This window comes from Typha latifolia, chromosome 14 (assembly GCF_019914945.1).
Source record: "Typha latifolia isolate L0001 chromosome 14, TyphaL0001v2, whole genome shotgun sequence".
Classification (NCBI taxonomy): Eukaryota; Viridiplantae; Streptophyta; class Magnoliopsida; order Poales; family Typhaceae; genus Typha; species Typha latifolia.
In genome coordinates, this window is record NC_133099.1 from 5,499,123 (window position 1) to 5,571,211 (window position 72,089).

A 72,089-nucleotide genomic window follows, 5' to 3' on the forward strand; every position below is an offset into this window, starting at 1 on the left:
GTCTAGAGGAGGTCCATGAGGAGGCCATTGTGGAGGGTGTGGAGGAAGATATCTAAGCTGAAATATCAATGCATATATATGCGGGTACTTCTACGCCGAGGACATTACAAGTAGACGGACTTGTTAGAAAGCATTGTGTGCACATCCTCATCGATTCGGAGAGTACACACAACTTTCTAGACAAGAGGTTAGTGAGGAGATTGAGTTTGGATGCCGAACCGACCACGGGATTTGACATTGCTATTGGAGACGGCATGAAGCTTAAGGTGGAGAGCTTGTGTCGCCAGGCCAGTATACGTGCAAGGAGATGACATCATTATGGACTTGTATCTGTTGGCGCTGTGAGGAGCGGACATTGTCTTTGGCAGTCAGTAGTTACAGAGTTTGGGACTCGTCACATTTGATTTTCAGATAATGTGGATGAAATTTAAACAAGGAAACAAAGATGTGCGGCTTGATGGCTTTTGGTCTTCACCGATTCCTGTGATGCAGCCTATGGTAAGGCTGCCTTGTGCGTATGATTTGGCCTATCTTTTTCAGTTATGACTAGTAAGAGATGAGTCTCAAATGAGTTTAGATACTACAATTGAATTGTGTAATTTATAAGATAATTTTTCTAGACTGTTTGAGGAGCCATAGGAGTTGCCACTAAGGAGAGTGGCGGACCATCGCATAGAGATTATACCCGGAATTGCACTGGCGAACGTGAGGCCATATCAGTATCCACATGTGCAAAAAGAAGTTATCTCAAAGATGGTAGCCGAGATGTTGGAGCAAGATCTCATACAACCAAATCATAGCTCATACTCAGCCCCCGTGCTATTGGTACGAGAAAAGGACGAGACATGGCATTTTTGTGTCGACTATCGGGCACTAAATGCTATTACTGTCAATGACTGGTATCCTATTTTGGTTATTGAGGAGTTGCTGGACGAGCTTGCAGGGCAACTATATTTAATAAGGTTGACTTGAGGGCTGGGTATTATCAAATTAGAGTTCACCCGGCGGATGTGCACAAAACTGCATTTTGAACTCCGGACAAGCATTACGAGTTCCGGGTGATGCCTTTTGGTCTCACCAATGCTCCAGCTACCTTTCAAGGCCTCATGATTGATATATTTTAGCCTCTATTGCGAATGTATGTCTTGGTATTTTTTGACGACATTTTGGTGTATAGCAGGACTGAATTGAAGCATTTGTAGTATTTGGAGGATGTGCTGAATTTGTTGAAGCAAAACCAATTGAAGATCAAGAAGTCTAAGTGCCTATGGGGAGTACCAAAAGTGGAGAATTTAGGCCATATCATTTCAACAGATGGTGTAGCAGTGGATCTTCAAAAGGTTGCATGCATTACAACTTGCCCTATTCCTACTACTACCACCGAATTGAGAGGATATTTAGAGTTGACCGAATATTATTGATGATTCATCATCGGATATGGCAAGATCGCTGCTCCTCTCACTTCTTTGTTGAAGAATGACTCTTTTAGATGGACGGATGAAGCCACAAAAATAGTAATGACGATGACACCCGTTTTAGCGCTATCGAACTTCACCAAAGAGTTCATTATGGAATGTGATGCGTCGGGTGTTAGCATAGGAGCTGTACTAATGTAAGGAGGACGCCCCATTGCCTATCTTAGCAAGGTTTTATTACAAAGATCTCAGCAATTATCGACTTACGAGTGAGAAATATTGGCAATTCTACATACGGTGACAAAATGGAGGCCTTATTTGATCGGTAGACGATTCATTATCCGAGCTGATCAAAGGAGCCTTCCATACTTTATGGAACAACACATACACACTTTGGCACAGCAAAGATGGGTCACCAAATTGCTGGGGTATGATTATGAAATCTAATACAAGAAGGGAACATAAAATAGAGCGGTGAATGCACTATTGTGCCAATCCGATACCACTGAGCTTGCAACCTATTCTTCTCCTACCTTTCCCTTCCTTGACCAGCTGAGGTATGCATGTACATCTGACCCTGATATTTTGAGATTATTGCATGAGGTGATAGATGATTTGCTGCTAGATCGCGGATGCATTCAGGTGCCCGCAAATGATGAATTTTGGTAGAAATTGTTGGAGTACTTCCACCAAACTCTAAAGGTTGGTCATGAGGGTGCCTTGAGTACTTATAGGAGGATATCTTAGAGTTGCACGTGACCAGAATTGAGACGGGATGTGAGGAGATTTGTCCATGCTTGCTAAGTCTGTCAAAGGGCTAAAACAACCACATTGAAACCAACCGAATTATTTCAGCCTTTACCTATACCGGACCGTGTTTGAAAAGACATTTCTATAGATTTCATAGAGGGTCTTCTGCTGGTATGTGGTTATTCCGCTATCTTTGTGGTGGTTGACAGATTGAGCAAGTATGCGCACTTTTCGGCATTATCACATCCGTTTTCAGCCAAGTCAGTGGCTGAAATTTTTGTTAGAGATGTTGCTCGTTTACATGGCAGGCCACGCACGATTGTCTCAGATCGTGATCGTGTATTTATGAGTGACTTTTGGATGGAGTTTTTTAGATTGAAGGGGACTCGATTGAACTTCAGTTCGGTCTACCATCCATAGACGGACGACCAAATTGAGGTGGTCAATCGAGACATTGAGCAATATTTGAGGTCGTTTGTTGGAGAGATGCCGAGACGATGGTTGGAGTTCTTACCATGGGCGGAGTGGTCTTATAACACCGCCTACCATAGCAGCATTGGCATGACTCCATTTGAGGTGGTGTATGGACGTACGGCTTCGACATTACGTGCTTATGATCCAATGGCATCTACAGACTAGACGGAGGTGGACTTAGCATTGATGGATAGAGACGCCATATTGAGGAGGTTGCATGCTCATCTTAAACTTGCTTCAAACTGCATAAAGCAAGTTTATGATCATAGCCAAAGGAAGCAAGAGTTTGACATCGGCAGTTGGGTGTTTGTGAGGGTGCAACTGTATCAACAAGTGACATTGCGTCCGATGCGTAACTAAAAGTTAGCACATCGCTACTTTGGTCCGTTTCAGGTGTTGGAGCATATTGGTTCAGTTGCATATCGTTTGGAGCTGCCGGAGGGGTCGAGAGTACATCTTGTCTTCAATGTTTTATTGCCGAGGGAGCGGATTAGAGATCATGAGGTCATTGGATCAGTTCTACCGGAACCATTGGAGGAGATAGAGATCGTAGAGCTAGTTCATGTACTTGCTAGGTGCCGACGACAACATGGTACCAGATTGAAGATAGAGATTCTAGTTGAGTGGCTTGGCAAGCCATTTGATGAGGCGACATGGGAGTTGGAGACTAACATTTTAGAGCGTTTCCTCGACTTTTCACCTTGAGAGCAAGGTAGGGGAAGCGTGGTCGGCTGATACGTTTAGTTAGGATCTTTTCTTATTATGTTAGTTGTTTATTTTTATTAAAATAAAATTTCTGTAGGTCGGGTTCAAACGCAAGAAGGGTCATGTTCGAATGCCCTTGCGATCGTCTGCATCAGGTTCGCAAATACAAAGAACAGATATTGTACATTCAAACATAGTTGGGTGAGTTTGAACGCTCGCGTTCGAACGCCTACATCGCGTTCGCACATACAGAGAACGTCTTTTGGTGCGTTCGAACGCAATCGGGCGCGTTTGAATGCAATCGGCGGGAATCCTCTAGAATTAGGGTTACATATTATTTTAGGAGTTATTGGTTAGCCTCTATTTTGCAAAGACTTCAAATTGAGCAATCAACAAGACTAGAATATTTTGCACATCAATCCCTGCAAATAAACATATACCAATCTAAGATCAAGTGAAAATAACTTGAAATGAATAAACAATCCGAACACAAGTTATCAATGGAGCATAAGTTCAAAAGTACTTAAACAGACAAAGTTCACAATTCCTCCAAGCAAAGTTATAAGCAAGATTAGAAAGATAGAAAGACTCTAATAAACTCCCCCTACACACCTAGACACCTAGACACTCTCCCCCTTTTTAACACAAATGCCAAAGACTAGGAACTCGGAGGAAACTGACGCTGAAGAATCGTCAACACAGAGTCAAGTACAGTCCCCTAACGAGCTTGCTCAGCTCGTAAATCATGCACTACCGAATGGAGATCCTGCACTCGAGTACTAAGCTGATCGAAACGGTCAGAGTACTGTGGTAACTCCCCCTCAGAGTGAGATGTGTCACCGTCATAGCTATCATCAGAGCTGTCGAGGTGCAAGGAGTGACTAGCGGCGGAAGAGGACGGCTTGAGAGGAGACGACTAGTCGTGAGCTTGACTCTGCTTAAGAGTAATCCGATCCAACGGTTTGTGAGAAGTAAGAGAAGGTTCCGAAGCATCCACACACACCCCACTCTGAGTGCACAAATTTGTAATAAAGATGCCAAACGGTAACCCCTCACGAGGTGCTCCTTTTTGTGCAGCTGTGAGTATTGAATCATAGATCACCGCAGCCAAATCAACCGAGACTCCAGATAACATTGCATGAAGAAGGAATGCACGATCCAGACTAATACTTGAATGTCGAGTCTTGGGGGTGACATTGTACAGACAAAACAGGTGAAGCATGCGAGCCACGAACGTCAACTTCGCATGAGGCATCATGTTTCCCTTCCAACGTTCCCCTTTGATCAGTACAGTGCCAGCATATTCATCGACATCTGGAAGTGGAGCAGACGTTGGATATTGGAACTCACCATCAAGAAGACGAAGTTTAGCGTGAATAACATCTGAGTCCAAGTATACAGACACCCCATGAATAGTAGAACGTATACAGCGGTCTAAGACCGTGGCATTACTAAAAAATTCCCGAACAACTTCCACATAAGCAGTCCCGCTCATCCCACACACCGATAACCATCCTCGCTCGGTAAATATCTGTTCTATCCCCAAAGATGAAAAATCGGAAATGACCACGGGTCGTTCATAGATAACAGGACAGGTGCCAAAATTATGTTTGTAACACCCCGCAGTCGTAGATGTCGAAAACTTGGGAGCTGAAGTAGGTGAGGAAGGCGACCTAGGTGTAATAACCCAAGCCCAAGTAAAAAATAAAAAATAAATAAAAAATAAAAAAAAACTGCACTGCATGGCACGACAGCTCGTGCCATGCAGTGGCAAAGATGGGCGCCAGGCGCACCAAGTGCCGGCCCGGCCAACCTGGCCGAGCCAGCTGGCGCGGTGGGCCCCTACCGCCATTGCCGCCGCAGCCCCCTCCCCACTGCTTCTCTCTCTCTCTCTCTTTCTCTCTCTCTCGAATTCATTTTCATCCCCCTCTCTTTCTCTCTCAAACACCCCTTCTCTCTCACTCTACCCGCTGCCGCCGCCACCTCCACTAACGTTGGTGAGCTTTCCTCCTTCTCCCTTCTCTCTCTCTCTCTCTCTCTCTCTCTCTCTCTCTCTCTCTCTCTCTCTCTACCTCTCTTTCTCTCTTTGTCGGCTTTCTCTTGGGCCGTCGGAGGGTTGAGCCGTCGGTGAGAGGCCGACCGCTGAGTGGCCACCAGCGGCCGCACCCCTCCCCCATGGCCCAACCTTCTTCTTCTTCTTCTTCTTCTTTCTTCTTCTTCTCCTTCTTCTCCTTCTTCTTCTCTTTCTTCTTCCTCTCCTCCTCCTTCTTCCCTTCTCTCCCTGGTTGCACTCTACAAGGGGTGCTGGGCTCGGCCCAGCGCCTTGCTGTGCATGGTGCTGGGCTGAGCCCAACACTATATACATTTATATATATATATATATATATATATATATGCACAATTAGTTTAGCTTAGTTAATTTAATGTATTTAAGTTATACAAATTAAATATAATTGTATCATCGTAAGTATATAATTCGAATTATATCATGTTTAGCAAAATACCTGCAATATAAATTATTATTTTAATCCTAAGTAGGTAATAGTAATTATTAGAGTTATGCACGTATATTCTTACATAATTAATTGCAGTAACTTAATTCTTATTTTCTTAATTATCAAAGAGAATAATAGACAGATAAAATATATTCTAAATACACAATAAATAATATAATTATGATTAATAAATAACAAAAACAAATATAGAAATGAAGAGTACATAATTACAATAAGAAACTATTCTTTTGTCGGGTTAATTTTAATTAATAGAAAGACTGACATATTTGTTATCGTAGCAGCGTGAACGAGTGGTGGTTTGGTATTTACAGTGGTGTGAGTAGTCTTATCCCTTAGACGCCTTTCTCAAATTAGGTTATATTATATATTTATATACATGCATGTTTTGGCCTCTAGCATGATTATATGATTTTATCTAGAGATGATTACAGTCGAGCATATTTTATCATGCATTCTATTATGCTGATTTGGAATATGAGTACATTGGTGATATATATATATATAGATGATTAGAGATGATTCTACTGTTATAATTGTATACCGAGTTGATCTGTAGCATGAGTATGCATGTAATAGATTAGCATGAGTATACCTGTGTTGACGATATAGTTGGAGGCTACATTGCATCATTTTCAATTGATTTCTATTCCACCTAAATTCCTGTTATGCACTGACTTGTTATCGTACTGGATATATGCATTTGATCTGACATTTAGAAGGAAAGCATGAAATATGATTAATAGGATAGTTGATAGAAAGCATGAGGATACCCGAGTAGGCGCCAGGGTTAGGGGTGCCTGGAGTGATGATTATGATCGTTGATATGCGATATCTCGTGGCCCATGTCCGAGGTTAGTTGAGTCTGTGCGCACAGACAATCGGACACATGCCGTTCGCTAGGGCATATGTGGCGAGTTATCCTCACGAGGTTTCTATCAAGTATGTGGGGTGCCCGGTCTAGATGGAGGTAATGATATCACTCGTTTGCTTAAGTAAAAGTCCGTAGAAATATTAAGAACGAAAGCAGAGATGAACGCCAAGATTTTAACATGGAAAAACCCAAACGGGAAAAACAACGGATCTAAACTCGGATCAAAACCAATCACTAAAATAGTAGCAGTTACAAGACTGACTCACAAAACAACCCATCGATCCAAATGACTTTGTTCCTCTTAGTCTTGTTTGCTAGAACCCACGATTCACTGCTTCTCGTGATTGAAGTCCAACCTTAGTAACCCTCGAGATTGATCTTTTGTTTAGATAGCCTTTAAGACGAAAGATTAAGTTTTGTAGATAAGTGGAACCTTGTTACTTGAAGAACCGATGTAGCCTCAAGAAGTCTCCTTCAATAATGTTTCTTCAACCTGCCTAGAGATAAGGCATCACAATCCTTATATATGATCTCCAAGATAGAGCCAAATCTATATCTTATCCGAACTCACGAAAGTCCAATTTTTTCAAACTCCGTTGGTGCGTTCGAACGCGACCCGGGTGTGTTCAAATGGCATAACTTGATCTCAAGTGCGTTCGAAGGGGCCCGAGTGCATTCGAACGCGACAACTTAAATTCTTCAGGTTGCGTTCGAACGCGTTTGTGAACGCAGCTCTCGGTCTGTGTGAACGCAAGTACCCACATTCGAACGTGTTTGTGAACGCGGTGTGAACTCAACAGCTTTTCTCCAATAGTTTTGCAATTATTTAAACTAGAGATATTCTAGACTTGTATAAAACTCATATACATGTAAAAATACACTTAGAATATTTTGTACACAATTGCCAATAATTAAAAACCTAACAACCTAATTATTGTAGTATCTCTCAAGTCTATTTTAACTATTGTACTGCTTAGGTTCTTGGACTGCCATGACACTCTAATTTTGACTAAAATTTCGATGAGGCATCACACAAAACTCATATCAAACATCTAAGTAGAATCCCATACAATACTCACATCAAACATCTAAGTAGAATCCCATGTAGGAGCCCCTGTTTTACCTCAATTTCTGCACAATTTCTCTTCTTTCTCTTTTCTAAATTTCTGCTGTACTCGTTCTTGCCCATATTATAATCTTTAAATAGGTGTCCCAACTCATAATCCCCTAATTTAACTAAAAGAACCGAATGTTCTACAAAAGTCAATGCTCTTTTACTGCTACTACACTCACAATATTGGTGTCCGATTTCAGTTCATACGGGAGTCTCATATCATGTATACCTTAGATAGTTCTCCAGAGTGAAACAAAAATTCCAGTGATACTGCAAAAATAAAATTTGCGTTTAGTATAAATAACCCCATATCTTTTAACTCTCTCTCTCTCTCTCAATAAATTTGAATCATGTGAAGCATAGCACACTTGACTGTGGTGCAGGTGTGCAATTTATTAACACTCCCCTGGTAATAACTGCTCCTATCTAATGTACTGCTACTAACATTCAATGCCATGTGAGAAATATGAATTGTCTACTCCCAGCTTGGTTGAGAAATATGAATTGTCTACTCCCAGCTTGGTTGGTGTACATTTCGTACTACGGGTGGTGCATATGGATAACTCTGTAGAAGGGGAGAAAAGGAAGGACGTGGTTTTTGAAGTGCCCACTGGTTCAGGCAAAGTTGGAGACTCACACTGAGTGCTTTAGGATTGCTAACTTGTTCTAATTAACCTAAACTTATCCTGCAATCTAAAATAAATATATTGTTAAATATCAAATATATCACTCAGTTCATCTCATCTGTTACGGCCTTACCTTAAACCCTACATCTTAGACAATATAGAAGTATTTTCTGTCATTTGATGCTTATGGTTAAGTAAACGTAATACTGGAGTTGCACCAAACTAATGTCAGGGTGTTGTTTGGGTGTAAAATGCAAAAGGAATGCAGGGTGAGCAACAATAAATGAAAAAAGAAAAGGAATGACAGAACTACAGATAGATAACTAGATAGATAGAAGTTTTCTCTTTCTAATATTATTCTCACTCGTTAAAAAAGAAGACAAAAAAAGAAGATAAAGAAAGAAGACAAAATAAGAAGATAAAGAAAGAAGACAAATTCACAAATCTATTAAAATTAGAGATCCTAATGGCACTATAAGGGAGGGTCTTGTTGAATATTAAATATGAGCGTTTAGTCCCACGTTAAAAACCGAGTAAAAATTGGAATGACATACAAAGATTCTTGGATCCATCACCTAATAGGGCTAAAGCTTTTGGGTTGAGTTAGAATTTTAAGTTTATCTTAACCTAAGTTCACATCGACTAGGATTCCCCATTTCCCTAACAATTGGTAATAGATCCCGATGATTTGGCAATTCCTACTCAAAAGAGATTTGGTGTACCCAAATTGATGCTCTGGTGTGCATACATAGGGCATTTTTTTTTTTTTTTGGAGAAGCCATGATAACGTGGTAGTCACAATATGGTGCAGTTGTGGTCTTGAGGAACTCTTGAGACCTATAGATGAACCGAAGAAAATTTGGTAAGGCTTGGTTGACTTTGGCTACAAATGGGAAATGAAAAATTATTAAATATTACATGAGAGAGTTTCAATCTTATATTATAAAAAAGTGGAAATGTTTATATACTATGTAATCTGACAGAACCCAAATAGTCTGCAACTAATTATTAAGTTATTACTAATATAGGGATAAAATATAATCAAACTTGCATTATGCAAATCATCGCCTAATATAATAGAATACAAATATATGCATCAAATATACGTATGCCTAGCTTAGCTCATTTTTTCTCTAAAATGTCTTTCATAATATTTCACATCGCTATCAAATACCAAATATATAAGGATTAGAAAAAAAAAAGAAATAAATAGATATTAGAAATAAAAAGAAATAAATAGTCATAAGCTAAATGCTAAGAGAATAGACCTTACCCCAATTAGCAATATTAAACATAAAATAAATTATATATTGAATAATATGAATCAGAAAAGAGTATGATGTTACTAATAAGCATGTAAATATATCCTCAATAATGCATCAATATATAATAGACATTATATCATGAATAAGCATGCACATATATCTTTAATTATATATATATATATACTATGATACAATAATATCATAACTTTCTTAAATATAATAACATATGATGAATGATAACCATGACCCTACTATCACATTTTCAAATGTAACCACATATGATGCATGATGGCTACTCGATAATCATGTATATTAGATGATAATAAAATAAATACAGTTCTTAATATCTCAATTATCAATATCAACTCTAAATGACACTATCATACTAAGCCACCATCCACCACATCTAGTATCCAATTTCACTATCCTACCTGGCTCAATCATACTTTGACAATTATACGAATATATCAATTGTCCATCTAGACTGGACTACTAATCTAGCTGACAGAAAATACATAGGATACTCTACATATCAATAATCATTATAATATATAGCTAACCTTTACATATAACAAGCAACGCATATATCATATAGCTAACTTGATCTCTATAGCGAGCAATGTATAAATTATATAGCTAACCATCACCTATAGTGACCAATACATATATTATATAGCTAACCTTCGCATATTTAACGAAGTATGTATATATATCTTATAGTTAACCCTCGTATATAATGAGCAATATATATCATATGGTTAACTCTTGGATATAATGAGCAATGTATATATCTTATAGTTAACTTTTGCATATAACGAACAATGAATTTATCGTATAGTTAACCCTTACGTATAGTGAGCATTATATATATTATGTAGCTAGCCCCTCACATATAATGAGTAATGTGTATATCATATAGCTAACCCTCATATATAGAGAGAAATGTAAATGTCATATAATAATATATCTAGTATCCCCATGCTTCCTGTCAATCACTCAGTTATATTGTTTTCATGAGTTCTTTCTAAATGATAGGTTATATGCATTTATCTAGAACTATATCAAATCATGTATTTCAAAAATTTAGGTGGTAAGGCGGTCAAATAAAATATATGATGTAATACAATCTCTAATTAGATATCTATTATATGCATACTTATGCTAGAGATTTACTAAACAAATAAAATATAAATATTATATCCATCTCTAATTATTTCTATATTATTTGGATACTTATGTCCCAAATCAATTTAACAAATAAATGATCACAATATGCTTATCTTTAATCATCTCTATATAGGATCATATAAGTATGATTAAAGCTAATATATATATATATATACTATAATATAGGGTTAAACTACTCACCGTTTGATCAAAAGACATAAAATACATTTTCCTCATGTCTGTCAACTAAACATTAACGTAGTAGGGTCCATAAAGTCTCAAATAAAGGGTTCAAGATTTTAAAATATTTAGATAGTTGAAGTTAGCTATTTATTCAATTAGAATATATTCATGTAAAATATAATGATTTATTAGATCGCAAAAGAACTAGATTTATATGGTATAATTAATTAAACATTAATATGTTATTACTATAAATTATATTTATCTATTAAAAATCCTTGTTTGCTAATTATAGAATAGGCATACAATAATTAAAATTATTTGTAATTCTTACTCTTGCTTGATCAATTAGTAACTATATATAAAATAGTCTTTTCTTAATTATATAAAATAAAAATAATCCTATTATCTGATTCTATACACAATAGTATATAATAATTGTTAGAATTATATACATATATATATATATATATATATGTAACTAATAGATATATTTAGGGTTAAATATATTTTACTCTCCTATACTTATGGTTAAAATTATATTATCTCCTATACTTTGAAAAGTCTCAAACTAGTTCCTGTACTTATGACTGAAGTGTGATTATTGATTTTTCTATCCAAATTAGCAGAGTGTGCCGAAAATATTTTAAAAAATTGAATGGCGAGCTAAACATTTTTAATTTTTATAGACAAAAACGCCATTCCCTCTTATATAAGCTTTTATTCTCTTCAAAGAGTACATGTTTTTTCTTCTCACTTTCGAGATTGTGCGAACTATATAGTAAGTTTGATTAAACGTGGTTTTTTATGATATTTAATAGTTAGATCATATCTAGGAATATGGCAAATATGAGTTAAAAAATTAGATAAAAAATATATCTAAAAAATTAGATAATAAGCACAACTAAGCATTTTGATCATTTGAGCACACTCCATTAACTTTGACAAAAAAAATTGATGGTTTCACTTTCATCGTAAGTATATGGACTTATTTGAGACATTTTGAAGTACATGGGGTAAAATAATTTTGAGTAAAATATATTTAATCCAAATATTTATCTATAACTATTTATAAGATGATTATTAATAATCATACTAATTACACTTAGCTACTAATCATATTAGTAAGTATATATTATTAAAATAAGATACATAACTAAAAGAAAATTAAATTAAAAAAGGAGAATTCCTCTGCTATAGTGCTAGGCCGAGCCTAGCATTGTCTCTTCTACAAGTTCAGCCTAACACTACAGAGCAGAGAGAGGAGAATGAGGAGAGGAGGAAAGGAAGAACAACGAGAAGAAGGATAAGGGGAGGGAGAGAGAGAGGGACCCGAGCCCGAGAGAGAAGAAGGTAGAGGAGCAGTGGTTCGAGATGATCTGCGTCATCAACTAAGAGAGAGAGAGAGAGAGAGTTTGAAGAAGAGAGGAGAAAGAGAGAGAGATCGAAAGATACATTTAGAGAGAGAGAGATAGAGTAGAGGCGATAGGGGTTGCAATCGTGGCGGGCCCCGCTGTGCCCTGCTAGCTTAAGCCCAATTGGCTGGTTGGCAATTGTGGCTCCGCCACGCGCTCCCTCCCTACATGGCATGCTCTGGTTGGCCGGTCGTGCTTGTAAAATTTTTATTTTTATTTTATTTAGTTTTTAGGATTGTGTTGTTATATTTTCCTTCCCTACTCCATTTCTATCTTCTAGATCCAAAGTTCTAAGGAAGTTGTAATGATGATAGTGGCATCAAGAAATTTGGAGTTTGGTTTGCTCTCTTGTTTTCTTGCTTTCGTGATAGGATTCGGACTTCACTGATGTCGTCTCTAGCATGGATACAATTTAGGGGTGTCTTTATTTCTTATTTTAGTGTTTGATTCTTAAAAAAATAAGATTTCTTTATGTCGCATTGGAACGCTGGTGGAGTGCGTTTGAACGCGCTTGTGAACGCCTTCATCAGGTTCGCACATTCAGATAGTGCAAAATATGCGTTCAAATGCGCCTGTGAATGCCTGCATCGTGTTCGCACATATAGAGAATGCTAAATGTGCATTCGAATGCTATCAGGCATGTTCGAACACTGCCGACAAAAATCTACTATTTTAGGGTTAATAATTGCCATTTTTGAATTATTTGGTTAGCCTCTAAAGATGTGGATGACAACTATGGAATCATTATTGAATGAATTGAGTTTTATCTTGTCTCCTTCGTCTTCTTCTCTCCCGTTCTCTCATTCCCCGACATTGCCGCTTTTAGCCTCTCTCAACCAGCCAATTACCCTAGACCCTTAGGAGTGGCCTACTCCTCCCCTTTCTTCCAATCTATCCATCACTTTGCCCTAACCCTTCCATCACCTATAACCTTTCCACTACCACTTATTCACCGGTGCCACCCCGCTAATGCCGGTCCACCAATCTCCACCAACACCAAGGATTTCGTGCCTCTATCCATGAATCCTAAGACAGACTCACCGATGTTCATCCACTAATCGGACGATATCTCAAGATCCCAACATCCAATTCGCCTGAAACATAATTTGTTGGAAAGATCTTTTCTGGGGGCTACAACATATAAAAAGCTCACATCGATCTGACGGCGGCATCTTTCAAGATCTATTTCTAAAGTTCCATGTCAGATCCTATCCAGATCTGAAAATCGGAATAGATCGAGCCTTGGCCAAAAGGGAAGATAGTATCAAGCTGGTATTAGAGCCATCGTTCCTCGGACACGCGTTTCCTATGACGACAACCGGAGCCATGGCTGCACGGCGAGATGAGGAAAAAGAGATTCTCCCAATAAAGGAGGGGGAAATGATTGTGGGGACTTCCACCCGCGGAACCGCCCGACCAAATCGGAATATGGAAGAGCCTAGTGTTCAAGCCATATTTGGATCTCTTTCTGAATAAATGGCCATTAACAACCAAATGATGATGGAGATGATGCGGTTATTATGGGTGACAAGGGAAGCCATGGTGAACGGGAATGCACCAACGACCCCACGACGTGAGTCCACCCTCATGAACCCGCCGCCACTGGTTCAAAATTTGCATCCACTAGAGCCTTTGCTACCACCACCCTTTGGGTAAAGACAAGCAAGGATGGTTCTACCAGGCCCAGTTGCGGGTGAGCCCATCCGATGAACGAACCACTATGGAGATCGCCTTGGAGATCTAGATCTATGAAAGGGGCAATATGAACCGGAACCGCATCAAGTTAATCAAAATTGAAGGAGGGATCGTCAACCATTCATGGTGCATCCTCCCCCAGTTAGACAGGGACTTGGATATGATCCGGATCAAGACAACGGTATCTGTGGGCAAATCGTGCGTCTCAAATTTCCCAAGTTCAAAGGTGGCGATCTGATCGATTGGCTGTATAGGGCAAAACAATTCTTTGCGTACCAGGGTACAACAGAAGAATATAAGGTGACACTTGCGAGCTTCCATCTTAAGGATACGGCGCTTCACTAGTTTTGAGTAGCCAATGCCCATGAGACGATTGAAACTTGGGCCGACTTTTGCGTTGATATCACATGACGATTTGGAGCATCGGGGTATAAAGACTTTAATGCTCTCCTCTCAAAGATGGTGCAAATGACCATGGTTGGGGCATACCAAGAAGAATTTGAGAGGATAAGTAGCCAATGCCAACCCCTATGGACGGATCAACAATTTCGCAGCACCTTCATCTTCGGGCTACAGGGAGACATACAAGTCGACGTGAGGACTTTAAGGCCTAGAACCTTAAATGAGACCTTCAAAGATGTAGTACTCATGGAAGACAAATATCGAGCCATGAAGTTACACCTCAAACAGAACTGGACGAGCCAAGGAAGCCGCAATCAAGCTCAACCAATCATAGCGGTAGGAAATGTTATCGGCGTACCAAAAAATGCTGCTGCAATGGTGCCTCCTCGAGCACCCTTGAAGCCCTCCCAAGATGTGAAGTATGCGCCTAGAGGTCCGGGACGAGCACCTCACATTTGCTCAAGTAGAGGAACGAAGTGCGAGAGGCCTATGCTTTTGTTGTGATGAGAAGTTTGTACTCAGACATTGCTGGGCTAAACCGATGAGATCGGTGATGCTAATAGATGAATTGGAGGATGAGTTGGCAGTTGAAGATGAAGGGGTGGCTGGACAGCAAGGAGGATTAGCTGAGGAGCAACTCATGGAGGACATGATAGCCGAAATCTTCCTCCACACCTATTCAGGGACAGCTGCGCCAAAGACTTTGCGGGTGAACGATGTAGTCAAAAAAATCATAGTGAAAATCTTGCTTGACATCGGGTCCACCCACAACTTCATTGAAAAGAGGCTCCTTAGGAAGATTGGGCTCGAGTCGGAACCCATAGAAGGGTTCGATGTGATGATCGGAGATGGCACCACATTGTGGGCAGATTTTATTTATGGAGGTGTGGAATTGAAGGTGCAGGGCCAAACTTTCACATTGGATCTTTATCCGTTGGCTTTGTGAGGTGCCAACATTGTCTTGGGGACCCAATGGCTTTAAAGCTTAGGGCCTGTAACATTTAATTTTTCAAACCTCACACTTATATTTCGGAGGAATGGTTGAAGACTGCTGCTAGATGGGAACCAACCACGACAAGGGCCGACGTTGCAACCATATTAGGACTTCCATGTGTAGAGGACTAAGCTCTACTCTTACAATTGGTTGCTGCTAAACCAAAACATCCACCATTGAGGGAAATACTCGCTGACTTGCAAGAATTGCCGCAAGAATTCAAGGATCTCTTCGAGGAGCCTCGAGGACTACTGTCGACCCGTCGGCATGACCATCACATTCAAATCATTCCAGGGGGCTGAACCAGCAAATGTTTGGCCATATCGATACCGCATGTTCAGAAGGAGGAGATCAACAAATTGGTGGTAGAAATGCTCGAGCAAGGGATTATTCAACCGAGTAGAAGTGCCTACTCGTCGTCGATTCTACTGGTTCGAAAGAAAGATGAGAGTTGGCGATTTTGCGTCAACTACCGAGCCTTGAATGCGATCATTGTCAAAGATTGATACCCAATATCGGTGATCGAGGAGTTGCTGGATGAACTTACAGGGTTGGCTTACTTCAGCAAACTTGACTTAAGAGCAGGGTACCATCAAATCCGCGTCGACCCAAAAGATGTGCACAAAACGGCGTTTCGAACACACTATGTTTCGAGTCATGCCGTTTGGGCTCAACAATGCATAGGCCACCTTCCAAGGGTTGATGAATGACCTTTTTTGCCCGCTCTTGCATCGGTACGTGCTCGTCTTCTTTGACGATATTCTAATGTATAGCAGGAATTTGAGCGAGCACTTGCAACATGTGCGTGAGGTGTTGAATATCTTGCGACAAAACTAGTTAAAAGTCAAGATGAGCAAATGCCTTTGGGGAGAGCCACGAGTGGAGTACTTGGGACATATAATCTCAGCGAGAGGAGTGGAAGCTGATCCAAGCAAGATCAAGAATATGGTGGACTGGCTGATTCCCACTAATCAGCGGGAATTGAGGGGATTCCTTGGGTTGACGGGGTACTATCGGCGATTCGTTGCCAACTACGGCAAGATTGCTGCCCCGCTGAACTCCTTACTCAGAAAAGGAGGGTTTCAATGGACGGGCAAGGCGACAGAGGCCTTTGAAGCATTGAAGACAGTCATGTCTACCACACTAGTTCTAGCACTACTAGATTTCAACAAGCCCTTTGTGGTGGAATGCGACACTTCGGGTGAGGGCATTGGAGTTGTTTTGATGAAAGAGGGCAGACCCGTAGCATATATGAGCAAGACATTGTCAAACCGGTCGCGACAGCTATCCACCTACGAGCGTGAAATGCTAGCAATTCTACACGCCGTCACCAAATGGCGACCCTACTTGCTTGGCCAACAGTTTACTATCTACATGGACCAGCCGTAGCTTACCCTACTTCATGGAGTAATATGTGCACACCCCAACACAGCAACAGTGGGTCATGAAACTCCTTGGGTATGACTATGAACTAGTCTACAAAAAGGGGATCGAGAACCGAGGGAACGATGCCCTTTCGCGCCAACCGGACACAAGTGAGCTTGCCTCCATTTCAACACCAATCCTTCCTTTATTTTCATATATGTGGGGAACTAATGCAAAGGATCAAATCGTGGAGGAGCTTGAGTAAGAGTTCAAAGATCGCTTCCCTAATTTCAAACCTTGAGGACAAGGTTGCAGAAGCGTGGCAGATTGATACGATTCGGACTTCACCGATGTCATTTCGAGCATGGATATAGTTTAGGGGTGTCTTTGTTTCTTGTTTTATTGTTTAATTCTTAAAAAAGTTAGATTTCTATATGTTGCGTTCGAACGTAGGTGGAGTGCGTTCGAATCCGCTTATGAACGCCTGCATTAGGTTCGCACATTTAGAGAGTGCGAAATATGCGTTCGAACTCACCTGCGAACGCCTATATCGCGTTCTCACATACAGAGAATGCAAAATGTGCATTGAAACGCAATCAGGCGCATTTGAATGTGGTCGGCGAAAATCTACTATTTTAGGGTTAATAATTGCCATTTTTAAATTTTTTGGTTAGCCTCTAAAGGTGTGGATGACAACCATAAAATTATTATTGAATGAATTGAGTTTTGTCTTGTCTTGTTAGGTTTTCAATTATTGGCAATTGTGTACAAAATATTCTAAGTGTATTTTTACATGTATATGAGGTTTATACAAGTCTAGAATATCTCTAGTTTGAAGAATTGCAAAATTATTGGAGAAAAGCTGTTGAGTTCATACTGCGTTCACAAAAGCGTTTGAACGCGGTGCGTTCGCAAACGCGATCGAACGCAAGTTCTTGCGTTCACACAGACCGAAAGCTGCGTTCACAAACGCGTTCGAACGCAGGTACTTGCGTTCACACAGACCGAGAGCTGTGTTCACAAACGCGTTCGTACGCGAGTACTTGCGTTCACACAAACCGAGAGCTGCATTCACAAACGCGTTCGAATGTGGGTACTGCGTTCACACAGACCAAGAGCTGTGTTCACAAACGCGTTCGAATGTGGGTATTGCATTCACACAAACCAAAAGCTGCGTTCACAAACGCGTTCGAACGCGGGTACTTGCGTTCACACAAACCGAGAGCTGCGTTCACAAATGCGTTCGAACGTGGGTACTGCGTTCACATAGACCAAGAGCTGCGTTCACAAACGCATTTGAACGCAACCTGAAGAATTCAAGTTGTTGCGTTCAAACGCACTCGGGCCCGTTCGAACGCACCTAAGATCAAGTCTTGCCGTTCGAACGCACCCAGGTCGCGTTCGAACTCACCAACAAAGTTTGAAAAAAATTGGACTTTCATGAGTACGGATAAGACTTGGATTTGGCTCTATCTTGGAGAACATATATAAAGATTGTGATGCCCTATCTCTAGGGTGGTTGAAGAAGCATTATTGAAGGAGGCTTCTTGAGGCTATATCGGTTCTTCAACTAACAAGGTTCCACTCATCTACAAAATTTAATCTTTCGTGTTAAGGGCTATCTAGACGAAAGATCAATCTCGAGGGTTACTGAGGTTGGACTTCAATCAAGAGAATCAGTAAATCGTGGGTTCTAGCGAACAAGACTGAGAGGAACAAAGTCGTTTGGATCGACGGGTTGTTTCGTGAGTCAGTCTTGTAACTGCTACTATTCTAGTGATTGGTTTTGATCCGAGTTTGGATTCGTGGTTTTTTTCCCATTTGGGTTTTTCCATGTTAAAATCTTGGCGTTCATCTCTACTTTCGTTCTTAATATTTCTACGGACTTTTACTTAAGCGAACGAGTGATATCATTGCCTAGTATTTAGATACATCCTTGTGTTTAGGGGTTTTTCAATCGGTATTAGAGCAGATTCTCTCACCCTTTGAGAGAGATCAGATAGGCTTGGATTTTCATAGAGATGGACCATTATCTATTAGACCTCCTATCCTAGATGGATCAAATTATGGATATTGAAAAGCTAGGATGAGAGCTTACTTGAAGTCTATAGATGAACGAGTATGGTTTGCCGTTGTGAATGATTGAGGTCCACTAATGTACATGGTGGATGATAAACTTGATGATAAACCAATAAAGTCATGGGATAGGTTAGACTATGAAAAAGTTGGATGAAATAGCAAGGCAATAAATGCAATTTTTAGTTGTGTTTACTCGAAAAAATTTAGATAAATTTCTACTTGTGAGATAGCAAAAGAAGCTTGGACGATTTTAGAAACTACTCTTGAAGGAACTATGACTGTCAAACTTTCTAAACTTCAGAGGTTGACTAGTAGTTTTGAAACTCTACGTATGGAGGAGAATGAGAAATTTGATGAGTTCTATGCAAAGCTGAGTGATATAGTCAACTCCAGTTTCAACCTAGGAGAGAAAATTCCTGAAAACAGAATCGTGCGTAAGATCCTTAGGTCTCTTCCAAAGAGTTTTCAGGCGAAAGTTATAGCTATTGGGGAAAGTAAGGACATCGATTCTATGAAAGTTGAATAATTGGTAGGAAATCTACAAACATTTGAGTCCAGTCTTTCAAAATTGAGGAAGTCCAAAGGGATTGCTCTATCCACAATTGAACAAAATATAGAGGAGTCTGATGATGAAGGTGCTTTAGATGTTGAAATGTTGGCCATGTTCGTCAAAAAGTTTAATAAATTCTTTCGAAAGCCAAAAAAGTTGAATGCTGAAAAACTTGAGAAAAGCAAAACCTTTGTGAAAAAGAAGAATACTGCGAGTTCGAATATAGGTGTGAGCAACAACAGTGTCAAACAGAAAAATAAGAATTCTGAGAATAAAATTCAATGTTTTGAATGTTCTAGTTTTGGACACATAGCACAAGAATGCCCTAATCGCCTTAAGAAGAAGGGTAAAGCTATGAAAGTTATTTGGGATGACTCAGATGATGATTCTGGAAAAGACGAAGAAAACTTTGTAGCTTTTGCCTCTTCTCTACTTAATATCGATTCTGTTGTTGATACTGATAGTACAAATGATCAGGATATATTACCAGCTGAGGAAGATGAATCTAAAATTCAAAAGGCATATAATGACCTGTACCTGGAGTCGTTTAAACTCAAGAAAATTAATCTTAGACTACTTCAACGACTCAAGGTAATCGAACTAGAAAGAATTCAATTTGAGGAGAGGTACAAATTGGAACTTGAACATGTCAAAGATCTTTCTGAACAACTTGACAATGCAAAAAATAAAATAAAGGCTGATGAAATTGAACTAGAGCGACTGAATAAGGAAGTAACATTTCTAAAAGGGAAGAACAAACTCGACGAGATTCTAAAGGCTCAGATCTCTGGAAAAGACAGGTATGGTGTTGTATACACTAGTAATTCACCCAAAACCCTTCCACTACCACTTATTCACTGATGCCACCCCACTAACGCCAATCCACCAACCTCCACCATCACCAAGGATTTCGTACCTCCATCCACGGATCTTAAAACAGACTCCTCGATGTTCGTTCACTAATCGGATGATATCTTGAGATCCCAACATCCGAATCGCCTGAAACTTGATTTGTTGGAAAGATCTTTTCCGCATATTAAAATCTCACGTCGATCCGACAACGGCATCTTTCGGGATTTATTTTTAAATTTTTGTGTCAGATCCTGTCCAGATTTGAAAATCGAAATAGATTGAGCCTTGGGAAAAAGGGGATATCGTATCATATCCCGTTGCAGCTTCTATCATTGTTCTCTTATTTGTTTTAGTTATTTTGTTTTCTTCATAATTTGGATTGTTATATGCGATATGTTAGTAGAGATTATGATAACTGACGATTAGCTTAAAAACTTAAGTTAAATTTTTCTTTCATTCGATGATCACTCTAATCAAAGCAAGCTTTGAGTCCCCTTATGCATCTGTACAGCTATATGCTCCCTTACCATACTTGAAGTCTCAAGGTCCTTTTTACGTGCTGCATTTCTATTAGCAAGGTTTCACTAGTGTTCCGAATTTATGTAAAGCTTAAAATGACTAAGTGACGGAGTTTGTTAAGGTTTAATACTTATCTATCCCCTTTCGTTGTGTATAAGCCTTCCCTATAAGCAAAATAAGCAAAATTGCATTTTCATCCCTACTTAATCTAATGTTGCCTAGGGTATTTGGTTGCTAGAAAGTGGGGCATAAAAATACTCACTTTCAAGAACTTATCTTCTTTTGATGTTTAGTTGCAAAAAAGTAAAATAAAAAATAAATAACTTACTTATCTACAATATGGTTTAGGTATATGAAGGTTTTGCCTCACTTAGGTCTCCATGAAAGATACTTAGGGCTTTTGCTCAAAGGATCTACCAAAACCCTTGACTATTTTAGTTATTGCTCATTGCTAGACAAGAATGATTGTGCAGCCTTTGTTGATTTAGGAAAAACTTCTAATTCGCAAGCATCCTTTCTAGACTTCGTGCAAGGGATGATGAAGATAAGAGGAGCTAATAGGAGCTCACTTTTGGTCATTTGCTCCCCTTATCCTAGTACTAGTATGTACAAGAAGATCAAGGTGATTCTTACTGAATTCGATAGTCTAGGCCAGAGGCATTGAGCCCTCTACTAATTAATTTATCTTATGTATTTTGTGTTCCTTGTTATTGCTATATAAGAGGCAACCTCCTATATATGTAATGCATCTCATATTTGAGCGCATATGTTATGATGCGACCACGAAAGTCGAGTTAGTTAGATTGAGTCATGTTGAGTTGAATTGGTTGCTTTAGCTTATCGCTTTTATATTTGAATTAAAGTGGATAATCCGCGTGTGTAAGCTTAGTAGAGTGAATTGGATCCGACTCGTTGTGACTCTATTCCTACAAATAGGACAAGTCATAGGTAAGTTATCCTCATGAAATAAATATCGAGTTTAGTTAATTTAATTATCTTTTCTTTATCTTTTAATGTAGCCATATATTTTTCTAAGAGTAGATCTTAACTTTAAATCTCTACCATGCTACCAAACCATACAACCGATCTCCCCCTCACAAGCCATCATACCCTACAACCTACCTCCATAATCTCATGACTATCTTTTGCCCTTTTCAATGTCGGTTTTTCAGTTTTAGCCCATTTCAACCTTTCCTCGCCCTTTTGACCATAACTTCTTTCTCCAATCTCCAAATCTATTCATACGAGAGCCAAAAGAACCTTAACACGTGAGGCTACCACCCACAAAAATTTCATAATTTTCCTACGAACGTATCATTCTAGATCTAGTTGTAACAAGTCTTTATATTTGATGCGAAGCTCGTAGCCTCCGCACCCTTACTTAGCCTTCCACTTGTGATCTAGGATGATTTTAGAAATGCGCCCGACCATGAAGAAAGGATTTCTTCTTTTCTTTCATGTGAACAGTTCGTACTTATAACGAATGGTTTTTCGTGTTATAAGGAACCACTATTTCTTAGCTGATGGTAAACACGCACTTGAAGGCAAATTTGAGGGAGGTTGGTGACATGGAGGACCAATAACTCATCTCTATCCCTAAGGAAATTTTTTTGGTGCTACCACCACCACCAGCCACCACCATCGACAAACCACCCATGTGGGCAAGAGTGATACTCGAGTCTGTAGACATGTTAAAAGATTTATTGATGGAGGCCACTATATTTGTCTTGGAGAACATCGAGAGGCTCAAAAAAGGCAATCCAAGCCTTGATAGTGGCTCTCCAGACCCACCACCACCCCGTGTTGCCAGCCATGGCAGAACTAACTCCCCCACGAGGGGAAGAGTGGCCCAAACCATGGCCACAAACCCTCTTCCAACGAGGTGGATCTCCTACAACCTCAGTAGACCCTCCTTGCCATAGCAGCAATATTAGAGCAACCCCCAGTGATAGACCTGACATCTTCTTCCATAGCCATATTGGAGGCTAAGCCTGGAAGGCCGCCATCGATAACCTTCCACACTACAAGGAACCCATGACTGGTGGCCTTAGGTTTGGCCCTTCCATGGCTACTGATGGCCATGACTTGCCTCCCTAGCTTGACTGTCACCAATAATACTACTATGGCCATCTAAAACGATCGCAAGTTTGAACCCAATGGCCATGCTCACTACAATACCGCCTGAACCAAACCATGTTAGGGCAGCTTCCTCGGGCTTCATCACAGCTGCGGCTCCACTACGGTAGGGCCTTGGCCACTATTCGCAGCCCCCAGGTTTTGGTGCATTAGTCAGCAATGTGCCATGGCTGCCGCTACAGCAGAAATAGCCTAAGCTTGAATTTTGCCATCTACCACCACTTGCCTTAGCTCCATTACTGTGAGGACCTACCAGATAACAACTTCTGCTAGCCAGCAACCCTATCCAGGAAGCTACAATGACTTGTGGCACTGCCCTAGGCTGAAACTCATTTGTCGCCCTAGGGTTAAGGTTATGGCAATTGTATGAAGGAGATTAAGTGCATGAATCCCAATGAAGATTGAATTTTTACAAACTAGTTTGACCACCTCATGTGAATCAGTTTAGGACCCATAAGAATGACTTTGGGTCTGAGTATAAGCATGAGAATAACTAGTGGAATGACCCGGTAGGCCTACATTAGTTGACTAAGCTGGACTTGCATGCAACCCCAACTCGATGCAAACCAAACCCATGGGCTCTTGTTCCACGTGACTAGCATCCATCAAGACAGCCATGTCACTGTAATGGACAACACTAAGGAATTCAAACTTAGACCATCAAGTTGATTTCCCAAAATTTTCTAAGGAGACCCGTTAGACTAAGCCTACCTAGCGGGATAGTTTTTCATGTACTATAGCGCGCCCAATCACTAGAAGGTCCAACTCGCATCATTTCACTTATAGGGCATGATAATCAAGTAGTATCAGTCCGTAGAGCGAACTCGATCATTCGAGTCTTGGTAGGCTTTTGTAGATTTAATTTGTGCTAAGTTCGATCCAACCCAGTACGAGGACTTTCAAGCCATATTGACTAAATTGACTTAGTCAACAATAGTTTGGGCTTACTAAGAGGAGTTCAAACAGATCTACAACTAAGTCACAAGCTAGTCAAACAGATCTACTTTTATTAGTGGGCTCAGACTGACATATAGGTTGAGTCAAGGCTTTTAGGTTCACTATTTCTAATGAGGCCTTCTCTCTAGCTATATTAATGGAGTCAAAGTTAGACCAGCTAAACCAGCTTTGTAATTTGTAAAGAGGAGAGCAGGGCAGCTCACACTTATAGCCTACTTGAGCTTGCTTTCGCTCTAGCTCAGCCCAACCACCAGCATATCACGTAAAGCTTTGTACCCGATAAGTTCTAAGAGCACAAAAAGAAGGGCTTGCAATTTTACTACGATGATTGTTTATCTTTGGTCATAAGTGCAATTGAAGAGGATGAACTTGAGTAGACGGATTGGCACAATTGACTCTATGAGTATAAGGATGTTAGGGATTAGTCACCTTGAGGACAAGGTGTCTGGAAGTATGGTGGATTATTATAATTTGACCATAGGTGTTAAGTCAAGTTCAGTTGGTTGTTTTAGTTTATTGCTTTTATATTTGAATTAAAGTAGATAATATGCAAGTGTAAGTCTAGTAGGGCGAATTGGATCTAGCCCGCTATGACTCTATTCTTATAAATAGTACAAGTCATGAGTTAATTATCATCGTAGAATGAAAATCGAGTTTAGTTAATTTATTTATCTTGTCTTTATCTTTTAATCATAATCGTTTATATTCATAGGGGTAAATCTTAATCTTATAAATCCTACTAGGCCACCAAATCCTAATCTACACCTACTCTCATAAGTTACCATATCTAATGACCGACCGCAACATTGGTATTCCCATTTCAGCTCGTTTCAACCTTAATTTCCTTATTCTTTTGGCGATAACGTCTTGCTTTAATCGCCAAATCCACTAAAACTAAAGCCAAAGAAACCCTAACACATGAGGCTATCATTCACAAAAATTTCCTAGTTTTCCTATATGGTTCGTAACAACTTAATTGCTAGAAATACCTAATAAAAGCTTTATAGCACAACAATCTTCTCTCTAAACTTAGAATTCTTGTTGTTTATTCTTTTAATCTAGCATCTCTCTTATTCACAAGTTGGGTAAGAGTTATTGTAGATCCCTTGCGAAGGAGTGCTACAGGTTAAAAGCATGACAAAAAATCTCCCATCTTTTACCACAATCTTCGTTCTATATGAAGTATGTCAAAGGGAATTTTTCATACTACAACCGACCTTATAGACTAATTCTAGCTTGAGCCTTGTTTTTTTTTTCTTCTCAGTATTTCTAAATCCCCGTTCATTTCAAGCTTTCCCTCAACTACTAACAGTAACTATTTCTTTTGAGAAAGTTAATTAATTAATGTTAAAGCTGTTCATCACAATCATCATTGCCAGAAGACAAAGATACAACCACCGATTCCCTAAACTCTTCTGAGATCTAGAAGGAGTCATCCGTCTTTATTGTTAGAATTCAAGATTGATGTCAAATAATCCACTGTTCAACAACCAACATATAGATATAACCTTCAAAATCAAATGATAGAGAAACCAATCAAAAGAATCATACTCCTTACATAAATTAATAACAACAAGTACGTACTTGGAGGCCGGACTTATATACTATATACTATTTGTTTGCATAATTGCAAAGGTATATATGCAAGAGATAAACGAATCCATGTCGTAATGCCGCAATGAACGGAGAAAGCTTTGTCTGATCGAACACCCACATGCATGCACGACGACTAAGCATATCATCCACCAGCTAAGGAATATTTACATCACGTACATGCCTGCTCTTTTCTTTATCTCTTTAATATCTCTCTCGAGATGATTAATTTAGTGGCGGTATCTGCATGCAATTAAATCCCTTGTCCTTTTCCACATATGAAATATTCCTACGGCCAGTTCTACCTACCATGCACTTAAGTACTCTCTATATATCTTTCTGAGATCTGAACCTATCATATGATAAGGTTTCACAATAATGAGAACATGCATGGAGTAGCTTCAAGATAATATATAGTTGCTTTTTAAGACGCCGGTCCATTATACGATTGATGCATATGATAGCTTGCTTCGTTGTATGCTTAGTATTGCTCGCGACGTGTCGCATTCATACCATCAATATGCTTCCTGTTGTTTAAGAAATTGTATCCATTTTGAAAATTCGTGGAAGATAAGATTTCCAGACCAACTAGAGATATGGAAGATAAAAATCCTAAGTGATTAAGTGAAACTCAATAAACAAATCCAAATTGCTTTTGGAAAACTGAATCCTATTGAGTTTGGAAAAACGAATAGGACTCATATTTGAAGAACAAAATCAAATAGGTAAAGGAAATCTGAACGAAAACTACTCTAACAATAAAAATCAAACTCAAGTTGGTGAGTGAAAAAATTAAGAGTGGTACTTAAACAAACAGTCGAGTAAGAGTAAAAAATGAAAACATACGACAAACTCACCCAAGACATAATATTTTAATGTGAAAAATCTCTCTTCCACATAGAGGTAAAAATATGACCCACCTAAAGTTGATCAACCTTATTTTACTTAATAATAAAAACAGAACTTACCTTTAACTCTTCTCGATACTTTAATATCGTAGTGCTTAAGTAACCTCTTGAATATAAATTCAATGATTAATTATCTTTGTGAAGAAAATTGTCTCCCTTTGGTAAGCACCCCAGAGACGGTTCAATCCTCAAACACAAGTATGTCGATGGTAGTAGATTTAGACGAATAATTCAACTCCTTTGAGTGCATATGGATCATTCTCAACTATGGTATAAGAAATCAAACATATATTTAGCTCTTCTCACACTAAATAATTATATAAATCCGTGAGTGAACTAAGAGAACTCTTCTAAGATGAGAGCATAAATTTTTAGAGATCTCCTTTTGATAGATCACTTGGATGTCTCACCCTCTGACTTTAAATCCCATAAATAGAGTTTAGGATTATATATGCTTCGTATTGGCAAGTCATTAAACATATCTCCAAATCCATTTCTGAATGTAATATCCTCTTTTCTATTCTGCACATGCCCTCAGAATGCCACTTTTTGTATCAAGATGCCATTTAGGTTTTGTTAAGTTCTATGTTCTGTCTGTTCAAATGCTAACCTTGTTTAGACGAGGTTCTAAATCATTATTTGTTGAAGTTAATGTAAACCAATTGACTTGATTCTTCGCACAATCTGATCTTCCATAAGTTATGTGACTTGATCCTACACGTGAATCTAATTTGTACAACTCAACTAAATGTGATTTTGTTCACAAAGTTGTCTTTACAGAAATATCTCTCTTATAATTTTCCCCTCTTGGCAATTTTATAACAAAACACTATTTTTAAACAATTTTTTTTGAGTTTACAAAAAAGTCCTAAGATTTATACATATTAAATTATTTTAATTGCACTAAATTTCTGCGAAAACCACAAACACTATAAAAACCTCGTGAAGTGCATATGATTATAAAAAAATTGATTTAATACAAAATTTTAAAACATGATTCTAAATCAATTTTGACAAGTCAATTTCAGCATATTATGTGTCCACTCATACTTAGTAAAAGATTATGCAATATGTTCCTAGCAAATTAAGTTTAATAAACAATAAGCTACTATTCACTAAACTTGATCAAAAAACATGTTAATATAAGCATAGTAAGCAAAAGTAAGTATTTGGGGACATAAAAATATGCAATCATGTAACAAGGAATTACTCCTACTCCCCAAGTCCTAGTGAGAGGTAGTTAAATATGATCATTAGGCTTGATCTGTCCAAACTCGCTTGGTTTTAATTAGGCTAAGCCCGACCCGATCTGATCCTAAGATAATAGTGGGCGGCATGGGCTAAGCCTTTGCTCGTCCGGCCTAGCCCAAAAACCCAATTTACTACTCTCATCTATGGCCCGACCCATAATGCATAAATATTTTTATAATTTTTCCAGTCCCACGTTAGATATTTAGTACACTATATATCAATATATAAGTATTAAAAGATAATTAAAATAATTTCATATAAGCCTATTAAACTCGGCTCAATAAAATATAATATTTTTTTTATATTTAACTAATTATGTTAGATCCATTATACTCAATCCAAACTAAATATTTAATTGGGTAGTATGCCATAACGGGCTAGAATATTCTAGCCCAGCCCGAACCTGACTTAGCCTGAGTGATTGGTGGGTCGAGCCGTGAATATATATTTAAGTCGACTGGCCCAAACCAGGCCCGCCCCGACCCGTCTAGAAATAGTATAAAAGAAAAGACAATCATGTTCACAAGCAACTAGTACTTCTTCCGGTAAATCCTACCTAGAGAAATTATAGATTCTACTTCCCCTTTTTACCACAAATTGGCTAAGGGAGACCAAGACATGAAAAACAAACTTAGAGAGGAAGTCCTGGAAGTCCTGGAAGCTATTAGTCAATCTAATCATGCAACATGTCGAACCTGCTATCGTCATATCGAGCCACTCATCAAAACACTAAATCAGCAAATCAAGTTGATCAAATCTCATGTGAAATAGCCACCGGATGAAGCAGACCCAATCTCAAGTGTGCATACTCTGCTTTAGGAGATGACTCATCCTCTGATTCAATCTCCTCAGATTAAACCCAATTATCGACTGATAGGCTGGCGCTGTAATAACCGAAATAAACATTAATAACGATAAGGATGAGAATGCACTTATCCTTATTAGAATCTTATTAGGAAAAAAATAACTAATTAAAGACGCATTATCTTCTTATATATACTAGACCAAAAAACTGTAATAATAAAAAATAAAATAAAATAGATAAATAGATAAATAAAGATAAACATTAATAACGATAAGGATGATAATGCACTTATCCTTATTAGAATGTTAGGAAAAAAAAAAAACTAACTAAACCCGCATTATCTTCTTATATATATATTAGACCAAAAAAAAGAAATTATAGAGAAGAAAAACCCTAAAGAGAAAGATGGGTGCGGATTTTGGCGGCAGCGTAATTCGGCGGCGGCAAGGAAGAGGAAGAGGAAGAAATGAAGAAGGAGAAGAAGTCAGAAGGAGAAGAAAGGAGAAGGAGGTTTTTTTTTTTTTTTTTTAAATAGAGAGAGAAGGGTCTGCTGCTACAGTACACATACTATAGCAGCAGCCAATAGAAGAGAAGAAAAAGGGGGCAGCCTCCGTAACAGTGTTTTTTAAAGAAAATTTAAAATCAGAAATTATTTGGATAAGCTTGAGAGGTAAGTTTTCTCATTCATATTTTGTTTTATTAATGCAGAAAAATTAGTAGTAATTACTTTTATTAAATAGAAATCTGTTTAAAGATGCTTAAATGTTTATGATCTCTTCTATAGGTATATTTTATTAGGTTATTAAAAAATAAGTTAGATATTCATGATTATATTTTATTAGTCCATGTAAATATTTATTTACAATTAGAATTTTTGATTAAGAATTAGAAATTTATTTTTAGAATAATTTTTTTTAGATATTGAGATGGATTGGATTTTTGATATTTACTCTATTTCATTTTTATTTAAATAGGATATATAAGTTAACATGATATTAGAGTGTTGTATGAATTTTAAATTACTTGATTCAAAATACATGGACATCTATGCATTATTTAACTTATGTATAATGAATTCCTGATCAAAGTTACGAATCTAGAACTATATGATCATAATTTGATTTGGTTTGAGTCAGTATAAATTATATTAGTGAAAGAGACATTTGGAACCCATTTTGAGAGATAAGTCCAGAGAAAAAAATTCATAGAATGTACGTTGCGGCGTGCTACCAGGTGACTCTAGCGGGATTAGAGAAAAATTTTCTAGATTGTTGTCTCGGTGACTTTAATCTTACTCAACGGCTAGTGAAAAAATCAGTAAGACACTGCATAGTATCTACTATGATCCTAGATGGATCGACTATCTAGAAAATTTTCGGGCGCCATCCCGATTGTGACTACGTAGTGCGATGTGGCCACGGGTTAGAGTACCCATTAAAGAGATAATATGACATTTTATAAATTTTGTTGGGTATCCAAGATATTAATTTCAGCAGATATAAATTTTGTCTTTAGATTCAGAGTGATTTATTTAGATTAGCAAGTTATTGCAATATTCATAATTCATGCATTTGGAAAAATTTTGAAGAAAAAAAAATTATATATATTTTGGGAAAAATGTTACATATGAGTTATCATTCCTTGTGCACTATATTATATTTATCACTTGTTGATTTTCTGTTATTAGATATATTCATAGATAGAGTGAGATTATTTGCTGAGCATTGAGCACATTAAATATCTTTTTCTTTTAAGGAGCGGATCAGAATAATTCAAAATTGGACTCTGGTATCCAAGCTCAAGATTGAAATCCTCCATAGTCTATGAATTTGTTCTAGTTATTTAGATTTTCTTTTCATGTTAGATTAGTAGTTGTTGAACCTTAGGAATGATCTAGATATTATTTTAGTTAGATTATTTTTTTTTGAATTAAAATTTTTGACTTTATTTTTGTTATAATAAATTTTGCTTTCTTTGGCTTCATGTCTCTTGGGATTGTTTTCTCAGGTTACATGGCTTTTCATGTCTCTAGGCGAGGTATGATAGTTAATGGTATCAGAGCTTAGATTTTTTTTTTAAAATATAATTAAAAGAGTCATGTGGAGGTTGGTCTCAATTACCGAAAGAAAGAATATAAAGAGAATACATCATTTTTGATAATAGAAAAGAAATGTGTCATTATATTTATTGTTTGTTTGATTTTATTCCTTTAGAGACGACGATGCCTCCTAGAAGACGTACGGTGTGACCTTTTGATAGAACTACTAGCAATATTACTGCTAATGAAGAGTTTGAGCTTGGCCCGAATCCGACAAGATATACCCCTATAACAGATTATGTGCCAGTGGTTCCTAATAGCAATCCAGCACCTACTACTATCCAAAATGAAATGCCTACAGATCCTGCCACTAAATCTGCGTCTACTGTTCATATACGTCATGTTTTTTAAACTATAGCACAAACACTTATAGCCCACTAGGGTTAGGTCTTTTAGTGTGGGGCGGGGTACTTCATTTGATAAATTTCTCAAGACTTCACCACCATCCTTCAGGGGTTCCACTGAACCATTTGAGGCAGAGGCTTGGCTTTTGAGAATGTAGAAGATCTTTGAGTGCCTACAATGCACAGATGAACAAAAAGTTAACTTTGCATCCTATATATTTGAGGATTGTGTAGAGCATTGATAGCATTCAGTGAAATGTCAATTTGAAGGAAAGAAAATTGAATTGAATTAGAACAAAATTTTAGAGCTCTTTTATGATAAATATTATCCTTTTACCCTTCGCAAGCAAAAGAAGTTAGAATTGCTCACCCTAAAGCAAGAGAGTATGTCCGTAGCAGATTGTGAGGCTAAGTTTGCTGAATTGTCTTGCTTTGCTCCGCATCTTGTTGAAAAAGAGGAAGATAAAGTGATGATTTTTGAGAATGGATTATGATATCCTATTAAGTATCGTGCTGTTTCTCATGAGTGTAAGACTTATGCTGAGTTGGTCACTAAGGCACTGATTATTGAAATGCGTTTTGAAGAAGCTAAGTTGGAGAGAGGACAAGAGCAAGCCAAAAGGCAAAAACCCAATTCTAATCCAAGCCAAGGCAGCTGAGCAAACCAATCAAGCAAGTCAAAGAATATGTCAAGCTATTTGAGTGGTGGCAATAGGCAGAAACCCTAAGGACCATGCCCAAGATGCACATTCTATAAGAGTTGATTGTAATGGAGTAGTGCATGTTTGTTTCAAGTGCAGAAAGACTGGTCATATTTCTTCTCATTGTCGGACACCATCAAGAGGGAGTTTAGCACCCCAGAACCAGCAATATCAAACTCAAGGATGGATGCAAGTCTTGGACCAGAAAGTTACAGATTATCAGCTACCTCCAAGCATTAGAAATCTTTAGTCAACTCCGGAGCATCAAAACCAAGGCTTGAGGCTCAATGGCGTGTTTATGCTTTGACTCAAGAGGATGCCGAGTACTTTCCTATTGTAGTTCAAGGTACACTTTGCATCTCTTCCATGCCAGGAAAAGTACTTATCGATTCTGAAGCTACCCATTCTTTTGCTACATTTGCATTTATAAATAGGTTATCTATCACGCCTGAGGTTATGGATACTTCTCTAGTTGTTTCTACATTAGTAGGGAGTAATATGTTTAGACTATGTATGCAAATCCTGCATGGTGGAACTTGAGGGCAAGTGCCTTCTCGTGGATCTTATATCTCTAGAGATAAATGACTTTGATGTCATCCTTGGTATGGACTACTTGGTTGCACATCATGCGACAGTTGATTGTAGGCAGAAAAAAGTTACTTTTACTTTACCTGGTCAACTTGAACCTTTCTTTCAGGGAAAGAAAAGGTTCCCTCGAACAAGCATTATATCTACACTTTATGCTAATAAATTACTTAAGAAAGGTTGTATGGGCTACGTAGCATCTGTTGCAGACATGCAAAAATCAGCACCAAGCATAGAAGACCTTTCAATTGTGAGAGACTTTTGTGATGTTTTTCCTGAAGATCTTCCTGGATTACCACTATATCGTGAGATTGAATTCACAATAGATTTAACTCCTAGTACTGCACCAATATCTAAAGCCCCATACAAAATAGGAGTGGCTGAACTGCGAGAGCTGCAAACTCAATTGCAAGAATGATTAGACCTAGGTTTTATCAGGCCTAGTTTATCACCTTGGAGAGCACCAGTCTTATTTGCATCTATCAGGCTGATATATCAGGCTCTTTGCGTCTTTGTATTGATTATCGTGAGCTAAACAAGGTCACAATTACGAACAGATATCCTTTAGCTCGCATTGAAGACTTATTTGATCAATTGCAAGGAGCTCTGGTCTTCTCCAAGATTTATTTGAGATCCGACTACCACCAATTAAATATCAAGGAGGAAGACATTCCTAAATCAGCCTTTAGGACTCGCTACGGTCACTATGAATTTTGGTTAAGCCCTTCAGACTTACTAATGCACCGGCACCATTCAAGGATTTGATGAACGGAGTATTCAAGCCTCAATTGGATCGTTATGTTGTTGTCATCATTGATAATATCTTGATCTATTCTAGAAGCAAGGAGGAATATGAGAAATATTTGAGGACAGTCCTTCAAACTTTGAGAGAAAATAAATTATTTGTCAAGTTTAAAAAATATGAGTTCTGGCTGGATAGAGTATCTTTTCTGGGTCATGTGATCAGTAAAGGAGTATGTGTTGATCCAAAGAAAATTGAAGCTGTGGTGGATTGGCCTACACCTACCTCAATAATAGAAGTGCGTAGTTTATTGGGATTAGTTGGATATTATAGAAGATTTGTAGAAGGTTTTTCTCGGATTTCTCTTCCACTCATGCACTTGACTAGAAAAGGGGTGAAATATGAATGGACAAATGATTGTAATGGCAGCTTTCAAGAGCTTAAAATAAAATTAATTTCAGCACTAATCTTTTCACTCCCAATTGTGGGTAGCAATTTCATTATTTACAGTAATGCTTCACGACATGGATTAGGTTGTGTACTTATGCAGAATGATAAAGTTATTGCTTATGCATCTCGATAGTTAAAGCCTCATGAAAAAACTTATCCCACTTATGCCTTGGAGTTGGCGGCAATTATTTTTGCTCTTAAAATTTAGCGTCATTATCTCTACGGAGAGTCTTGTTCTATCTATATAGATCACAAAAGCCTTAAATATATATTCACTCAGAAGGAGCTAAATCTAAGACAATGCTGATGGTTGGAGTTAATCAAAGACTATAATGTTAGCATCAACTATCACCCAAGCAAAGCCAATGTAGTGGCAGATGCTCTAAGTAGAAAATTATCAACGCCACTTATTTCATCAATTACAATTCCACATCACCTTTTAGAGGATCTCAGATGACTTGACGTGGAAATAGTACCACATGGTATTGAAGTTCTATATGGCCAACTTACAGTTAGACGTACACTGCTAGACCGCATCAAGGAAATGCAAGAAAAAGACACTCAGTATCAAAAGATCAAGGAAGAACTTCAGAAGAGTGAAGTACCTGAATTTTCAAAATCTATAAAGGGAGTACTTAAATTTCAAGGTCGAATATGTGTTCCTTCTAATGAACAATTGAAGAAAGAGATTTTATCTGAAGCTCACAGTTCAGGTTTTAGTATCCATCCTGGAAGTACAAAGATATACAGGGACTTACGACAGCGATTTTGGTGGAATGGTATGAAAAGAGACATCGATGAATATGTAGCTCAATGTCTAACTTGCCAACAAGTCAAAATTGAACACCAAAAGCCTACAGGAAAGTTGCAATCTTTGCCTTTACCAGAGTGGAAATTGGAAAAGATCACTATGGATTTTGTTTTAGGTTTTCATCGTACTAGATTTGGCAATGATGCAGTATGGGTAATTGTAGATAAACTGAGTAAGTTGGCTCATTTTATTACTATTAAGATGACTCATTCTCTTAATCGACTAGCGCAAATTTATACAAATGAAATTATTAAGCTGCATTGAACACCAATATCTATTGTATCTGATCGTGATCCACATTTCGTGTCTAAATTTTGGAAAAGCTTACAATCAACTTTGGGGACCCGATTGGATTTTAGCTCTGCTTACCATCCATAAACAGACGGACAATCTAAGATAACCATTCAAACACTTGAGGATATGTTAGAGCTTGTTCCTTAGAATGGAAAGGTAATTGAGACAATTATTTGGCATTAATTGGGTTCTCCTATAATAATAGTTACCACTCCAGTTTAGGTGTGGCTCCATATGAGGCTCTTTATAGCCGCAAGTACAGATATCCACTTTGTTGGTTTGAAGTTGGTCAGAGATAGTTATTAGGACCAGAATTAGTCCAAAATGCTACTTAGAAGATTGTTGCTATTCGAGAGAAATTATTAACTGTCCAAAGTTGCCAGAAAAGTTATGCTGTTAATAGAAGAAGAGAACTAGAGTTTGAAGTGGGTGAGCATATATTTTTTAGAGTCTCACCTAGGAAATGAGTTATTAGATTTGGAAAGAAAGGAAAGCTAAGTCCTTGGTACATTGGGCTGTTCAAAATTTTGGACAGAGTTGGACTAGTAGCTTATAGGGTGGCCTTACCACCTAAACAAGCAGAAGTACATGTGTCTATGTTGCGAAAGTACGTGCCTAGTTCAGAGTACATTATTGATTATGTACTCTTCCGCCGTTCCTTGTTATGCAAAGAATTGCTCCGCCCTATACAACCAATCGATCGGGTCGCCACTTTTGAACTTGGGGAATTCGAGACGCACGACTTGTCCACGGATGCCATTGTCTCGTTCTGGATCATGTCCTTGTCTAACCGGGGGAGGATGCACCATGAAGGGTTGATGATCCCTCCTTCGGTTTTGATTAACTTGTTGTGGTTCCGGATCGTATTGACCCGCCCACGGATCTTGATCTCCAAGGCGGTCTCCATAGTGGTTCACCCGTCGGATGGGTTCACCTGCAACTGGACCTGGTGTAACCATCCTTGCTTGCCTCGCCCATAGGGGGTGGTGGTAGCGGCGGCTCTTGTGGTTGCAAAGGCTGAACCGGTGGCGGTGGGTTCAAGGGGGTGGACTCGCGTCGTGGGGTCGATGGTGCTTTCCCGTTCGCCCGTAGTTCCCGCATCATCTCCATCATCATCTGGTTGTTGATGGCCAATTGCTCTGAAATAGACCCCAACATGGCTTGAACGCTAGGTTCTTCCGTATTCTGATTAGATCGGGCGGTTCCACGGGTGGAAGTCCTTGCAATCGTTTCTCCCTCCTCTATTGGGAGAATCTCTTCTTCATCATCTCGCCGTGCAGCCATGGATCTGGTTGTCGTCATTGGAAGCGCTTGTCCGAGGAAAGGTGGCTCTGATACCAGATTGATACGATCTTCTCTTTGGGGCTATGGCTCTGATACCAGCTTGTTACGATCTGGCACGAAACTTTGAAATTAGATCCCAAAATATGCTGTCGTCGGATCGACGTGAGATTTTGATATGTTGTAGCCTCGTAAAAGAGCTTTCCAAAAAATCTAGTTACAGGCGAATCGGAGTTGGGGATCTCGAGATATCGTTCGTTTAGTGGACGAACGTCAGGATGCTCTGTTTTGGATTCGTGGATGGAGGCACGAGATCCTAGGTAATGGTGGATGGTGGTGGACCGGCGTTAATGTGGTGGCACCGGTGAAAAGTGATGGTGGAACGGTTGTGGTTAATGGAAGGATTAGGGCAAGTGTGGGATAGATTGGACGAAGGGGGAGAAGAGGGCCACCTCTAAGGGACTAGGGTGATTAGCCGGACGAGGGAGGTTAGAAGCGGCGTCGCCGGGGATTGAGAGAACGGGAGCGAAGAAGACGAAGGAGGCAAGGCAAAACTCAATCTCAATAATCAATCCTGATTTTAGTTGCCCTACACATCCTTTTATAGGCTAACCAACAACTCACATTAACCCTAAAACACAATTTTCGCCGACCGCGTTCGAACGCACCGAATTAGCTCTTCTGGATTTGCGAACGCGATGCAGGCGTTCGAACGCGTGATCGAACGCGCCTGTCGGTATTTGCGAACGCGATGCAAGCGTTCACAGTGCGTTCGAACGCACCGCGTTCGAACGCACAGTACATTCTCTTCTCCACGTTCACAACCCCGTTCATAAACCGCGTTCGAACTCACTCCACCCGCGTTCGAATGCGACTTACAGAAAACTTATTTTAATGGAAATTAAATACTAAAACATGAAACAAAAACACTCCTAAAGTGAATACATGCTCGAGACGACGTCGGTGAAGTCCGAATCATATTAGAAGGGTGTGTTGCTAAAGTACACATGGTATTGTAGCAGCAGTAAAGCCAATAGGAGAGAAGAAAAAGGAGCAGCCTCGGTATGTTAGGGTCTATGGAATGATTCTTCAAGATCTGGATTTATTATATGAAATAGTCCGCACAACTAAAAATATTCACCAAATATTCTTCTGTAGTTAGAAAATTATGAGACTAAGTGAGATTGATTCGTCACTCCCTGATCTATATTTTTTGTATTTACGCTCTTCGTAGATTCAAACTGCAACTAGGACAAAATCATGATATAGTGCGGATGATGGTGGTGGTGACGGATGGAGTAGATGTTAGGGTTATGGATGATAATGAAGATGAGGGTGGATGGTTGATATTTTTTAAGGGACAAAGACGAAGGGGAAGAAGTGATCGAGATCCCAAGGAAGAGGGAGCACTCAACAAACAAGGGAGATTAGAAATTAGGAGAGACCTTGCCACCGGAAGAGGTGGCACTGGTTAGTGAATAGGGAGGAGGGAGATTAGGGTAGAGAAACTAGAGAGAGGATAGAGGAGGAAAGAAACCAATATTCATTAAGCATAATGATTTTGGCTGTCATCCACACCTTTATAGAGGCTAGACAACAAGCCAAAATAACAATTATTAACCCTAATTCTAGTGGACTGTCGCCGATCACGTTCGAACGCGCCCGACTACGTTCGAATGCATAAAAGACGTTCTCTATCGATGCAAACCTGACGAAGATCGATGGCTCAAGAAGGACTAGCGGTAGGACCACGCCAAACCGATAGCCCATAGGTCTAGGTGCGACATGTTAGTGTCAATGATCCTCTTTTACCTATGCCTACACATCATCCCCCACCACCGATACAAAACCCAAGACCGGTGGTGGTGGAACCCGAGAGACATGCGGCACTAGTACGCTTCATCGATAAAGAGGATTGGCATTTAGAGGATGATGTTGATCCCTTTGGTGATGGTGATGGACATGCTCGAGAATTTAGAGAAGGAGATCAACATGCACAAAGGTTCAGACATGAATCAAGGATTTTTCGCGAACCTGAGAATGCTATTCGGAGAATCGCACGATTGGACTTTCCAAAATTCCAAGGGAGTGATCCAAACGATTAGGTGTTTCAAGTAGAACAATACTTTGATTCCTAAAGGACAGCGTTGGATAGAAAGGTCCAGATGGCAAGCTTTCACCTCCAAGCAATGACATTGCATTAATATCGATCGGTTATTCGCAGTGGAGGATTTACCAATTGGGCTGACTTTTGTAAGAGGATTATATGCAGATTTGGGACAACGGCATATGAAGATTTTTCTGCCACATTAAGCAAGATGATTTAAAGGACGACCATATTAGAGTATCAAGCAGAATTTGAAAGAGTTAGTAGTCATTATGAGCCACCTTGGCCCGAACCAACATTGATGAACATATTCATTTCAGGGCTATGAGAGGAGATATAGGTGGATATTCGTGCTCTTTGTCCTACCACTCTTGAGGAGGCCTTTGAAAGACCGTGAGGATGGAGCAAACGTACAAGGCTCTCAAGATGATAGGAAAACAAGTTGGGAAATCGAGATGGGCGGTTGGCGCCTAGAACGTCGGTTGGAAATTCTACGGTTTCAAAGACAGCGGCTGCTAGTACTAGACCACGACCACCTTTGACACCTTCTTCCAATATTAGAGGAGTCACAAGACCCCATGTTTGAACTCTAACACCTGCCCAAGTGGAGGAGCAAAGAGCGAAGGGTCTTTGCTTTCGATGCAATGAACGTTTCACCCCCGGTCATCGGTGTTCCAAACTAGTCAGGATTGCGATGCTCATCGACAGTCTCAAGGGGGATGATAAGGTAGTTGGTGATAGAGAGAGTTCAGAAGTGGTCCATGAGGAGGTCGTGGAGGAGGGCGCAGAGGAAGATATTCAAGCTGAAATATCGATGCATGCATATTCGGGTACTTCCGCGCCGAGGACATTGAGGGTGGACGTACTCGTTAGAAAGCATTGTGTTAGGTTTTTAATTGTTGGCAATTGTGTTCAAAATATTCTAAGTGTATTTTTACATGTATAAGAGCTTTACTCAAGTCTAGAATATCTCTGGTGTGAAGAATTGCAAGATCATTGGAGAAAAGCCATCGCGTTCACACCGCGTTCACAAACGCGTTCGAATGCAAAATCTGCGTTCACACAGACCGAGAGCCGCGTTCACAAACGCGTTCGAACGCGGGCATTGCGTTCACACAGACCGAGAGCCGCGTTCACAAACGCGTTCGAACGCGGGCACTGCGTTCACACAGACCGAGAGCCGCGTTCACAAACGCGTTCGAACGCGGGCACTACGTTCACACAGACCGAGAGCAGCGTTCACAAACGCGTTCGAACGCAACCTGAAGAATTCAAGCTGTTGCGTTCGAACGCACTTGGGCCCGTTCGAACGCACCTGAGATCAAGTCAGGCCGTTCGAACGCACACGGGCCGCGTTCGAACGCACCTATGAAGTTTGCAATTTATTGGATTTTCGTGAGTACGAATATAACTTGGATTTGGCTCTATCTTGGAGATGATATATAAGGATAGTGTTGCCCTAACTTGGGGGTAAAGAAGATCATTCAAGGAGACTTTTTGGAGGCTACATTGGTTCTTCAACTCACAAGGCTCTTCTCATCTACAAATCTTAATCTTTCGTCTTAGGGGCTATCGAGACGAAAGATCAATCTCGAGGGTTACTGAGATTGGACTTCAATCACCAGAAGCAGTGAATCGTGGGTTCTAGCGAGCAAGACTGAGAGGAACAAAGTCGTTTGGATACTATTCTAGTGATTGGTTTTGATCCGAGTTTGGATCAGTGGTTTTTTCCCGTTTGAGTTTTTCCACGTTAAAATTTTGGCGTACATCTCTGCTTTTGTTTTTAATATTTCGTCTAATGTTTACTTAAGCAAACGAAAAATATCTTTGCCTAGTGTTTAGATACATACGTGTGTCTAGGGGTTATTTCAATTGGTATCAGAGCGGGTTCTCTCACTCTTTGAGAGAGATCAGATAGGCATGGATTTTCATAGAGATGGACCCTCATCTATTAGACCTCCTATTCTAGATGGATCAAATTATGGATATTGGAAAGCGAGGATGAGAGCTTATTTGAAGTCTATAGATGAGCGTGTATGGATGGCCATTGTGAACGGTTGGAGTCCACCAATGTACATGGTGAATGATAAGTTTGTTGAGAAACCGATTGAGTCATGGGATAAGACAGATTATGAAAAAGTTGGCTGGAATAGCAAAGCAATAAATGCAATTTTTAGTTGTGTTTCCTCGGAAGAATTTAGAAGAATTTCTACTTGTGAAATAGCAAAAGAAGCGTGGACGATCTTAGAAACAACTCATGAAGGAACTATGGCTGTAAAACTTTCGAAACTTCAGAGGTTGACTACTAGTTTTGAAACCCTACGTATGGAGGAGAATGAGACATTTAATGAGTTCTATGCAAAGCTGAGTGATATAGTCAACTCCAGTTTCAACCTAGGAGAGAAAATTCCTGAAAACAGAATTGTCCATAAGATTCTTAGGTCTCTTCCAAAAAGGTTTCAGGCGAAAGTTACAGCTATTGAGAAAAGTAAAGACATCGACTCTATGAAAGTTGAACAATTGGTAGGAAATCTTCAAACATTTGAGTCTAGTCATTCAAAACCGAGGAAGTCCAAAGGGATGGCTCTATCCACTGTTGAACAAAATTTAGAGGAGTCTGATGATGAAGGTGATTTAGATGTTGAGATGTTGGCTATGTTTGTCAAAAAGTTCAATAAATTCTTTCGGAAGCCAAACAAGTTGAATGCTGAAAAATTTGAAAAAAATAAAGCTTTTGTGAAAAAGAAGAATACTGTGAGTTCGAATACAAGTGTTAGCAACAACAATGTCATACAAAAAAAATAAGAATTATGAGAATAAAGTTCAATGTTTTGAATGTTCTGGTTTTGGACACATCGCACAAGAATGCCCTAATCGTCTTAAGAGAAAGGATAAAGCTATGAAAGTTACTTGGGATGATTCAGATGAATCTAATGATGATTCTGAAAAAGACGAAGAAAACTTTGTAGCCTTTGCCTCTTCTCTACTTAATACTGACTCTATTGTTGATTCTGATAGTACAGATGATTTTGATATGCTACCAGTTGAGGAAGATGAATCTGAAATTCAAAAGGCATATAATGACTTGTACCTGGAGTCATTTAAACTCAAGAAAAGCAATGTTAGACTACTTCAACGACTCAAGGTAATTGAACCAGAAAGAATTCAATTTGAGGAGAAGTACAAATTGGAGCTTGAACGTGTCAAAAACCTTTCTGAACAACTTGGCAATGCGAAAAATAAAATGAAGGCTGATGAAATTGAACTAGAGCGATTGCATAAAGAAGTTACATTTCTAAAAGGGAAGAACAAACTGGACGAGATACTAAAAGCTCAGATCTCTGGAAAAGACAGGTATGGTGTTGGATACACTGGTAATTCAAATAATAATAAAACTGTTTTTGTTTCTGCAGGTATACAAAAGGAAGAATACCTGATGCCATCAACCGCATTTACAAAGAAATCCTGGATGAATGCTTCTAAACTGAAGTTGAATCTAAAAACTAGTGAAACTTCGACGGTACCAAAGGTAAACTCTAGTCACACTCCTCGACAAAAGGTGAGTAGAAAAAGGTTTGTTCCGACATGCTATCATTGCGGCATTCTAGGGCATATTCGACCTCATTGCAAACTTTTGCAAAAACCTAGAAATGCTTTCATTTATGGGATGAAAACAAAGGCCATATGGGTCAAGAAAAGTGATTTAAGATGTTATGTTGTGCATACAGCCTTGAAAGCTTTAAATTCTGATTTGTGGTATTTAGACAGCGGCTGTTCAAGACATATGTTGGGTGACAAGTTGTTATTTTCTAATCTTGAAAAACATGAAGGGGGAGTTGTGACATTCGGAGATGGTAATTCATCAAAGATAATAGGTAAAGGAAAGGTAAGTATTCCAGGGATTTCTAGTCTCAAAAATGTTTTGTATGTTAAGGGCTTGAAAGCAAATCTACTGAGTATCAGTCAATTTTATGATGAAGATTATGAGGTAAAATTCTCCAAAAATGATTGTACTATTCTAGATCATGATGGTAATGTTGTATGTTATGGATCTAGAACATCTGATAATTGCTATATTGTTGGAACTTCACATAAACTGAAATGTAATAGTGCCTCTTTCGACATTGCAGATCTCTGGCATCAACGTCTTGGACATGTGAATCACAAGGAATTATTTACTCTGTCCAAACATGAAGTGGTAAGAGGAATACCTAAGATGAAAGAAATGTCAAAAAGAGTGTGCGGTTCATGTCAAATTGGAAAACAAATTCGAATCTCACACAAGAAGGTAAATTCAGCTACCACCAACCGTGTGCTTCAATTAGTTCACATGGACTTGATGGGTCCAACAAAAAGCGAAAGTCTTGGAGGTAAACGCTATATATTCTTAATGGTCGATGATTACTCTAGATATACCAGGTTGCCTTTCTACGTGAGAAGTCCGAAACCTTTGAAGTTTTTAAATCACTATGCTTAAAATTGCGAGAATGAAAAATCTACAACCCTAGTTAGGATTCGTTACGATCATGGTAGAGAATTTGAAAATGAAAATTTTTCTGTATTTTGTGATTCTCTTGGTATTCAACATGAGTTTTCAGCTCCTATAACTCCACAACAGAACGGGATTGTTGAAAGAAAATACCGAGTTGTGCAGGAAATGGCTAGGGTTATGCTTCACGCTAAAAATGTTACTCAAAGGTTTTGGGCAGAGGCGGTCAATACAGCGGTACACGTGATAAATCGTGTTTATCTCAGACCAGGTACAAAAATGACTGCTTATGAAATCTGGAAAGGTAAGAAACCTAGTGTTAAATATTTTTGAGTTTTTGGTAGTAAATGTTATATCTTGCGTGATCGAGAATATTTGACTAAATTTGACACTAGAAGTAGCGAAGGCATCTTCTTGGGGTATTCGAATAATAGTAGAGCCTACAGAGTAATTAATTTTGACACTTCTACTGTTATGGAATATGCTAATGTTATGATAGATGAATCCACGACTGACTTAATTGAAGCTACTCCTATTTCTGTTTCTGCAGATACAAATTACGAAGAAATAGGAAAGGAGCTTGATCTGGAAATTGAGAATCAGAACGAGGACAAAGTTGAAATGAACAAAAATGACTGCAACATACCGGAACCATCTGCTAGAGTGAAATCAAATCATCCACTATCACAAGTGATCGGAGACGTGAATGAACCAATTAAGACAAGACGACAAATCCAAAGTGAGGTATCATTTACTTGTTATACATCTTCTTTTGAACCTAAAAATGTGAAGGAAGCATTGTTAGACGATTCTTGGGTTAATGCTATGCATGAGGAATTAGAGCAATTTTCTAGGAATGATGTTTGGTATTTAGTCCCTAGACCTAAGAATGTGAATGTCATTGGAACAAAATGGATTTATAAGAATAAAAGTGATGAACATGGCAATATAGTTCGGAATAAAGCCAGACTAGTAGCACAGGGATACACTCAGGTTGAGGGTATAGATTTTGATGAGACTTTTGCTCTGTTGCTAGATTAGAGTCTATTCGTATCTTTGCTTGCCATTGCTTGTCATTTAAAATTTAAATTGTTTCAAATGGATGTTAAAAGTGCCTTCTTGAATGGTATCCTGAATGAAGAAGTTTATGTGGAACAACCTAAGGGTTTCGAAGATCAAAAATTTCCTTCTCATATTTTTAAATTGAAAAAGGCCCTCTACGGGCTAAAACAAGCTCCAAGAGCTTGGTATGAGAAGTTGACCACTTTTTTAGTGGATGCGGGGTTCACTCGAGGGGGAGTGGACAAGACATTGTTCATTAGACGGTCGAACAGAAGTTTAGTTGTGGCACAAATATATGTGGATGACATTGTCTTCGGGGCAACGAGTCAATCGTTAGCTAAGGAGTTTGCTGATCTCATGCATAGTCATTTTGAGATGAGCATGATGGGTGAGTTGAAGTTCTTTTGGGACTTCAAATTACTCAATTGGAAAAGAGGATATTTATCGCTCAAACCAAATATGCTAAGGATCTAGTGACTAAATTTGGTTTAGAAAATGCAAAACATGCTAGAACTCCTATGAGTACAACTACCAAACTAGGTAAGGATATTTCGGGACAAAGTGTTGATCGACACCTTTGTATAGGAGCATGATTGGTAGTTTTTTGTACTTAATCGCTAGTAGACCCGACATTGCATTTAGTGTCGGTGTGTGTGCTAGGTTTCAGTCTGAACCTAAGGAGTCACATTTGTTTGCTGTGAAACATATCATAAAATACGTCAGTGGCACAGTTGATTTAGGTATCTAGTTTACGTATGACTCGGGTGCTATCATATCGGGATACATGGATTCTGATTGGGTAGGTTCATGTGATGATAGAAAAAGTACTTCAGGTGGATGTTTTTATGTTGGAAACAATCTGGTTGTTTGGCACAGTAAGAAACAAAACTCGATATCTTTATCTACTGCAGAGGCCGAGTACATTGCAGCAGGGAGTTGTTGTTCTCAGTTACTATGGATGAAACAGATGGTCAAGGATTATGGCATTGAACAAGATACTATGGTGCTTTATTGTGACAACATGAGTGCTATTAATATATCGAAAAATTATGTTCAGCACTCGCGTACAAAACATATTGATATCCGACATCATTTTATACGCGAGTTAGTTGAAGACAAAACAATAGCTCTTGAACATGTTGAGACGGAGAAACAGTTGGGTGATTTGTTTACTAAACCTTTGGATTTACAAAGATTTGAGTATCTTCGTACTTCTTTAGGGATTTGTGCTTTGGACTGATTTTATTGGGATTTGAGTTCTTTTTAGTTTGCGAGTTTCTTATCATTTCATTTTTTTTGGTTTTCTTTACTCTGACATTTTCTTTGGTTTTAGTTTTAGATTCGTCGAGAGTTTTTTGTTATATAAAAAAAAAATTGATGCACTCCTAGATTCAATACTATACTCTTGACATAAAAATATGATTTTCCTTTTGATTATGAGTTATTATAGTCAAGTTTGTCATCTTGTAGTATATTGTTTCAATTTTAATTTGGTCACTCCCTCGACTTCAATAATTATAAATGTTTAATGCACTCATAACGTATGTGTATTCTTGTGTGAGCATGATATCATGAATATTTTTTTTAAATAGCTCTCTATTAACTTTGATTTGCACAGTTTGACCTCATGCTTAGTTATCAAATATATTTTTATAAAAGATCAATGAAAAGGGCTACAATGAGTTAGTGTGAAAGCCGTCTTGTTTCGAGTCCAGTTTGACTCAGTAGATTATTTGCAATTTAAAAAAAAAATAATATATGTGAATCTCTTCTTGCATATCGGTTGATTTGTACTACAAGAAAAGGGCTACCTACTCATGTGTGAAAGCCGTCATTGCACATATATGTTTCAGTAAAAATAAAAATAAAAATACAGGAAAAATTCCTGTTGTGTTATGGAGAATAAGTCGAAAAGTGCAACATTTCCATACTAAGTCGGTTTGACTACTGTGTTGCATCATTGTTTATATAGAAAAGTTTGTTTAAAAAGATTGGTTCATGTTATTAATGCACATCTTGCATATGCATATCGTTATGATCAATCAAGATTAATGTAATTTTGAGTGATGCATTCGAATTGATTATAATATGCTTTTGATGATTTGATTGATCTTGTATGACTTATTTCATTTGATTGTCATATTCTATGTCTTGAATATAGTTTGGAATTCTAGAAGTGCATCTCCAAAATGATTTTGAACTTGTTTTTAGCTTATATATATATAAAAAAAGGGCGTTCGAACGAGGATTTTTGAGTTCGAACGCACTCGTGGGTTCATTAAATACTACGTCTGAACCCAAGGGTTTCATCTTCCTTTTTCCAAACCCTAAAAACCCTTCCTTTTCCCCTTCTCAAATCTTCAAGATCTTGGTGTTTTTCATCGAATTTTTCACTTCAAATCCTTTTTGGGGGTAGATCTCCTCCGGATCTAGTGTCTTTCCACAAAATTTTTGAGTTTCTCCCCACATTTGCAAGGTATGATCATCCATTATTTTCCTATTTTTTTATTCCATAAACATGCTTGATCTTGAGTGATTTTGTGCGTTCTCAACTTTTGATCACGTTAATGTTCAACTCTTGATGGTTCTTGTGAGATTGAACGTGATATCTTAGCGTTTTTCAAGTGAAAGATGTTTTTCCTTTTGGGGCTTCATGGTTTCTACCAGTTTTTTTCGAATTCTTGCTATTTTTTTGGTTGCTTTGGGCATGTATTGAATATTGCAACATGTTTTCTTTTCAAGAATGCCTAAAAAGGCGATAGTGACCAAGAAACCAAGGCCGCCTTCATCGCCATCCTCGGCTCCCAAGTTTTCTTCAACAGCGGCTGCGGGTCGCTACAAACATAATTTTGGCACCCGTCTTGTTATCTGTGAAAGACCCGTGGTTATATCTGATTTTTCTGAATTGGGTATTGATCAGATCTTTACTGAATGAGGATGGTTATCAGTGTGTCGGATGAGCGGGACTGCTTATGTGGAAATTGTTCGGGAATTCTTTAGTAATGCCATGATTTTCGATCACTGTATACGTTCTACTGTTCGTGGTGTATCTATCTACCTGGATTCTGATGTTATTCGTGCTGAACTTCGTCTTCCTGATGGTGAGTACCAGTATCCAACGTCTGCTCCACTTCCCGATGTCAATGAATATGCCGGCATCGTCCCCGATCAAAGGGGAACGTTGGAAAGGTAACATGATGCCGCATGCAAAGCTGACATCTGTGGCTCGCATGCTTCACCTCTTTTGTATGTACAATGTTACACCCAAGACTCGACATTCCAGCATTAGTCTCGATCGTTCGTTCCTTCTTCATGCCATGTTATCGGGTGTCTCTATTGACTTAGCTGCCGTGATCTATGATTCGATTCTCTCAGCTGCACAGAAAGAAGCACCTCGTGAGGGATTACCATTTGGCATTTTTCTTACAAATCTGTGCACTCAAAGTAGGGTGCGAGTCAATACTTCGGAACCTTCTCTTACTTCGCAGAAACCATTGGATCGGATAACTCTTAAGCGGAGTCAAGCTCACGACCAGTTGTCTCCTCTCAAACCATCCTCTTCCACCGCTGGTCGGTCATCGCACCTCGACAGTTCTGATGATAGCTCTGCCGATGACTCATCTCCCACTGAGGGGGAGTTACCTCAGAACTCAGACCGTTTCGATCAGCTTTGTACTCATGTCCAGGATCTCCATTCGGCAGTAAATGAATTACGAGCTGAGCAAGCTCGTTAGGGGACTGTTCTTGACTCCGTGTTGACGATTCTTCATCGTCAATTTCCTCCGAGTTCCTAGTCTTTGGCATTTGTGCCAAAAAGGGGGAGAGTGTCTTAGATAGTGTCTTAGTGTTTAGGTGTCTAGGTGTGTAGGGGGAGTATGGGCATAGGGGGAGTTTAGTGGAGTTTTCTTAATGTTGAAACCTTGCTTTGTCTTAGTGTCGTTGGCATTTGAACTTAACTTGAAGTAATTGTGATAACCTGTGTTTAATCTTTGTCTGTTTAAATTTTTGCTCTTGTGATAACTTGTGTTTTGAACTTAACTTGAAGTAATTTTGATAACGTGTGTTTAATCTTTGTTTGTTTAAATTTTTTCTCTTGTGATAACTTGTGTTTTGATTTTTTTTATTTCAAGTTATTTTCACTTGATCTTGGATTGGTATATGTTTCTTTGCAGGGATTGATATGCAAAATACTCTAGACTTGTTGGTTGCTCAGTTTGAAGTCTTTGTAATATCTTGTAACCTAGGTGTTTTGTCACAAATTGCCAAAGGGGGAGATTGTTAGGTTTTTAATTGTTGGCAATTGTGTTCAAAATATTCTAAGTGTATTTTTACATGTATGTGAGCTTTACTCAAGTCTAGAATATCTCTGGTGTGAAGAATTGCAAGATCATTGGAGAAAAGCCGTCGCGTTCACACCGCGTTCACAAACGCGTTCGAACGCGAAATCTGCGTTCACACAGACAGAGAGCCGCGTTCACAAACGTGTTCGAACGCGAGCACTGCGTTCACACAGACCGAGAGCCGCGTTCACAAACGCGTTCGAACGCGGGCACTGCGTTCACATAGACCGAGAGCCGCGTTCACAAACGCGTTCGAACGCGGGCACTGCGTTCACACAGACCGAGAGCCGCGTTCACAAACGCGTTTGAACGCGGGCACTGCACACAAACCGAGAGCAGCGTTCACAAACGCGTTTGAACGCAACCTGAAGAATTCAAGCTGTTGCGTTCGAACGCACTTGGGCCCGTTCGAACGCACCTGAGATCAAGTCAGGCCGTTCGAACGCACACGGGCCGCGTTCGAATGCACCTATGAAGTTTGCAATTTATTGGATTTTCATGAGTACGAATATAACTTGGATTTGGCTCTATCTTGGAGATGATATATAAGGATAGTGTTGCCCTAACTTGGGGGTAAAGAAGATTATTCAAGGAGACTTTTTGGAGGCTACATTGGTTCTTCAACTCACAAGGCTCTTCTCATCTACAAATCTTAATCTTTCGTCTTAGGGGCTATCGAGACGAAAGATCAATCTCGAGGGTTACTGAGATTGGACTTCAATCACGAGAAGTAGTGAATCGTGGGTTCTAGCGAGCAAGACTGAGAGGAACAAGGTCGTTTGGATCGACGGGGTGTTTTGTGAGTCAGTCTTGTAACTGCTACTATTCTAGTGATTGGTTTTGATCCGAGTTTGGATCAGTGGTTTTTTCCCGTTTAGGTTTTTCCATGTTAAAATCTTGGCGTACATCTCTGCTTTCGTTTTTAATATTTCGTCTAATGTTTACTTAAGCAAACGAAAAATATCTTTGCCTAGTGTTTAGATACATACGTGTGTCTAGGGGTTATTTCACATTGTGTGCACATCCTCATTGATTTAGGGAGTACACACAACTTTCTAGATGAGAGGTTAGTGAGGAGATTGGGCTTGGACGCCGAACCAATTTCAGGGTTTGACGTTGTTTTTAGAGACGGCACGAAGCTTCGAGTGGAGAGCTTGTGTCGTTGGGTCAGTCTACGAGTGCAAGGACACGATATAATTATAGACTGATGTGAACCGGGTAAGATCGAATCACATCAAGGGGAGATTAGACTCAATGAATTGAGTCTAGTTATCTTATTTGCTTATTTGGTTTAGTTAGACAACTAGGATTTTATTTAATTAGCTAAATTCAGCTATGCACAGTTTTAGGAAAATATTCGTAGAATATTATTGTTCCAATAATATCAAACTAGCTGGATAAGATTTTCAAACCTCCAGATCTACAACTTTGGTATTCATGACATCTCCAGATTCAGAATCTATCTATCGCTAAATTAAGGATTAATCCGTGAAAGATAAAGAAACTTGATTTAGTTAGTTAGCTAGCTTTATCTTGTTATTTGAATTTCAAATAAATCGGATAATCCACATGTGGATCCAATCCGCTATGGATTTTTACTTCTATAAATAGGTGTGGACATGTATTTATAATTATATGGATTGAATTGAGAGAAATATGAGTTTAGCCAGTTATTATTTCCGTCCTTATCTTTTATATTAACCGTTGAATTGTCTTTATCTTCATAGAAGTAGATCATAATCGTAGATCCTCTACAAGCTTCCAAACCCTAGCCACCTCCTACCTCCAGCAGCCACCCTACTACACGGCCGTCCACCACCACCCTTAGCCGTCCACCACCCTTCGACGACCGCCACAACATCGGATATTACCATTTTGCCCTCCCTGACCTATCTCTACTATTTTATTTTTATCTTTTCATCCTAATCTCCGATTTAGGTGAAACCAACACCATTAGAACCCTAACTCACGAGGCTACCTCCAGGATGGATCATTTTAGATCTGGTCCGTATCAGAGTAGACGTTCCTCGAAAGATGGTTAACACGCGTTCCAAGGCCAACGAGGAGGCATCGACTATGGAGGACCATGATCTCATCTCCGTTCCTGTGGGAGTTGATCTGGCACCCCCTCTAATCCTAGCAATTATCGACGATGAGCCACCATAGTGGGCAAAAGCTTCTTTTAAAAGCATTTTCGGTTGACTTGAAGGAGAACGCGAAGGAGAACGCGAAGGAGATCCAAAATGTTAGGTTTTTAATTATTGGCAATTGTGTACAAAATATTCTAAGTGTATTTTTTACATGTATATGAGCTTTATACAAGTCTAGAAAATCTCTGGTCAAGATTATTAGAGGAAAGTTGTTAAGTTCACATCGCGTTAGAATGCGATGCGTTCACAAACGCATTCGAACGCGGGTACTGCGTTCACACAGATCGAGAGCTGCGTTCACAAATTTCTGTTATGCATTGACTTGTTATCATACTAGATATATGCATATGATCTGTCATTTAGAAGGAAAGTATGAAATGTGATTGATAAGATAGTTAATAGAAAGTGTAACGCCCTCACCTGGCACGGGCACGTGCACACCCACGCGCCCACATATCAAGCGCGGTGCACGCGACAAGTCGGGCGGGGCTGTCACGCAACAGATACTCTCCTATGCACATATAATCATGATATCATCAAATTAAACATGCTAACCTATCCATGATCATATAATCCATCACCAGATAAATCATACTATTAAACCAAATAAACCTTTTAATATATGAATATCCCAATCCACAATAATATATATTAAACCACTACATAATCTGGCAGGACCCACATAGGCCATAACAAACCATCAAGATACAACTAAAATGACTAATATAAGAGTCACTATGATTCGACCTGTATTATACAATTCATCGTCTAATACAAAAGACTACAAATATCAAATACTGGTATAACTCAAGTCCTATATGAACTATCATCTATACTGTCTCGCATCTATAGCTCACCTCATCATCGCTCTAAATTATCTTCTCAAGATATCTCAAGTCGCTATCACGTACCATATATCTTAGGGAGCTAGAAAAGAAATAAAGAGAGTCATGAGCAAAAGACTTAGTGAACAGATCTTACCCCGAATCAATGATGCCAAATAGAGAGTAAATCATGTACTAGATAATATGAATTAGAAAGAGAATCATGTCATGAATGAGTATATGAATATATCCTCAATAATATATAAATGAAAAGTAGATAACTTGTCATAACTGATAAAAGTATATAAGGAGTAGAAGCCGAGGAGGAAGAACAAATCCTATTTTTCCACTGATGGTGATCCCACTTTCAATCCAAGCCACCACCGTTAGCACCTTCCTTGGACTAGCTGCACTTGAGTCATGGCCTAAACCTCATGTGCTAAGACCTTGGCTCAAGCCACCCATGGCTAGGATGGACTATAGCTCAAAACAATGGGCCCTAGAGCAGCATCCACCATGGGCCTCTCTTCCTTGTGGTAGATAAGACCCACATGAAGATAGATGACATAAAGTTCGAGAGTGAACGAAGGGTTGGAAACCACCATGGACACCTTGAGGACAAGGTGGTCGGAAGTGTGGTGGATTGATGCGAACAGGGTCAGATCGAATCACATCAAGGGGAGATTAGACTCAATAGATTGAGTCTAGTTATCTTATTTGCTTATTTGGTTTAGTTAGAAGGTTAGGATTTTATTTAATTAGCTAAATCCAACTCTGAACAGTTTTGAGAAAATATTCGTAGAATATTCTATAGACATTCGAATAATAGCAAGCCACTGGATAAAATCACCAACCTCTATATCTACAACTTTGGTATTCACGACATCTCCAAATTCAGAATCTATCTATCGCGAAATGAAGGATTAATCCGTGAAAGATAAAGGAGACTGATTTAGTTAGTTAGCTAGCTTTATCTTGTTGTTTGAATTTCAAATAAATCGGATAATCCGTATGTGGATCCGATCCGCTATGAATTTTTACTTCTATAAATTGAATTGAGAAAAATATGAGTTTGGCCAGTTATTATTTCTGTCCTTATCTTTTTACATTAACTGTTGGATTGTCTTTATCTTCATAGGAGTATATCATAATCGTAGATCCCCTTCAAGCTTCCAAACCCTAGCCACTTCCTACCTCCCGCAGCCACCCTACTACACGACCGTCCACCACCACCCTTGGCCGTCCACCACCCTCCGACGACCGCCACAACGTCAAAAATTACCGTTTTGCCCTCCCTGACCTATCTCCACTATTTTATTTTTATCTTTTCATCATGATCTCCGATTTAGGTGAAAAAAAGAGCCATTAGAACCCTAGCTCAAGAGACTACCTCCACCAATTTTCATAATCAACCTTTGGACGGATCATTTCAGATCTAGTCCGTAACATGGACTTGTATCTGTTTGCGCTACGAGGAGAGGACATTGTCCTTGGCACTCAGTGGTTATAGAGTTTGGGACCCGTCATATTTGATTTCAAGAGTATGTGGATAAAATTTAAACAAGGAAACAAAGATGTGCAGTTTGATTGCGTTCGTTCTTCGCCGATTCCTTTGATGCAACCGATGGTGGGGCTGCCTTGTGCGAGTGATTTGACCTATCTTCTTCAGTTAGGTACAGTAGGAGATGAGCCTCAAATGAGTCCAGTTACTATCATCGAGTTGTCTAATTTGTTAGATAAATTTGCTGGACTGTTTGAGGAACCAAAGGAGTTGCCGCCAAGGCGAATGGCGGATCATCACATAGAGATTGTGCCCGGGGCTGCACCGGCGAACGTGAGGCCATATCGGTATCCACATGTGCAAAAGGAAGTTATCTCTAAGATGGTAGCTGAGATATTGGAGTATGGCCTCATACCTAAGTCATAGCTCTTACTCATTGCCCATGCTATTGGCGCAAAAGAAGGACGGGACATTGTGTTTTTGTGTTGACTACCGGGCACTAAACACTATCAATATCAAGGATCAGTATCCCATTCCGATCATAGAGGAGCTATTGGACGAGCTTGTAGGGGTGACCATATTCAACAAACTTGATTTGAGTGCCGGGTATCATCAAATTAGAGTTCACCCGGCGGATGTGCATAAAACTGAATTTCGGACTCCGGACATGCACTACGAGTTCTGGGTGATGCCCTTTGGTCTTACCAATGCTCTAGCTACTTTTCATAGCCTCATGAATGATATTTTTTAGCCTCTACTGTGAAGGTATGTCTTGGTATTCTTTTATGACATTTTGGTATATAGTAGGACTGAATTGGAGCATTGGCGGCATTTGGAGGATGTGTTAAACTTATTGAAGCAAAATCAGCTGAAGATTAAGAAGTCCAAGTGCCAATAGGGAGTACCACAAGTGGAGTATTAGGCCACATCATCTCAGCGAAAGGTGCAGCGGTGGATTCTCAAAAGGTAGTATGCATGACCGCTTGGCCGATACCTACTACTACCACCGGATTGCGAGGATTCTTGGGGTTGACTAAGTATTATTGCTCCTTCATTGCAAAGTATGGAAAGATCCTCTCAATAGCCTTTTTTAGCAAGGCTTTATCACAAAAATCCAAGTAATTATCGACCTACGAGATAGAGATGTTGGCAATTCTACATGCGGTGACAAAGTGGAGGCCTTATTTGATCAGTAGGTGATTCATTATCTGAATCGATCAAAGGAACCTTTCATATTTTTTGGGATAGCGTATTCACACTCTGGCACAGCAAAGATGGGTCACAAAATTACTGAGGTATGATTATGAAATCTAATACAAGAAGGGAATGAAAAATAGAGCGGCAGATGCACTATCGTGCTAACCCGATACTACCGAGCTCGTAGCATATTCTTCTCCTACTTTTCTCTTCCTTGACGAGCTGAGGTATGCATGTACATCTAACCCAGATGTTTTGAGATTGTAATAGGTGGCGTTGGATGATCCAGAGTGCCATCTAGAGTTGGAGAATCGAGGTGGTTTGTTGCTAGACCGCGGATGCATTCATGTGCCCGCAAATGATAGATTATGACAGAAATTGTGCTGGACTGTGGATGCATTCACGTTCCTGCAAATAATGGATTACGGCAGAAATTGTTGGAGCACTTTCACCAAACTCCAGAGGCTGGTCATGAGGGTGTTTTGAGGACTTATAAGAGGATATCTTAGAGTTGCACATGGCAAGGATTGAGGCGAGATGTGAGGAGTTTTGTCCATGCTTGTGAAATATGTTAAAGGGCTAAAACCACAATGAAATCAGTTGGATTACTTCAGCCTCTACCGATACCGGACTGTATTTGGAAAGATATTTCTATGGATTTCATAGAAGGTCTTCCGCTGGTATGTGGTTATTCCATTATTTTTGTGGTGGTTGACAAATTGAGTAAGTATGCACACTTTTCTGCATTGTCACATCTATTTTCATCCAAGTTAGTAGCTAAAATTTTTGTTAGAGATGTTGCTCGGTAATATGGTATGCCACACACGATTATCTCCGATCATGATCGTGTATTTATAAGCGACTTTTGGATGGAATTTTTTAGATTGCAAGGAACTCGATTGAATTTTAGTTCGGCCTACCATCAACATACGGACGGCAAAACTGAGGTAGTCAATCGAGGCATTGAGCAGTACTTATGATGCTTTGTTGGAAAGATGTCGAGACGATGGTTGGAGTTCTTACCGTGGGCGAAGTGGTCTTACAACACCGCCTACCACAGCAGTATTGGCATGACTCCGTTTGAGGTGGTGTATGGGCGCACGGCTCTGATGTTACATGTTTATGATCTAGTGGCATTTGCAGATCGGACGGAGATGGACTTAGCATTGATGGATAGAGAAGCCACATTTAGGAGATTGCGTCCCCATCTTAAACTTGCTCAAAACAGCATGAAGCAAGTTTATGATCGTAGCCATCGAGAATAAGAGTTCGACATCGGCAGTTGGGTGTTTGTGAGAGTACAACCGTATCGATAGGTGACGTTGCGTCCGATGCGTAACCAAAAGTTAGCACATGCTACTTTAGTTCGTTTCTGGTGTTAGAGCGTATCGGCCTGGTTGCATATCATTTGGAGCTACCGAAGAGGTCGATAGTGCATCCTGTCTTCTATGTTTTACTGCTGAGGGAGCGCATTGGAGATCATGAGGTCGTTGGACCAGGTCTATCGGAGCCATTAGAAGAGACAGAGATCGTAGAGCTAGTTCGCGTACTTGCTAGGCGCCGACGACGTCATGGTACTAGATTAGAGATGGAGATTCTAGTTGAGTATCTTGGCAAGCCATCCGATGAGACGACATGGGAGTTGGAGACGAATATCTTGGAGCGTTTTCCTGACTTTACACCTTGAGAGAAAGGTGGGGGAAGCGTGGTGGGCTGATACACTTTGTTTGAGTCTTTTCTTATTACATTAGTTAATTATTTTCATTAAAATAAATTTCGTGTACGTTGTGTTCGAACGTAGAAAGGGTCGCGTTCGAATGCCTTTGCGAACGCCTCCATCAGGTTTGCAAAAATAGAGAATGCAAAATGCGCATTCGAACGCTGTGTTCGAACGACTATATGAGGTTCGCATCGATAGAGAATGTCTTTTGTGCGTTCGAACAAGATCGGGTGCATTCGAACGCGATCAATGGGGGTCCACTAAAATTAGGGTTAATTATTATTATTTTGGCTTGTTGGCTAGCCTCTATAAAGCTGTGGATGGCAGCCAAAATTATTATGCTATTAGAATATTGATTTCTTGTCTCTCTATCTTCTCTCTACCCTAATATCCCTCCTCCCTCTTCACCAACCTACCACCTCTACCATTGGCAAGGTCTCTTCTAACTTATAATCTCCCTCGTCTGTCGAGTCCTCCCTCTTGTTTGGGAACTCGACTACTTCTTCCCCTTCATCTTTATCCCTTAAACAATATCAACCATCCACCCTCATCTCAATTATCATCCATAACCCTAACATCCACTCCACCTATCACCACCACTATCATCTACAATATATCATATTTTCGTCCCTGTTACAGTTCAAATCTGCAGAGGGCGTAAATACGAAAAACGTAGATCAGAGCGTTACAGATCGATTCTATTTGGTTTCATAATTTTATAACTATAAGAGAATGTTTAGTGAATATTTTCCGTCGGTTGCGTAGACTACTTCCTACAATAAATTCAAATCTTGAAGGGATCGTTCCGTAGCTTATCATTGGTATCAGAGCCTATCTTTTGGTAAGGTAATCCTATTAGCTTTCTTGGAGGATTTGCACCAAAAAGCTCCTTAGTTTTTCAATTGGCAAAAATGAGCTCCCCCTCATTATTGAATTGCAAATTTGAGTCTTTTTTTACTGATTTAGCCTAATTTATCCTTTCTCCAACCTAATCCAATCATTTAATATAATCTATTAACCATTTAAGTAAATCTTTAACTACTCAAACCCCTTTTTTTTTCTTGTTCTTTCATTTATTTTTCTCCTCACACATCAAATAGTTTTTGTCTCCCCACCATCAACCCCAACTTCCTGTCTCATGCATCGAGCCTGTCTTCCTCTTCTTCCTCTTTACGCCTACAGTTGCTTCGCCTTCTACCCACGTCATCCAGAATGTCTCTGCTCTCATGAGCATCTCTCATCACACTCTACTATTTATTGCTTTACTTCTTAAATGTTTTTTTCTATTTTTCTTGCGGGTTTTGCTCATTATATATAAATTGAGTTTGGCATTTGTTCAAGAACTCATTTAGTCATTTGTGATGTTTTGTAAAGTAATTCTTCTTGGGTTCTATTTTCCCATTTTCGATTTCTTTAAATTTTATCATCTGGGTGACCTCTTGCTGATTTACTTTTTCTTGGGTTCTATTTTCCCATTTTCGATTTCTTTAAATTTTATCATCTGGGTGACCTCTTGCTGATTTACTTTTGTTATGTTTGTTTTGCGATATGGTTAGCTGGTGTAAAGTGATTTACTTAATTTATTTTTATAGGACTGTGTGGTACCTTTGTATACCTTCTTCCTTGATTTGCAAAGTTGGTTCATTTTGCAAACTTTATATTAGTGTTCTATTGCTAGGCTTTTGTTTTCCTTTTCCTTTTTTTTCTTTTTTTTTAATTTTTCTAGCAATTCCTTGATAAGATAAGCTAACTCATATGCTTGTTCTTTAGCTTCTTTACTTCGAATTTTATATGATGCAAAATAAGATACTATACATAATTATAGCATTTCCTTTCTTGATTTATATTGTTATGGAGTTTTACTTAATTAAAATTTTGCAAAATTTCTTTCTCTTCTCTTCTCCTTCACTATTTGTTCACTATTTTAGTTTGATCTTATGGCTCCTCAGCAATGGCGAAAGATAAATTCTTTGGTGGTTTCAAGTAATTAGTATTATTATTAGTATGAACTATTTATTTTTTTCTACAAGTTTATAGTCATTGCATCATTATCATACACTTACACTGATCTAAAAAAATATGAGTCACTGATTTTTTTTTAAATGTACTAGATAGATGTAATATAGTTGCACTTGTCATGGAAATAATTTCAGCATAATACTTCACTAAAATATTTGGTGGTTCTATATTTTTTTTTAATTAGCCATTTTAAAGACATTATATTAAATAACTCAATGTCGAGTATTGTCAGATGGGATCTAGTATGACATGTGTCAAATAATGACAATTCAATAATAAAAAGTATTAACTACTTCTCTACTTAGTGATAACTACACAAGGCCAACAACATGGTAATTTACTAAGGAATGTGAGTACATGAAATTATTTATGGCTGTTTGAATTTAATAAATATATTTACCTGTGCGGACACATATTATAAACGAGATATACAACCGAAGTAAAATTGATGGAAAAGGCAACTAGAATATGATTTCTATTGAAAATATCCTACAACAATGAGAAATGTATTTATTATTATTTACTTTTTCATCTTATTCTATCTAAATTTTTATTACTCATTATTACGAACTTTATTAGTTATACAACCTTACATAGGTAGATAATATTATGATGTAATTGTTTTATAATATGAAGATTTCATACAATAAAGTTTACAGTGTGACTTTCACTAGCAAAATATTATAAAAATTAGAGAAAAGATAACTGTTGGGATTGTCTATGACCGATTGATGCACAATTTTGGGGTAAATTATAATATTTATGGTGTAATATACTCAGTAATGATTTATTATTATTACAGCTAAGTTGTGTTATTATATTGTTATGATTTATTATTTTATGTTAGTGGTGATTTTAGTGATAATTTATGGTATAACACACTCAATGATAATTTTAGTTTTTATTTTGAAAATTAACGCAAATTCTTGGAAGAGATTCATGTTGTTAAACAAATGCGGACATTTTAGTTTATTTAATGATATTGTGTTATTCTTTAATATTTTGTTGCTAATGAAATAGATGTAAATTTCTACAACCCGATATGTGCGATCTTAATGCATTAATTTTCTATAGTAGATGCAAATATTTTAATCTATGTAGATATGTGTTGTATAGCATCATTGTTTAATTAATAAATGATGAGTAAATTTATTTTGTTAAACAGATGCAAATATTTCAATTTTTGCAGATATATGTTGTATAGTATAGTGATATTTGGTCTTCTTTTAAGTGTCATTTAAATACTAGAATATAAGTGCATTAATTTTGTTAAACAGATGCAGACCTTTTTATTTGTATTGATATGTATTTTATTGTATAATAATATTTTGGCTTTTTTTAAACGTTGTATAATAGAAGATGAATACATTCATTTTGTTAAGCAAATGCAGACCTTTTAATTTGTGTTGATATATGTTCTATAGTATAGTGATATTTTAGTTTTCTTTTAAGTATTGTTTAATTCCTAGATAATGAGTGCATTTATTATGTTAAACAGATGTCGACCTTTAAATTTGTACAGATATCTATTGTATAGTATAGTGATATTTGGTCATTTTTATGTGTTGTATATTGTGTTGTTCTTTAATATTTTGTTGGTTAGGAAATAGTTGACTAAAACATAAATTTTGCATATTCTATGTATTTACATTACATAGGTGTGATGTGTGTCATTTTTTGTTAAGTTTCGATGTATACTTTTTAAATAACTACAACGTACATTTTACATAGTTAGTGCATATAAGTTATATAGGTGATACATACTAATTTTTATTAATTCTTGATGTGTTAACTTGCTTAAAATTACAGCGTATGTTTTGCATAATCAATGTGTATAAGTTACATAGGTGATGTATATCAGTTTTAATAAAATATCAATGCGTACCTTATTTAAAATTACAGCATACATATTGTATAATTGATAGGTATAAGTTACATATGTAATGTGTGCCAATTTTTATGAAGTCTCGATGCATACCTTGTTTTAAAATTGTATCATACATTTTGCATAGACGATGCCTAAAAATTACATAAGTAATGGATGGTATTTTTTTATAGAGATAATTCTTTTTTCACCCTTTGAACTATCACCGATTTTCACAATGACCCCCTAAACTTTTTTTTGGTACACTATGACCCCTCTTAACTATAAAAAAATATCCAACCTAACGCCTTCTATTAGGGTTCCATTACCTATTTCCGTCCATAACTTGCCATGTGCTGGTCACGTGACAATTAAATGTCCAGAATACCCTGTGACAACTTAAAATAAGCTTTTATAAAAACTAAAATACCCTTAGATAGCCAATTAAAACCCTCTCTTCTTCTCCAATATTTGCTGAGCCCAATTCTCATCACTTTTCTTCCAAAGTTTGATGCATCCCATCCCCTTCTCCAATCTTTCCAACTCCCCACCTCCCAACTCCATGAATTTTTTTTTTCGTTCTTCAATCTCCCACCTCCACCCCCTACACTATCAAGCTTCTGTCCATACTAGTATCATCAATCTCCCATATCATGGCATCTTCAAGCTCTCTAACCGGTAGCATTAATAGTCAAAGAAGGTTGCACCCTTCAACTGAAGTTGTATGCCACTGTGGAATAATCGCTCCACTTCGAACAAGCTTCAAGAGAACAATCATGGTAGAAGATTCCCTGGATGTGCCCATTTCAAGGTTAAATTTGATATTTAGGTTAGGTTTTCATCTAAATTTTAAATATGTGCAGAGATCAGGTTATGAATTTTTTTGTTGGATTGATCCCCCTATTTGTCCAAGAGGAAAAAAAATTGCAAAGATTTTATTGAATAGGAATGCTAAGCTACAAAAGAGAGAAGAAGACATACTAAGTAAGGTAAAACGATACAAATGGAGAATAATGAATTACATAATCAGTTGAGGAGACTAGATGAAGATAATCAAGAATTATCATTGAAAATTGCTCACTATGAGAGACAGAAAAGGAGGATATTTATCTTTTTTTTTTTTGTTTGTAGTAGCTTTTATTTTCTGGGTATGCAATTTGTAAAGCAAATTCTCATCTTGTAATATGTCAAATGTGTAATATAATGTTGGTATTGGACTTTGATGTTGGTATTGTAATATGTATCAAATGTGTAATAAGATGTTGATATTGCAATATGTAATTTTCATTTCTATACAAGCCATCAGGTTAAATTGTTTAAAATTTATAAAAACTATTAAATTATTGATAACAAACAAGGCCAAACAATTACATTCAATCCAAACTACTAATATTCAATCCAAACCAACCTATTCAGATAAGTGAAACTATGAAGATAAATCACCGTAATGAAACCAAACCAAACTATTCAAATTGTTGGTAACAAACAAGGCCAAACAATTACATTCAATCAAATTCATTAACAACCTATCGTACAATTATCACTAATTGCCAATCTGTCATATATCCAAAATATATGTCATACATCCAAAATATATCATCCAAAATATACATCCAAAATATATATCCAAAATATACATCCAAAGTATATCATCCAAAATACATCCAACATCATTAATGAGTACCCAAAAATATCATGACTCTAGGATTAGCGCCTACCACGAGCAGACTCCTTTCTAGTAATGCTTGTCGATACCTGCGAGTGTTCAATGACAATTGAATTGTATTAGGTACATATGAAGTAAAATTCGTGTATCAAATAAATTTTGCTAAAGTTAAACAAGTACCTGTCCTTTATTAGCTATTCTTGCAGCAGAAAACATTGCACTCCCTAATCTTAGGCTCCTTCTTGAAGGCTACAAAAAAATATAAAATGTAAATTATTTTTTATAAGTAAACAGTAACTGCTAATGTAAACATATACTTGTGCTTGGTACAAGTTGCCTTGTTCAGTAATTTTCTTTCCTGGTACTAATGCTGAACTAGTATTACTGCTGCTGAAAGTGAGGATGAAAATGGTGCTAGAACTGGGGCTGTTGCTGTTGATGATGAAGATATTGCTAGAACTGAGGGAGCTACTGGAACTAAGGTTGTTGTTGATAAAGATGTTGTTGCACTAGTTCGTCTTCCACATGTCCTTGCATTATGCCCAACTTGGTTGTATTTTCTACACTTAATTATAGTGTGGTATCTTCTAATAGTATTTGGATTTTTAGGTTTGCTACTTTCATCCTCCCCTCTTCTCAACCTCTTAAGCCTACCAGGTAGCCTTCAAATTTTTGGTGGCAATATTTGGCCAGAATTAGAATGCCCCCACATAGACTGATCTGGAATAGGACTACTTACATGGCTGTAGGTTCTGATAAATATGTCTTTATGATAGTAAGAACTGACATTATCTTCTGATTGACTTCTATCAAAAAATATAGAAATTAGTGCATGAGAATAAGGAATGAGACTTAAGTCTCATTCTTTATATGTGCACATGTGCCCTTGTAGGTCAACAAAATAACTCCTAAGAGTTGAAGTATTTGTAACCTCAAATACCTTATTCCCTAAATAAAGCACATGACAATATCTTGCAAATGCCTTTCTTTTCTCTATTTTTTTAATTTTAGCACATAATTTCCCATTAAACTTTTTTCCAACTTCCAGCTATTGTTGGAATCTTGACATCAGTTGTCTTCTTATCATCTCCATCATTCTGACAATTGGTTTATCGCTAGCATCCTTAATGTAAATATTGAATAATTCGCTAAAATTATTCACAATTCTTGACCACCTCGCTCTTGTTCTAAACATGCTCCTTGCCCAATAGCATGGTTCCTCTTTCATCAGCCTCCATGCATCACTATTCCTATTTTTCAACAACTCCATTTGATGTTCAAAATCTTTGACTGTGTAAGCTAATGCTGCTCCTCACATCAGGTCCCTATATTCTTTTCCTTTAAAATTTGCATACATATGACGCATGCAATATCTATGCTCCACATTAGGCATGAGGTTCTCAAATATTTAAACCAAGCCCTATAATGCAAACATATAATTAGCTGGTTCGTTAACAATCCAACTCTAAAGTTAGCATATAAATAGTAACATAAACCTTCAATTCTAAACTTTATGTCTAACAGTAAATTATATACATGTAAAAAACTAATATAAACTAACCATATAAACATAAACTTAAATAGAAAACAAAAAAAGTAAACCGTGAATTTATACCTTTTATCTGTCACTAATTCACTACCATTTCTCTTTAGGCCTCCCAATGAGTGAAATCAAATTCTCAAAAAACTAAGTCCAACTATCTCTACACTCTGCCTCAACAACTGCAAGTGCAATAGGAAACATTTAAATGTTTCCATCTCTACCAACTGCATGAATAAGTTGGCCACCATAAGGTCTTTTTAAGTGACATACATCTAGACCTATTATGGGCCTACAACCATCAATAAACCCACTGATTTCTGCAGCATATGATACAAACAACCTTTGGAACACAATGACATTTTTCAAGGTAGCCCTATCAACCTTCAACATGGAAGTAGTCCCTGGATTCTTGCTCTTATCATTTCACAATAATCCCTCAATCTTATATATTGCATAGAATGATCTCCTTCAATGACCTTAACAACCTTCCTCTTAGCCCTATATACTTATTTAGTAGAAACACCTAACATTCAATCCCTTAAAATTGTCCTCTTAATGGATCCAACACTCTATTTCGGGTTATCCACTAATTTATTCAAATATTTGTTTGAAAGCCAAGTACTTATGGCACTATGATTTGTATACACCCTACCACAAGTATAAGGACCTCTCAAACTTTTAATTTGAAAAGTACTTGTGTGTCCAATAGGAGATGCATGACATCTAAAACCACAACCCCTCTTACATACCAGCGTAATTCTACTTATTTAATTTTTAATAAACTTAAACTCATAACCTTTCTTAATATGATACTCCCTTAGGAAACTCCTAAACTCGGTGGGTGTGGCAAATTTCATCCCATTTTGAACGTTGGGTTCTTGTATATCTCTTTTTCCTCTAAATTCTGGAAAGTCAGGCTTACCACGTTCATCATCAGAACCATGTAAGCTACGCATGTCATCACTGCTATCATCTTCTTCATTTTTCTCATTACTTGAGTTATCTGTCGAAGGGATGTCATCATATTTTGTATCATCAGTGCTATATTCATCATCTTCATGCACATTCTCTTCATTCCCAGGTGGTTCACTCCCAGCTAGTTTATTTATAGCTGGTTCACTCCCAGCTATTTCATTTATAATTGGTTCATTCACAGCTAGTTCATTCATAACAGTGGCTTGAGTTAATGATTCTTCTTTAGTAAAAGCAATTAATGTTGTAGTAGTTTAACTTAAAAGCTCTTCTACATTAACAATATTATCCCCAAAGTACATATCAATACTTTGTGAATCTAGAATTGTACTAAACATATGAAGAACATCTTTATCATGAACTATTTCCACTAAACCCTCATCCAATGATTGATACGATTCGGACTTCACCGATGTCGTCTCGAGCATGGATTCACTTTAGGAGTGTTTTTATTTCATGTTTTAGTGTTTAATTTCCATTAAAATAAGTTTTCTGTAAGTCGCGTTCGAACGCGGGTGGAGTGAGTTCGAACGCGGTTTGTGAACGGGGTTGTGAACGTGGAGAAGAGAATGTACTGTGCGTTCGAACGCAGTGTGAACGCCTGCATTGCGTTCACAAATACCGACAAGCGCGTTCGATCACGCGTTCGATCACGCGTTCGAACGCCTGCATCGCGTTCGCAAATCCAAAAGAGCTAATTCGGTGCGTTCGAACGCGGTCGGGCGAGTTCGAACGCGGTCGGCGAAAATTGTGTTTTAGGGTTAATGTGAGTTGTTGGTTAGCCTATAAAAGGATGTGTAGGGCAACCAAAATCATCATTGATTATTGAGATTGAGTTTTGCCTTGCCTCCTTCGTCTTCTTCGCTCCCGTTCTCTCAATCCCCGGCGACGCCGCTTCTAACCTCCCTCGTCCGGCTAATCACCCTAGTCCCTTAGGGGTGGCCCTCTTCTCCCCCTTCGTCCAATCTATCCGACACTTGCCCTAATCCTTCCATCAACCACAACCGTTCCACCATCACTTTTCACCGGTGCCACCACATTAACGCCGGTCCACCATCATCCACCATTACTCAGGATCTCGTGCCTCCATCCACGAATCCAAAACAGAGCATCCTGACGTTCGACCACTAAACGAACGATATCTCGAGATCCCCAACTCTGATTCGCCTGTAACTAGATTTGTTGGAAAGCTCTTTTACGAGGCTACAACATATCAAAATCTCACGTCGATCCGACGACAACATATTTTGGGATCTAATTTCAAAGTTCCGTGCCTCATCGTAACAATCTGGTATCAGAGCCTTAGCCCCAAAGAGAAGATCGTATCAATATGGTATCAGAGCCACCTTTCCTCGGACAAGCGCTTCCAATGACGACAACCAGATCCATGGCTGCACGGTGAGATGATGAAGAAGAGATTCTCCCAATAGAGGAGGGAGAAACGATTGCAAGGACTTCCACCCGTGGAACCGCCCGATCTAATCAGAATACGGAAGAACCTAGCGTTCAAGCCATGTTGGGGTCTATTTCAGAGCAATTGGCCATCAACAACCAGATGATGATGGAGATGATGCGGGAACTACGGGCGAACGGGAAAGCACCATCGACCCCACGACGCGAGTCCACCCCCTTGAACCCACCGCCACCGGTTCAGCCTTTGCAACCACAAGAGCCGCTGCTACCACCACCCTATGGGCAGAGGCAAGCAAGGATGGTTACACCAGGTCCAGTTGTAGGTGAACCCATCCGACGGGTGAACCACTATGGAGACCGCCTTGGAGATCAAGATCCGTGGGCGGGTCAATACGATCCGAAACCACAACAAGTTAATCAAAACCGAAGAAGGGATCATCAACCCTTCATGGTGCATCCTTCCCCGGTTAGACAAGGACATGATCCGAAACGAGACAATGGCATCCATGGACAAGTCGTGTGTCTCGAATTCCCCAAGTTCAAAGGTGGCGACCCAATCGATTGGTTGTATAGGGCGGAGCAATTCTTTGCATACCAAGGAACGGCGGAAGAGTACAAGGTGACGCTTGCGAGCTTCCACCTTGAGGATGCGGCGCTTCATTGGTTTCGAGCTGCCAATGCCACTGAGGCTATCGAAACTTGGGCTGAATTTTGCGCCGATATCACACGGCGATTTGGAGCATCGGGATATGAAGACTTTGATGCTCTCCTCTCAAAGACAGTGCAAAAGACCACGGTTGGGTCATACCAAGAAGAATTTGAGAAAATTAGTAGCCGATGTCATCCAACATGGACGGATCAGCAACTTCGCAGCACCTTCATCTCCGGATTGCGAGGTGACATACAAGCCGATGTGAGGGCTTTAAGGCCTAGAACTTTAAAGGAGGCCTTCGAAGATGCGGTGCTTATGGAAGACAAACATAGGGCCATGAAGATACACTTGAAACAGAGTTGGATGAGCCAAGGAAGCCGCAATCAAGCTCAACCAAACATAGCGGCGGGAAATACTATCGGAGTACCAAGGATTGCTGCTACAGTGGTACCTCCTCGAGCACCCTTGAAGCCATCCCAAGATGTGAAGTATGCACCTAGAGGTCCGGGACGAGCACTCACACCAGCCCAAGTAGAAGAAAGAAGAGCCAAGGGCCTATGCTTCCGTTGTGATGAGAAGTTTGTACCCGGGCATCGCTGCGCTAAACCGATGGGATCGGTGATGCTAATCGATGGATTGGAGGAAGCGGAGGATGAGTTTGCAGCTGAAGGTACAGATGTGGCTAGACATCAAGGAGAAGAAACTGAGGAGCAAACCGTGGAGGACATGATAGCCGAAATCTCCCTCCACGCCTATTCGGGGACAGCTGCGCCAAAAACCTTGTGGGTAAACGGGGTAGTCAAGAAAACCACAGTGAGAATCTTGATTGACACCGGGTCCACCCACAACTTCATTGACAAGAGGCTCCTTAGGAAGATTGGGCTCGAGTCGGAACCCATGGAAGGGTTCGATGTGACGATCGGAGATGGCACCACATTGCGAGCGGATTCTATTTGTGGAGGTGCGGAATTGAAGGTGCAAGGCCAAACTTTCACATTGGATCTTTATCCGTTGGCCTTGCAAGGTGCCGATATTGTTTTGGGGACCCAATGGCTTCGAAGCTTGGGGCCCGTGACATTTGATTTTACAAGCCTCACATTGACGTTTTGGAGAAAAGACAAGAGAGTGCTGCTAGATGGAAGCCAACCGCTACTTGAACTTCCAAATGAAGGGGTCGCAAGGGAGCTCGCTTCTTTCTCGGCGCCCACCTTTCCTTTCTTCTTAGATCTGCGGAGAGCTAGTGTAGAGGATAGTGAGCTGGTCCAACTCATGGAGGAGTTGAGAGAGAACCCCTCAAGCCACCCCGAGCATGAGGAGCGCGATGGGTTAGTACTAGAGTGCGGACGAATCAAGGTACCCCGGAACGAAGAGCTACGGAGACTATTGATGGCACACTTCCATGATACTCCTATAGCAGGGCATGAAGGGGTATTACGTACCTACAAGCGGCTGGCCCAAAACTGTATATGGACAGCGATGAAGACGGACGTGAAGAAGTATGTGCGTGAATGTCAAATCTGCCAACGAGTCAAATCGGAGGCACTCAAGCCTAGCGGGCTGCTACAACCACTACCTATACCAGAGCGTATTTGGGAGGATATCTCCATGGACTTCATCGAGGGGCTGCCGGAGGTTCGGGGACAATCGGTGGTGTTGGTTGTGGTGGATAGACTGAGTAAATATGCTCATTTCATAACATTGTCTCACCCATTTTCAGCAAAAAGGGTTGCTGAAATTTTTGTTCGGGAAGTGGCACGCTTGCATGGGATGCCTAGGACGATCGTGTCAGACCGGGATCGCATCTTCATCAATGAGTTTTGGTCCGAGTTCTTCAGATTGCAAGGGACTCAAATCAACCTAAGTTCAGCTTATCACCCCGAGACAAATGGCCAAACCGAGGTGGTGAATCGCGGACTGGAGCAATACTTGCGATGCTTTGTGGCGGAACGACCAAGGGATTGGGTCAAATTCCTTCCATGGGCTAAGTGGTCATACAATACGGCTCATCACTCTAGCATCGGTATGACCCCCTTTGAGGCGGTTTATGGGCGCACTCCCCCTGTCTTGCGTGCCTATGATAGACTCGCGGCGGCGGATAGGATCGAGCTTGACTTGGAGCTTGCTGATTGAGATGAAACATTAAGACTGCTCAAGACTCACCTAGCCACAGCCCAAAACCGCATGAAGCAAACTCATGACAAAGGCCGACGTGAGCGAGAATTTGAGGTGGATCAATTGGTGTTCGTTCGAGCTCAACCGTATCGGCAATCCACATTGAGACCAATTTTGAACCAAAAGTTGGGTTACAAGTACTACGGTCCGTACCGAGTGCTACAACGAATCGGTCCAGTAGCTTACCGGTTGGACCTACCTGAAGGAACCAGGATACATCCGGTCTTCCATGTATCAGCATTGAAGGCCCAGATCGGGCCTAACCAGGTGGTGGGTTCGGCCTTACCCGAACTAATGAAGGAGGATGGCCCCACTGAACCGGTCCGAGTATTAGACCGTAGGAGAAGACGCCATGGGACCAGATTAGAGACGGAAGTGCTAATTGAGTGGCTGGGCAAATCTACTGACGAGTCTACCTGGGAGCTAGAGTTAGATATCATGGATCGCTTTCCAAACTTCAAACCTTGAGGACAAGGTTGCGAAAGCGTGGTGGATTGATACGATTCGGACTTCACCGACATCGTCTCGAGCATGGATTCACTATAGGAGTGTTTTTATTTCATGTTTTAGTGTTTAATTTCTATTAAAATAAGTTTTCTGTAAGTCGCGTTCGAACACGGGTGGAGTGAGTTCGAACGCGATTTGTGAACGGGGTTGTGAACGTGGAGAAGAGAATGTACTGTGCGTTCGAACGCACTGTGAACGCCTGCATCGCGTTCGCAAATACCGACAGGCACGTTCGATCACGCGTTTGAACGCCTGCATCGCGTTCGCAAATCCAGAAGAGCTAATTCGGTGCGTTCGAACGCGGTCGGGCGAGTTCGAACGCGGTCGGCAAAAATTGTGTTTTAGGGTTAATGTGAGTTGTTGGTTAGCCTATAAAAGGATGTGTAGGGCAACCAAAATCATCATTGATTATTGAGATTGAGTTTTGCCTTGCCTCCTTCGTCTTCTTCGCTCCCGTTCTCTCAATCCCCGGCGACGCCGCTTCTAACCTCCCTCGTCCGGCTAATCACCCTAGTCCCTTAGGGGTGGCCCTCTTCTCCCCCTTCGTCCAATCTATCCGACACTTGCCCTAATCCTTCCATCAACCACAACTGTTCCACCATCACTTTTCACCGGTGCCACCACATTAACGCCGGTCCACCATCATCCACCATTACTCAGGATCTCGTGCCTCCATCCACGAATCCAAAACAGAGCATCATGACGTTCGACCACTAAACGAACGATATCTCGAGATCCCCAACTCCGATTTGCCTGTAACTAGATTTGTTGGAAAGCTCTTTTACGAGGCTACAACATATCAAAATCTCACATCGATCTGATGACAACATATTTTGGGATCTAATTTCAAAGTTCCGTGCCTGATCGTAACAATCTGGTATCAGAGCCTTAGCCCCAAAGAGAAGATCGTATCAATGATGTCCCTGGCAATAGATAATATATTCTACAAGTAGGTGGGCAACCAAATTGAACTGCTATATCCATAAATTTAATAACTGACATCCTATCTAGGTCCACAAAAGAATAAGATATCTCCCCACCCATGTAGTGTTTCTTGGGATCATGCAGCATCCTATCCCCATAAAATATCCTCAAGTTACGTCTGCAATCAGCCATCTGCCATGCAAAGAATAATAAAATTAACTATCTGAATCACATTACATTACATGGGACCACATAACATATGGAAAAATATCTTGTCTGCCAAAGAGGAGCATAAATTAAAGTTTTAATATACCATGAGACCCATTTCTACAATTATGAACAAAGGCAGGGAACATCTTATGTGACACCCTTTGTCATCTATTCTCCTGTATATCCCTTACAAATAGTTGAGAGCAGCTGCTTTAGGTGGAGATATACGTGGAGTAGTGGAGCTATGCTCAGAATAGTGGAAACAAGAGATGAGTAGAGCTCAAGGTAGGGATGCGCTCGGGACAATGAGAGGAGAGAGAGGAAGAGATGAAGAGAGGAGAGGAGGATAGCTCAGTATGGGAATGTTGCTCGGAGTAGTGGAGATGAGTGAGGAGGATAGCTCGGTATGGGAATGTGCTCAGGATAGAGAGAGGAGAGGAAGAGAAGAGAGGAGGTGTGCAGAGTATGCTCGAGATAGAGAGAGGAGAGGAAGAGAGGAGACGAGGTGTCAGAGTGGTGGAGACGAGAGAGGAGGAGATCCTCGGGGTGCGAGAGAGGTCAGAGTGCGAGAGAGGAGAATGACAAAAATTTGGGGCAAAAAGGGATTAGGGCAGAGGGAGGACAATGAAGGAATTTTGAAAAATATAATTTATATTTAATTTTAGCTATGCCACATAACTATCCTGACATATTGAATGGAGGGGTAACTTGGTCAGTTCACCGATTCTATCAACGATATTAGGGGGGTGGGATATTTTTGATAGTTCAGGGGGTTATAGTGTACCAAAAAAAGTTTAGGGGGTCATTGTGAAAATCGGTGATAGTTCAAGTGGTGAAAAGAAAATTATCCCTTTTTTATATGGCATTTTTTATGAAGTATCGATATGTATCTTGTTAAACCTGGGAGCATATATTTTATATAGTTGATGTGTGCAACTTGCATATTCCACATATTTTTGTTTTAAAATTTGTGATTGTTAATTTTCAAATTGATTGATTTCAATTCCTATTTAAATCATTTAAATTTTTTAATAGTATTTTTTATTTCTTAGTAAAAATTAATAGTTTCTTTTGTTTGGTTTTGGTAATTACTTTGGCTAAAATTTCTGCCCATATTTTGCATACTCTTTGAGAATAATTTACATAAATGATGTGCATAAGTGTTTTACTAAGTTCTGGTAGATAGATACATAAACTATTATGAGGAAGATGAACAATGTACAAGATGGGAGAGATGTTGAATCGAGAAACTATTTTCTAAACTTGCCAAATGAGATCATTTTAGTGGAGGATGAGTATTTGAATTATTACTAATAAAAACAGAAGAAGATGGAAGAAGAATGAGAGGAAGAACATGACAGAAGCACGCTAAAGAGGACACAGAAATCTTTTCATTTTTGTTTGTTAGGCCTAGATTAGTAATAATTTGGCAGGTGTTAATTCTATTAAAAAAGTTAAAAGCATCCATGCAAAACATCACGAGTTTTGAAGGCTATCCAAGAAAATTAAAATTTGAAAACTAAATGAGTTTTTGACCAAATTAGCCAACTTCTAAACTTTCTGTTTATTAAAATAGACCATGCCAAAACTTAATATTAAAAGGGATATGTTTCACTATAACTATCACTAAAATGCTCATGAGATAGTGTTTTACTTTGAGATAAAAATGCCGACAAGTTTAGCATTTATATATGTGAATTAATGCAATAAAATACTCACATTATCAGCTTTTATATATATGAAGCATTGAATTTATCAACGATTTATTTAAAACTTTCTAGATAAAACACTAACATATTTAGCTAAGTCTATATATATACCACACTTGAAATATTGATCAGATCGATGACTTATATATATTAGAAAAAGATATTAAACTTGTTAGTATTTTATCTTCTTAAATAAAACATTATTAAGCATTTGACAAACTCCTTTTTACGAAACAAACTCTTTTGGTATTAAGTTAGGGTGAGATCTTTTTGTGTAAAAAGTTTGAACTAGGGTTAGATTGGTCAAAATCTCGACAAGAAAGTATATCCATGCATATGTTTGGATAAATTCCTTGATTGTATGGTGATGCTAGCGGTGCATATGTTGATGCAAATAACCCCAGATTAAAAGAGATAATTATATATCCAAATTAAAGCTTTTGGAAATTAGCGTAAGCTCCCCTTTATTCCGATCTAACATGGCATCTCCTTTTCCTTCAGATGGAATCGCAACATAAGCAAGTGATATGTCCGGTCACCAAGTAGGTACTACTTTTATAGACGTACAACAAGAGAATCTTTTGTTATTTCGTTGTTTGATTAGAAACCTAAACCACTGCCCTCATCCACCAATCTTTTCTGGCCTCTTTGCATGATAACCAGAGCCAGAGGAGACTCAAAAAGAATCTTTGTTTGGTTTACCCATCATTTGAAGGCAATCAATATATATATAGAGAGAGAGAGAGAGTCGTACTTCAAAGTTGGTGGATGATGCCTTGATCTTGACAATGCTTTGATTATAGTGGTGGGTTGTTTTGATATCATTTTATGGAACCCAATTTGATTATGGCAGGACATATATATAATCTTTATCTCTCAATAATTGAGGAAACAATGATTCTAATCTCTCTCTCTCTCTCTCTCTCTCTCTCTCTCTCTCATAACTTTCGTTCTTATTCTCTAATGTGGGTGTTCAATCCATTATTTGTCCAGCTAGAGTTGGTGACATACATGTATTGATTGTTTCACTTGAACCAAAAGCTAGAAGAAGAAATTTTTTAATTCACTCAGAGAACTATCATTCTCAACCTGGAAGGTCTGATCTTTCATGCCAAGACATACGGAATAGTTGTCA

The 72,089-nt window shown here is 38.9% G+C and overlaps 1 protein-coding gene across 1 annotated transcript; it reads left to right on the top strand.

Moving 5' to 3' along the window:
- Positions 1–32,276: 32,276 nt before the first annotated feature.
- Positions 32,277–32,753, top strand: LOC140801151 (uncharacterized). The gene has a single exon (XM_073156156.1). The coding sequence runs from the start codon at positions 32,277–32,279 to the stop codon at positions 32,751–32,753; it is 477 nt and encodes a 158-aa protein (XP_073012257.1).
- Positions 32,754–72,089: the final 39,336 nt, after the last annotated feature.

Coding starts and splice junctions, on each gene's coding strand:
- LOC140801151 (XM_073156156.1), top strand. CDS start 32,277: ATGGTGGAACTTGAGGGCAAGTGCCTTCTCGTGGATCTTATATCTCTA.